The sequence below is a fragment of the Cynocephalus volans genome, chromosome 16 (genome assembly GCF_027409185.1).
Source record: "Cynocephalus volans isolate mCynVol1 chromosome 16, mCynVol1.pri, whole genome shotgun sequence".
Lineage (NCBI taxonomy): Eukaryota > Metazoa > Chordata > Mammalia > Dermoptera > Cynocephalidae > Cynocephalus > Cynocephalus volans.
The window spans coordinates 70,860,283-70,932,371 of NC_084475.1; positions in this window are offsets into that span (position 1 = coordinate 70,860,283).

A 72,089-nucleotide genomic window follows, 5' to 3' on the forward strand; every position below is an offset into this window, starting at 1 on the left:
ATCTATGCAAAACCAGGCAGATGTCTCTCAAGAGGTAGAAGAAGACAATTAGATTAACTGGAAAAACTGTTGAGCAATAAAAAACATTTAATTGAAAACCAGGTGACATCCTTATACCCGAGGATTAGGATTCTGTTAGCAATGACAGAGGTAAGAAATCAGTTAAACATAATCCATATTTAACATCTCCCAAAATTCAGTTGCCAAAGTTAGATACTCTTATTTTTCAACTTGTACCTTAATTAGCAGATAAACATTTTCTGCTGGTAAGCAAACTATTTCCCCAAATTCATTTCAGCTACAAAGCTAATGTCTAAGAAAGGGTTGACTCAATACCTGCCCTACAGATGACCAAAATCTGGAACCTAAAAGTTAGGAGGTAGGAGTTGGGGTTGGTCAAACTTTACCTTGGGGTTATTATGATTTGAATTCACTATTTCTTATTAACTAGATTGTGAAGGCTGTTGGTTGTGATACAACTTTGAAAGTATAAAGCCGTAGGATGTCAGCTGTTATCTTAATTATGCAAGTTCTAAACTCATATAATTGCAAAAGAAGACTAAGAGAGAAATTGTCTTCCTTCTCTTTTGATACTCTACAAAGAGTGGCTGCATTTATTCAGTAGTTCTCAAATGTGTTAAGGCAACTCGGTACCTATAAGAGAGGTGCTCTTTGTAGAACACCACAATATAAAATGATCCTTTAAATTCCACCATAAAAACTAAAACAACAAATATATACACATACACACACACACACACACACACACACACACACACACACACACACACACATACACACACTGGAAATGAGTATCTCTGCACAACAAAGAATACCCAACACTAATTGAAAACAATAACCTTTCAGGAATCTGTAAATAAAAAACATGAACAAGCTAAGTAAATCTAATGTGATGGTTGAGGATGACAAGTGAAGCAAGAATGCTTGATTTAAACAACACATATTTCACTTCTATTTTATACTCACATACTCATATACTACAAAACTTGGGCACAGTGAAATTAAGTACATTAGCCAAAATCCATAAAATTTTAAGTTGTACAATTAGGCTTTGAATCTAGAATTTGGCTCTAGGATCCATGCTGTTAAATACATAAAATGCCTTCTTGCTCTAAGGACATTAGATGTTACATAGTCTTATCCTCTCCAGATTTTAAATGCTTTATTTTCATGGAGACTTTATTACCAATTCCCAAATACAAACTGTGACAGTTAAATGGCATGTAGATTTAAGCAACATTTGTTCATTCTTCATTTATTCATTTTAGTCATGTAACAATTATGTGACAAATACTTATGGTGTGCCCTGTTACAGGCCCTTGTTGCTCTGGTTGAACTCTAAAGATTATCTAAAATCCAAGACACAGGCCTAGTGAACATCACCAAAAAAAGGGAAAAAAAAGAAAAAAATAGCCACCATATTCTCACCTCTCAGAGAGAAAATTCTGGTATGACACAGTTTGAAATTGAAAAATGTAAATGGAGATCATGATTTTATTTTGCTTTGACAGCAAGGACCTCAAAAACAGATGCTGGTTTATCTCCATTAACTTTTTCTCCTATCTTTTTATTTTGAAAAACTTCAAACCTACAGAAAAGATAAAAAATAAATACTACAACAGATATCTCTGTTGTATGTTTACCTATATATCTCTGTATGTTTACCTATATTCGACCCTAACATTTTTGCTACATCTGCTTGATTTCTTTCCTTCTTTCTAAATAGGTGCATGCATGTCTATATTTGTATGTGCATAAACAAGAAATACAAAAAACATACATATTTTTATGTGAGAACCATTTGGATGTAAGATGTAGAGAGCATGATATTTCATCCCAAACACTGGCATTGATCTCATAAGAAAAAACAACTTTCACCTACGTTTACAATTATCACTATCTCAAAAAAATAACACTGCTACAATATTATCTAATATATGGTCCATACCCTAATTTATAAGTCTCAATAGTGTCTTTTGTTGCTATTTTTCTCTTCTTCTTTTTTTTTTTTTTTTGATCCAGATTTAAAGAAGGGTCATGCATTGCACATACTCATCACTCCTCTTATTACCTTTAATCTACAATGGTCCCCTCCTTTGATATTTTTAACATTCATAACATTGACATTTTTGAAGAGTTGAAGCCAGTTATTTTTTAAAATATGCAACAATTTTAATCTATCCAATTGATTCCTAATTATTAGATTTAGTTTAAATATTTTGTCCAAAAAAAATCCCAGAAAGGTGCTGTTGACTTAAGTAACTTTTAAGATTCTTTTACTTGAATATGTGCATTTTAATATACCCCTGGTCAGTCTAATTAATCTTTATATTTCCTGACTCTGTTGCTTTATATATTTATGTCATCATTTCATTTTTTGTATTCTTGGAAAAAGCATCCACATTTTGTTTAACAGAAGAGGTATTATTCAATCAGCTGGCTGTAACATTTTTTTTAATTTTTAAATTTTTATTTATTTTTTATTTTATTATCACACAATGTTAAGCTTTTTTGTGTCCTTTTACCTTCATGTTTCATACTTTCCAAGAAAATATCAACTAACGAGAAAGTCTGCCAAGAATATCCAACCCTTTACTCTTACTATTTTGTGTATCATATTAACATAACATGGTGCTAGTCAGTAACGTCACTTTTCTCACTCAGTAATAACATCTGCATAGTAATTTGTGGTTTTCAAGAACTTTTAATATACATTGTGTCATTTATTCTTTAAGACAAGAATTAGAAAGTTAGGCCTAATGTATAGTATTATTCTCTCACAGGAGAGTGAATCATGGCTGTATTATAAAATGACTTGTCCAAAGTAACACAGATAATAAGTAGTAGCACTGAACTTAACCATAAGTATTAGGACTGAAAATGTAGTGCTCAATTTTGTTTTTATTCTCCACCACACCACATTATCCTTAATAATGTCAGTAAAAAACGTTTCCAAATATCTCCACAAAACATCTCATTAGAAAGTCTGCTATATTAACAATCTCTTCCCAGGGAATTTCAAATACAGCTAGTTTCCACACAACATTTTTTCCAATTATCATAGCAATTTGTGCTTTTTTGGCCAATCATTTTCACTTCATCTGTGGGTTGTAATTGATTGAAGGCATTTCTGCCTCAGTTTGTAAGTGGCTCACACTGGTACTTTTGTAAATGACCATATATCTATCTCTGCGGAACACCATATCCCCCAGGGCTAACATGCTAAGTATGTATAGGGATGGTTGACTTCAGTATCATCACTGTGAGCAGATCTGGGTAAACTGTTTAATATTGTTGAACTAGGAATCCCTAAGGAAAACAAATTCTGGAATTGCTGCTGTGGCTATTGATTACGGAATCAAAAAGAGAAGAGTAGTAGAAAGAGATAGACAGGAAATCAGAAAGCCTATGTACGTAACTGATAAGTCATTTAACCTCTCTGAGCCACAGTTTCTAGGCTTTCAAGTACTTATTTATCTAAGAAAAATAATGCCGTTGAACTTAGTTACCCCTAAGATTCCTGCCAGCTATAAAATCCAATGATTTTATTGGCTAAGAATCAGGGATAATGTAAATAACATCAAATATAATTGGACACTGCCCTTGGAAGAATATTCTGTTTTAAACTTGTCAATGATTCACAAATGGAAAACAACATTTTCTTTAAGAAAGCATTTTAATTTTCAAAATATAGAACATTACTTATTTGACAGATATTTTAATGAGATTTTATATTTACTAATTTGACAGCCTTTTGAGTGTAAAATGCTAACATTACTGAAGGACTCTTTTCCATGTTAACTATTGTCCTTCTATTTTCAGTGGGTTTTGAGGCTTTAATATCACCAGTTGTACTTTGGATTAATCTATCTGTACAGCACTTAAAATCTGAAGCAGTAGTGCACCACTGTATTAATAACTTCCACACCAATGGTCATGATAATAACAATAATATCCAAAATCTATGACTACTTCTTTATGCTCAGTACATTCAATTCCCAAAACTGCCTGTTGCTTCCAATTTTCCTCAATGACAGATGAAGTTTAGTTTTATGTACTCTTGAAAAAGCTTCTAAAAGGCAAAAGAGATAACAAATTCACTCAGCCTCTAGAAAGGCATATTTATCTAGCAACATATTCATAATAGATGAAGAAATGTGGCATTACATGGTCCATAATACACAATTTGGGGTTAGGCTGTCCTTGGTTTGAACCCCAGCTCCGCCATTTGCTTATCCTCAAAGCTGGAATGATAGGATTATTGAGAATTTTGGAGATAATGATATGAAGTGTTTAGTGCAGTTCTTAAAACATTGTGTACATTTAACGAATGGTAATTATCTTTATCTTTAAACACCAGTAATACTTCAGTATTGAAGTTCTACCTGCTTAGGAAGTAGTAGACCTCCTGCAGAACCAGGTTAGCAAATATTCAATAACAGCACACTAGAAAGATTTCAGAAAATAGTTTAGTTCTGCTTCTCTGAAATAAGGGTTCTCAACCATTTGATCATAACCACCTAACACATAATTATCTCACCAGTCCCTGTCTTCTTTCATTGCCCTACGTCTGATGAAGCACACCAACCCATATTTAGTAGCTTATACCAGAGAAATAGTAGTTACCAGTGACTGCCCCCTCCCCCACACTGCCAATACTTATCATCCCCAAGTCGATTCATTTTAATTTCCTAAAAATATCTGCAATAAAAAAATCTTGTTTTCCTTTTTTTTTCAAATGTCTCCACTGCTATCACCTTACATCCACCTATAGCTCCCTCTGATCCATTATTCAAACTATAGTGTTCTTTTTTTTTAATGCAAATATGTTAATTGTCTTCCCCTACTTCAGACACATCAACAGCATCCCAAACTCTTAGAATAAAGACCAAACCCTTAACACAGTCCACAAGACTGTAGATTATTTGGAATTGTTATTTACCTGTTGAGCTGAACCCAAGCTACTTTCTTTTGTAATCTCTGTGCTATGATCACATTAGTCTTCTTTAATTGTTGTGAGTGTTCTTATTGCCTTTAACTTCAGGGTGTTTGCACAAGTGTTCCTTCTGCCTAGAACATTCTTCTCATCCTTTGACCCCATTAATCCTTACTTGATCAGATCTCAGATCAAACATACCTTCCTAAGGGAAGCAAGCCCTCAGTGCCCTCGCCCAACCCAGAATAGGTCAGACCTTTCTTTCTCTTCTATGCTCTCAAAGCAACTGATTTTTCCCTTCAGCATATATCACCCTTGGTAATTCACATGTTTTATTATGTTTATTAAATTAATGAATTCATTATTTATTAAATCATAAAATATAAATTCCATGAATACAAGTACCATGCCTATTTTTCTCAACTTGATATTCTTAGTGAACAGCACAATGTCTACACAAAACAGATTCTTAATGAAAATTAGTTGAACAAAGTACAAAAAGAAATCAAAGCTTATTTGTCACTGTTACTTTTTCTTGTGGTTTGTGTTTTGAAAATATTTTCCCTCCAGCAAACTCTCAGTCTGTTCTTTTTTTCAAAGATGGATTGTGTCCGGCACGTACAATTCAAGCACTGAGCCCACCTATTACACCCCCTAGATAAGTGTATTTGATTAGCCAACCACATTACAGCTGTTTTTATAATTTGGTCAAACAGTCCTGCTAATCAGCATGAAATAATCACTAATCAGAGCAAGAGGATTTAATTCTGAGTTTTGTTAACAGATAGGGTTTTATTATAGAAAAGTATATAATTTCTGTTAGGATTTCTTAAATGTTAAAAACAGTGATTTAAAATAAGCAAATATTTAGGTTACCTCACAGGACCAGGATAGATGTTCAATTATTTGTCTATCTATTGACCTTTGTCTATCTGTGGACAATACCAAAATTATAAGTTAACTGTGTTTTAAAGTTCAGACGTAAATAAGTCAATGATTTAGAACTTAGAATGTGTTTTCCAAGGGAAAAGGTGCATAACAATATACATATTAATGTTTAGGTCCACATGGCACTATTTAATTGTATAGCTAAATTTTGCTGCTGCCAATCAAATATAAAAACCCATCCATGAAAAAATGCATTTGGAGTGGTAGTTGCACTAGGGGAGATTGTTACAAGGACTGGGACTGTTATGGTACTAATTGCAACAAATATTAAAATGGAATCTTCTAGTTGCAAATGATTGCGCTACTTCTGAGGAGTAGGATGGCTACCCTTAGCTACCTATGAAGTGGAACACTTGAAGAGGATGCTTGTAGGTCAGGCATGTGGGGTTGCCATTGCAGGCATTGGAATCACTATTTTTGGTCAGGATAAACTGAACTTTCCAAACTGTTTCCAATTCTGCATAAACCAGATCCTATTTCTTTAAAGTTGCCTGCTTAGTATACTCTTTAAAGTTGATAATTCATTGTGGAACAACAAGCAAGAGTGATTACACAGTCATTGCATTTGGCCATTTTTTACTATGGTGAGTAAATGAAAAATAATGTTTATTTTATGTGTTTATACAAATCAAGAAAATAGTACGGCGTTGGTTTAAATTTACTACATTTTTTATAAATTAACCAAATCAATGAGTTATTTTTGTTCTCAACTTACTGACAAAACCTTTAGCCAAACTCAGAAATGAAACACAGAGTGAGAAGAGGGAAACATTTATTGCAGAGAGGATCAAGCATTGATATAAACACTAACAGTTCTAGAATTATTTGGAAGACATTATTTGCTAATATTTATGATTAGGGTAGAAAATAGTGGCCAGAAAGACTGAATCCAAGCCAAAACTGTACTATAAAAAAATTAAAAAACAAGTTTTTACAGCAGGTCTAAAACAGTATAGTCCTCCTAAAAAAAGAAATTTGAAGAATTAATTAATTAATAGTAGGCAGGAATACTTGAGTTAATGGAGCTTAATTAAAAAGATACAGCTTCTTCTTTGGATTTGAGGACAATGACTAATGAAACCTTAATTGGGTTCTTAGCTTCCAGTAAAGAATATGTGCTACTGCGATTTTGTACAAGATATACCATATTTAATCACACAATTCCTTTTATTACTTATTTCCTTTCCACCAGTTTAAAGAAGATATGTAGTTTGTTTTCACTTTGATTTGCTGTTTTTACAGAAGAAAGTCTTTGTTTTTCTCTCTACATCATTTCCCAAATTTATGCTAATAAGGCTAGGATCATCTTTGAAGCTCAGGAAGAGGTTTCATATTAGCAAATCTGGATTCCTGGAGTCTCGTTTTGGTACCCACTTTGCTTATAAACTCCTTGGATTTCTTAGGCATTATTGGCCACAGTAAAACTTTCCAAATTGCTTTTATCCAAGGGACAAGTTCCTTTGTTCAATTCTAATACCTACTTCAGCAGCTAAAATCTTACAGAAAGCGTCTTCTGCTACTGATAGTTGCTGATATCCCCACATTGGATCATTTTGTTACCTAAGTGAAAATTATTTTCATTATTATTATTATTGCCCTGTTTTTATTTTTTATCGTTAGAACTATTTTTGAAATGACAATATTAGCTAACAGGGATGTTTTCAGGTAAAGTGTGCCTTAATGGGATAGTGAAGAAGAATCAGGGTGTGCCATAGCATGGGAAAACTGTGGTCTACTTGTTGGGTTGGTTGTAATGCATACATTTACCAGTGCCTTTAAAATAAATTATTTAAAAAGTTCTACTCAAATGATAGTCACAATAATAACCACACAAATTTAGGGAAAGCTATCCTGAAGATGACCAAGGCAGGGAGGTAGAGAGGGATGTATTTAAATAGTATCAAGTCAAAAACAAAAACAAAACAAACAAAAAATACTCAAAATAATATATTCTCATAAATGCTGTATCCTATTAAATCTTAATTTTATCTTGTTTTAATTTGATTTACCTAAGCAGATTGTTATTATAATTTATTAATTCAAAAAATAATAAACCACACATCATTGTCTCTTTTTTATGGAATAGAGAAGAACAGTACTGTCATTATAATAAGAGACAGACAAAGCCACTGAACCCCTATGAAGTACAGGACATCATAATGGGTTCTTAGGGAGAATATCAACGTAATCACCAAATAAAGTGGCCAGATACCTGAGAGGCACTCATATCAATAATCTCAGTTAACAGTGGATATTCTAGTGACAAAAGCAGTTATGAACACTTCTGAGATCTAACCTAGCATAGATTAAATAATAAAATAAGACTTCACTCATGCAATTGTGAGACACATTCAGAAGTTTCCACTTGAGCAACTTGAAATAAACTGAATGTAATACTATCAAATAGAACATTAAAAAAAGAGAGAAATGGGAAGAGAGATAATAGAAAAATAGAAATTAGAGTTCCTTCAAGCTAAGGCTAGAGACAGGAAAATAGTGAAGACTTTTAAACTGAATGGGAGTATATTTCAGACACTTAAGAAATGTTTGAGTTCCAGTCAAGATGGCAGAATAGATGGTCCCCAGTGTCACTCTCTCCCAGGAATCAACCAATTTACAACTATATAAAAAAGCAACAACAGCCAATCTGGGGCTGCTAGAGCTCAGGAAAAGAGGAAAAGAGACCTACGGAGTGCATGAAGGTGGGAGAAGGGACAATGAGAGAAAGAAAAAACTGTTCTGACTATTTTGTGCCATGGCCGCTTTAAGGCTGGAGCTGCTGAGCACACGGAGCAGGAGCTGGCAAAAGCTACATCTGGGCCCTTCTGATGGAGTTGCTTGGAGGTGACAGGGGAAAAGAGGGGCTTGGTGGCCCCCAGGTCAGCAAGACCACTAATACGGTTCCCGTGGACCCACATATGAAAAACGAGCCACAACAACTGAAAAAATGGAGCCATTCAGAGGCTAGTGAGTCATCATAAGGGACTAGTTCATAGCCCACCCCACGGGAAGTGTTTGCAGCACAGGCAGTTGGAGAGATGGGACTATCAGGGGAACACTGAGACACAGCAAGGACAACTGATCTGCACCCCAATCAGTGCAGGACCACTCAGAGGAGACTGGTCAGGAATATAGAATTGCATGGGATGCAGGTGATGAGAAGACTCAGGCCCAGATCAGAGTTTCTACATAACCCAGGTACACTGAGTCTCTGGAGAGCCAGAAGTACCTATAAAGTCAACCATTATAACCTGTGCTGCACAAAAAGCCTTCCCTAGGGAAGCAGCAGCAAAGCAGCAGTTTAGCTAAACCACAGAGCTCAAGTACACACTGTACCAGTGCCTTGGGGCTCATCCAGGGATGCGAGTGATGGAGCCAGGTACAGAACCCCCTCCCATAACCTGATACACTGTGCCAGCACCTGGTGGCCTGCCTGGGGACCCAAGACATGGAGAAGGGGACTGGACCCCCCTCCCACAACCAGGCACACTAAGCCAGCACCTCAGGGCCTACCCCGAGATCTGAGGTATGGATCCAGGGACCAGACGCCTCTCCCACAACCAGGCACACTGCTCCAGTGCCTTGGGACCCACCTTGGGATCTGAGGGATGGAGCCGGGGACCAGACCCCACCTACAACCAGGCACACCACCAGTGCCAAGGAGCATGCCAAAAACATCACCTCCATGTAGGTGGCGCACCGCAGCCACCACAATAACCATGGCTGCCGTGAAAGCATTTAGACACCACAACCACCATGCAAATGGTCTTCCAGCCACTGGAGTGCATTGACACAAGGAGAATCACCAGTAGAGATAAAGAAAAGAAGAGGATGTCTCTCTCCACAAAGCCCATGTCAGAGTGACAGAAGAAGCATCTGCTCTATGATAATTTGGGGGTACCTGATCACACCTCTCAGCATTGGACAGATCATCTGGGCAACAAATCAACAGAGTAGCCATTATTCTCTCAGAAGGAGAGAAGAAATCTAGGGTAATTAGAGAGGGAGGAGGGAGGGAGACGGGGATGGGGTGAGATTGGACAAGGGGCATAAAGAATAACTATGATGTGTAATAATATATATACTAGTAATATTGATTTGATTAACATATCTGAACGTTGAACCCCCAAAATATGTATAATCAATTTTGATTCAATAAAAATTAAAAAAGAAAAAAAAGAAAGAAATGTTCACCAAGGGATTAACCACATTGAATTACTTAAAGTAATGCAGAGCAGAGCACAGACAAGAAGAAAGCCTAATGCATGTATGGACTATCACGAGTGAGGCGCGTCCTTACACATATAATGCTGTGTACATTATAATAATAACAAACACAGATTTATACAGACATTTTTCTTCTCAATTTCTATCCCAGAATCTGGCAGAACAGCTGAAAGTAGATGCTCAAATGTTGAAGTCATCTGACATATAAATTTCATGTCATCGTCCTATGTCTGGGAAAAGAGGTAACATTTTTTTTCTCTCCTTAGTTATTAAAGGGAAGGGTCAAATGATCTCCTTGTATTCAGGCAACTGTCATAACTTGCCACTGTTCTAAGAAAACTGTTGGCATGAGGATAAACTATATGTTCCAGAAAAGTGGTTCTCAACTATGTCCCAACATTACCCGATAATATGTTGGAGAAGCCAGTAATTTATTACTGATATTAGAGAACAATGTTAGTGAATGATTTGCTTTTAAAAATGATCATGTTCAAGGTGATTCATATGCCACCTTGCTGCATTTTGATGTGATAAGCTTTTCAGAGTGTACATCATAGCCAAAGTATTAGGAAGAGAACAAAGCTAACAAATTATTTTATTTAAGTCACATCCAGCAGTGTGATTTCACAGAGGCAATCATCCCATGAGTTTAGAAGTGTGTGTGTGTCAGGGGGAAGGGCTAAGAACTGCAATCCCAGATTGTGATGATGGAAGAAGTCTACTGACCAGTGATTGACAGTACTTCTCTCTAAAAAAGTGCTTTCAATTGATTAAATCTTTGTACATATTTATGCGAGGATAATTTTAACTAATTGAAGAAATCCTACAGAAATAAGCTACAAATTGGACTTAAGTTGAAAAAAAAAAATTAAAACAACATGTTGTTTTAGAAAAAATAAAGGTGAAAATGAAGTAAAGATTTGTACTCCCAGAAATTTTACTGAGTGTTTTGAAGACAAAATTTTAGTGAATATAGAAAGAACACTGAGAGGAACTTTACCACTATTATAGAATATTTAACACAATTCTAACACTTACATATAATTTGTTTATCTAGGTGAGTTTGAAAGTCTTCAGGTATGACTATGTTAGTTACAGTCTCTACTACTCCCTAATGCTGTTCACACATGTCAACTTCATACATTTACTTTACCCCTCCCTCAACATTTGAGTTTGTCACTGTAGTGGACTGAATTATTTCCCCCCAAAGCTCATTGAAGCTTGAATCTTGCCGCCCAAGTTTTATGTATTAGAAACTTAGCTCTCACTGTGACTGTTAAGAGGGTGGGAAATCCTATTACAGTAATTGAATGGTGCAACCTTGAAGAGATGATTGGATTGTAGGGCCATGCACTAATGAATGGATTAAAAAAATGGTGGTTTAAAAGACGAGGAGAGTCCCTCTCTCTCTCTCTGCTCTCTCTGCTTCCACCACCCTGCAATGTGAGACCACTGGGTCACTGTTGCCACTGCCAGATGGACTTTGGACTTCCCAGCCTCAGAAACTGTAAGCAGTAAATTTTGTTTTCTTTATAAATCACCCAGTTTCAAGTATTTTGTTATAAGTAACCAAAACAGACTAATAAAGTCACCCTCATCAAAAATATCATAAATGAATTATAAAGGATCAATTTTGTATGGTTTCATGAAAGGCTGCTTCAAGAAGCTTAAGAACAGATCCATGCTATAAATGCTGATGCTAAATATAGTTCCACTGAACAATACTGAAATATAGAAAAATAATTACATAATTTGACGTTATATATGAACATGAACAGAGAAAATACTTTTTCAGGAAAAATTAGAAAACAATCTCAACATTTATATAGTTAAACTTCTGATGGTATGTAACCAGAAAAAAGTTTAGGGGAATATTAATATAATATGTATGCATGCAATTTTTAACTTTTTCTTTTCCTACAAGACCTATAAACTATAAGTACTAACATTCATTTCATTGAATAATTTATGCCATATAAAACAATGACTGTATAATTCAAAATGGCTCTTATAAAATATCTGCTCAATTTACAATAATACTGTCAGGACTTAAGTCTAAGAAGAGGCATTCTCTTGGCAGATTCAACATCTGAGGAGCTGATCAAGCCAACCTACTGGCATCCATGGTGATTTGACAAGTTGACCTTTGTCTAGTTGAACTACTTTGCATTTCCAAGATTACTTTCTTGTTTAGAACTTAGACTAATACTCAAAACTTAGAGGAACTGACAAGAATGGTAAGCGCCAGGCATAGAATGTTGTCCATTGCAAAGCAGTAGAAATAAGTAGGAAGATTTGTGGGTGTTCCCGGGAACTCGTTAGTCTCCTGTTCATTTTCAATAGGAGACTCACAAGTTCCTGCAAATGCACACAAACTTATATTTCCTCCACTTCAAGTGAATACACAACAATTTGTTTCCCCCTGGAGTGTCCTCAGCAGCTTGGCTGGTGCTTGTGATTCTTTCCAAACAGTGTGGTGGACATCCTGGTCACCTGGTCACTTGCATTCACCAATTCAACAAATATTAATTGAGCATCTCCTGTGTCAGTCACTGCTTTTGTCTTGGGCACACAACAGTAAATGATTTCTTGCCTTATGGCAATTCTATCAAACCTTAGACCAGTTCACTTTCAGTCATGCTTGAGTCAAGCATTGGTCGCCAATGCCAAAAGAGAAGCAGTGGCATTCAAACACTCCTTTACAATACCTGCTATGTTTGGAGTTTATGGTGCAATGGGAAGAACCTAGGAATGGGGACTAAGACATCTGAATTCTAGTCAAAACCTGGCAATATTTTCATGTCAAACCATTTATCCTTTATTGGCTTCAGTTTTTTATTTGTAAAATGATTTTTTGGGTTATTTTACTTTTCCTTCCATTCTGAATATAAATGTCTGATTATACTGATTATACAGTAATAACTAGAAACAGAATGAAAGCATTTATCCATAAAATGTAATGCTATTGAACTTATCTTTCTCTAAAATTTTTTTTTAAATCTTGCATTCAGCAATTGCTATAATGTTTAAATATATAATTGATTATTGGCATCTTTTTCTATCAGCCAATATGTAAACTATTTTTCTTATATGGAAATGAATGATTAATTTGCTTTTTACTGGCTTCTAACATTGAAACTTTTTTTTTCCAGGCTTTAATTTCCCTATTAGATCTTAGACTCTAGCTCCAATATTCCAAAAAGACAGGTCCAGTTCTTGACCAGGAAGGTGGGGCAGTCATCAAGGTGAACATTTGTCCAGGACCAGGTTTCAGCATTTGCACTTTTTCTGGAACTTCAAGCTATAAAAAATTTTGACTCTGTTGACCTATTCAAGTGGGAAAAAAATATTCCAGAATCTCCTCTCCTCATAAAAAAAGCACATATATAAGCAATTGTGTCCCCGCTCCCCACTCCCCCAGCCTCCAAATGAACCTTCATGTTAAAAAAGGTTTATGGCTGGTAAAATGTCATGCACTCATATTGGGTACAGTGCAGGAAACAAATACCATTTATTTTGCTACCTTTAGGCCTGTGTAAGAGGTGGTCTGTAAATTCTTTACAGAGGAGATTTAATTTTGAAGTCCTGTCTAGGAATTGGCAGAAATTAATTACAGGTTTCCTGAGGGTTTTTTTTTTTTTTTTTTTTTTTTTTGCTGTTGTCTGTTTTTGTATTTTGTGGGGCAGAGGGAGGGGGTTTTGGTCCAAGTAAAACTTTCCATCTCTGGAGCTTGTGATTTTTCTATCCCTGCCCTCTTCTCACTGTCACAGGACTGAGACTATGTCTGTCTGTGATTGGATTGAGCAGGGAAGCTGTTGCTATCTGCTCCTAAATGGGTACACACTTTTGTAACAGGGGCAGCACTGCAATGGAGCCCTGTCCAAAGGGGCCTGGTTGAGTACAGTATGAAGTAGGAGAAGAAAGCCACAATCACTATGGCCTCAACTACTCTGATTTGTGATGTTTAAGTGGTTAAGAGATTCTCCAAATGGACCTGGAGTTAGTTACTAATATGTCAAAAGGGTTCAGAGGACAACAGAGCATTCTCTCTTTAATCTCTACTAGGATTAGGGAAGGGAGTAGATCCCAATGATTAAGTTCCTCACTACAAGGCAGTAGTAAAAAATACCTGCATATTTAAATCATATGTTACAAAGGTCATTTCCAGGTAAAGTCTCCAATTAAAACTCCAATTTAAAATTCTAGAATATTTGAAATAGCCTTTGCAAATAAGAATAGATCGCAACTTTATTCAAGGAATAAGCATCCTCTTGGCAGAGACACCATCCTATGTTTTCCCTTAGTTTCCACACCTGCAAACTTTTCAGCAGCTAACAAAATCAATTGTGATATTGAATAGTATATAAAATTTATATTTGAAATAAATAATAAATCAATAAGTCAGAGAACATTTATCAAAACACTGTTTTTAAAGGACTACACTAGGTGGCCAAATAAACATGGTACAAGCCTTTCCCTTACAGTGTTTGCATTTAAGTTTTAGCTAATGATAAAATGCAGGTTCTTTGTGTCAATTGCCTATCACAGATTTGGATATTCAAAAATGATAAGGAGAAACATTAAATAGGGATAAACTGTGTAAGCCAAGAAAGAGAGGAGGAAATGTTAAATAATAGTGCAGCAGGACATCAGAGTTCTGCAACAGAGACGTGTGTCGAGTACTTAGACCATCATGTACTCTGTTTGTACCACACAGTATTTAACCTCTTTGAGTCTTAATTTTCTCATTTCAAAATGTGGATAATAATAGTACCTGGCTAATAGTATTTCTGTCATTTTTATCATCATCATTGCCATTGTTGAGGGTAAGAAAAGGAGAAAAAGAGCAAATTAAATGCTACAGTTTTGCTACTGACTTTACAAATTAATCTTGAAGCCGGAAAGGAATTGATAAAGAAGAAAAATCTAGAGTATCAATAAAATTAACATCTAACTCATTATAGTTATAAAAAGATATTAATATCATTACAATGAACTCTGGTAGCTTTGGGTTGAGTATTGTTTCTATTTCTAGGAAACTGTTTCCACATTACTTGGAAAGTTTATTAAACATGATTAAAAATTATACCTATTCCTTGTATTTCCTATTAAAAGAAAACATTCCTTGTTATCACTATTGCCTTTTGACAATCTTTTTCTACAAATCATGAATACTAAAAGAAATTACCTTGGGAATACTCATGTAATTTATGAGGTCATAATGAGAAAAAAATGGTTAACAATATACTCAGTAATGAATATAAATATTTCTTAAGTACTGAACAACATCTATTGAAATGAAAATTTAGACTGCATAAATACGGTAAGACACTATAGAGGTTTTGGAGTTGTCATTTTTTAAGTGATTTTCTATTATTTATTCATGTTACTACCCCTTTTGTTGATAAGCATTTTCTATCTTTATTCCAGTGTCTAATCTTTGAACAAATATAATAAACTGCAAGAAATACCAAACTGGGTCTTTGATCATAGAATTTTCTACCTCATCAAATTATTATGTTCAGAAAAAATATACTAAGTGGTTAATATAGGTTGAGATAAATCTGAATTTCAGAATATATCTTCCGTGCTATTCTATAATAACATACTTACCAAGGTTTTTGATTGGAATTGAGGAAAATAGGAGAGCAGTCATAGTGTGTAGAACTCTAAGAGGTCAAGTTCTACATTCATTTTCCTTATTTTTCCATAGTGTTGGAAATATGCCAATAGACATTAGAGAAAATGTGTGAAGGTCGTGATGAAATAAGAATTGATTTACTTCACCCATGCTTTCAAAGATATTTGTTTGACACATTTTGTAACTCGCAAAGATGTTCATCACTGTGATTGTATTCATTTTTCTTGCCTACTTCTGCAGTTGAACCTGACAAGAAAACTGTATTTTTGACCAGCTATAGACACATATTTTCATACAATATCCATTTTCATACAACCAACAAAAACTATGTACACAATTTAAAATCGAGAGCAACTTAACGTGTAAAGAAAAACAATGACATAATTAAAAAGAACATTCTCTCGATATACACTTATTTTAAATGATTACACAAACTCAAGAGATGTTACTACTCGGCATAAGAAAGAGCAACAGTAACATTAGCAACCTTCATTTTGTGAGATATTCAAGTTTCTATGCTCAGTCATACTAACCCTACTAAATAATTATCCAATGTGTTTCTTAAATAGTTTGTAATTAGTTTTAATTTAGAGAAAGAATGTTATGCTAGCACTAGAATGACAGGAATAGCTTAAAACCTAATAAAATCACACTTTCAGAAAAAAATTTGATTCCTGTTGAAATATCTCATGATAGAAATCCTAGTTATTTTTTCAGAGAATTTTTGTTTTCAGCTTTGATTATATCCAAAGTAGTGATTGCAGGGATAATAAGAAATGTTTCAAAATACTTTATGCACCTTCCACCTGTTTTTTAATTTTTTAAAAAAAGTTATACGTGCTAGGTATTTAGAGATTGAAATATTTTAGAAGTATGCTGTGTTCACACCCTCCCTCCTCTACTTATCAGCCTTCCTGGAAGTAAGCACTGTTAACAGTTTAATGTTAATCTTCCAAAATGTTTCCTACTAGTATGATGAGTTTTTGTTTGTTTTTACTGCAAGAAACGGGGCCATTTTATCCATTAAATTCTGGAAGTTACTTTAGACATTTCTCAATATACGATGGTCATCTTTTCATGCTGGGACTTCTGACTTTGTATTACGTTGTTAGGTAATATTACATGACACAGGTACACTATTTTTGTTTATTATTCCCGTCAATGGCTAGTATTTCCCCCTATTACAATGCTACAATTAACATCTCTCTGAGTAAGTCTGTTTATTTTTGTGTACTGTCTGAATATTTCCTGGAAAAACAGTATGAAGGGTTTTTGTTTGTTTCTTTATTTTTTTATTATTTTTTTCTAAATTGCTAAAACCCAACAAATCATCCACCAGAAAGGCAATTTGCACTCCCATCAGCAGAAAATGCCAAGGGATTGTTAACTCGTGTCCTTGACAACACTGGATATTATCAATGTTTTTAATTTTTTTATAATTTGATGAAAGAAAATATCTTAATGTTTTTTGGTTTTTTCTGATAAAGAATAAAATTGACATAAATAACATACATTAGTTATGTTTCATATTTCTATTGACTACTAGAGGGTCTTTTTTCTACAATGAGTTTTTCATATTTTTTGACAATTCTATTATTCTATTTGGTTGCTTTTATATTTTTCTACAAGCTATTTATATCTTTACCATGAATGATAACAATCTGTCTTACATGTTACAAACATTTGCTTCTAGCTATATGCTTAAATTTAACTTTGTGGTGTCTCTCACTATACAGACATTTTTAATGCTTGTGTAGTTAAATCTATCAATCATTTATTTGATGACTGAGTTTCATTTCTTGCTTAGTAGAAACTTTGCTACTCTGTTATAAAAATAGACTGCTATGTATTCTTTTCTTTCTAGTTTAATTTTTATGTTTAGATATTTAATTTAATTAGAATTAACTTTTTATATAGTGATAGGTAATAGTATTTTCTGCCAATGTATAGCAAGTTGTGTCAATCTTTTACATTTTATTAAGAAGTACATACTTTTCTTATTAATATGACAGCTTATAATTTTTTAATTGGCAAATAAAAATTGTATATATTTATCATATACAACATGTTGTACTGAATATGTATACATTGTGGAATGGCTAAATCAAACCAATTAACATATGCATTATTTCACATATATATTTTTTGTGGTAAAAACACTTAAAATCTCTCTTAGCAATTTTCAGTATTCTATCCATTGTTATTAACTATAGTCCCCAAGTGGTACAGTAGATCTTTCGAACTTATTCCTCCTATTTAACCAAAATTCTGTATCCTTTCACATCTCTCATAGAAATTATAATTTCTAAGTCTATATGCACATAAATCTCTTTCTTGATCCTCTATTTTGTAGAATTGGTCTACTTTTCTATTGCTGCATCTGTACCAAATTGTTTCTTTACCATGGATATGTAACAAATATTTAAAATTTGGTAGGTCAAGTACTATTTTGGAGGCAATTGCAATTATTCAAGAGAAATTCTGATAGTTTAAAATGGCAAAAAAGGTTTGAAATAAAAGCGCAGATTTGACAGACATTATTAGGCAGTCAGAATTGACAGGACTTGAGCATTACTTGGATGTCAGGGGTTGGGAGGAATCAAGGGTGATATAACGATCCCTTGCTTTAATAATGGGATGAATTTAGATACTATTTATATATGGAACAAAGAAGGTAGAGCAGATTTGAGAATAAAAATATTGACTTCATTTGTTGGGCATAGAAATTTAAGATGATTGTCAGCCATCTACATGGAAATATTATACATATGGCTAAGTAACATACCCTCATTTTAGGAAAGATCTAAACTGCAAGTAAAGATTGGGAAATTATCAACATAAGGTGCTAATGAAATGCACAGTAGTTAATAACATTATGTATTTAGAATGGCAAAATGAATATAGCCCAAGAATGAGTTTTAAAGGGCATTAACTTTTAAGAGACAAACAAAAGAAAAAGAGCTTTCAAGAGAGGGCACTGAGCAGAGAAGTAGAGACAGGCAGAAGAGTGTGATTGGGAAGCCCAAAGAAGCAAGCATTCCCAAATTAACAGGAGATTAAAACCATAAGATGAGGCAGGTAACTTTGTTGATGCTCACATTAGCCACTTATAAAATCAGTAAAATTTAAAAAATTTTTATTACACTCAGTTCCAAAGATGAAATTAAATTTGAGTTACTTGGTAATTTGTACCCATATGGTAAGTGTGGCTTTATTTTAGTTCATGTTTTCCTGTCACTGTATGAAATGAGAATATTTTCCAAGATCTGTTATGAATTCTATCATATGTATCACTATTTTAGAGCCAAGACAGATGTGACTATTTATGCACAAGATGTCAGCTATAGAGTATGAGCAAGAAATATCATAATGAGAATGTTGGCATACAATTATGTAACAAGTTACTTATAAACTCGCATTGTTATTTCTGTGAAATAGTGAAAAATTAGCTCTTTGTACTCAAGTGCTATAAAAAAATAAGAGTGAAGTAAAAAATGTGTCATAGAAGCTTTAGCTAGAAGACCAAGCGGTTTAGCAAAATCACACTGGCGGTGCAGTCAGAAAGACTTAGGTCTGAATCCCAGTTGAATTTTTCTGAAACTCAGTTTGCTTTTACATAAAATGATGATACCTGTATCATATTAATATGAGAATTACATAAAATAACTTACAGATTTAAGGAATACCATTATTTTGCCCTACCTCTTACTCTTTACAAATACAAGCATTCATACATACAAATTGTACAACAAATCCTCTTTTTTTTTTCCGTGACATACCTAAGAGAGTATAAGAAAGAATTTCAGGAGGCAAAAATAGCTTTATAAATGCGAAATGCCTGAAAATTTCAAGTTACTAATGTAAATGTCTCTGACACTTCATTTGAATTCATTAGCAGCTTACAATCCAATTAATCCTTGAAGGTATTAGTGGGTGGTGAGGTCCCAAAATAAATGTTTCCCTGGGAAAGAGGAAGACATAGTAAGACAGGAGTGTTGGTTGGTTCTATTTTTTTTTATCACAAAGATTAATGTGTTACTAGATAGTTTGGTCTACAGCTAGCCCTAAATCCTCACACATACTTGTGCACATTCAGCTATCAGCATGCAATGACATTCTTCTCCATTAATAACTGGACACAGTCTACATTAGTATATTGAGGATGAAGATTAGAGAGAGCAGACATAAAGGCAGTTTTGGGTGTTTGGGGAATGCTCCATAGAGGATATAACAGAGACAATGCTAAACATTTACCAAATCATGTTTCATTTTTCTCCTTCCTAGGCATACAGAAATCTACATTTTCCAGTCCCCTTGCTGGGACCATATGATGTTTTCCGGTCAATAAAATTTAGGTGGAAATGATGTGCACCACTTCTAGATTGCAGTAAAGCTCCTTTCTAATTCCCTTCTATCTCTTGTCTCTGCTCAGCTGCATGTTTTTATCTGGGTAAGAACTAGTTAAATGTGTGTATTCTTGAGCCAGGGTACCTGGCTTTGAATTCTGGCTATGGTACTTTCCACTAACTATGCAACCTTCTATGACTAATTTCCTCTCCTGTAAAATGGAAATAATAATTTCTCTATATCACAGGGGTTACAAAGGTCAAGTTAGATAATATGTATACAGCTTTTAGAATAGTGCCAGCAAACACCAAGGTCAAGGGTGGTACCAGCCACCAAAAAAAAAAAAAAAAAAAAAAAAAAAAAGAATAATTCCAGCAAATAATGAACACTCAAAATGTTAGCTATTTTTATTAGTATATTCCACTCATGGCATTTCCTATACTTTCTCCTATGTTTCTTACTAAATTTTTTTTTAAAGTTTCCCATAGTGAATGAAAATTTAGGGGAATTAGATTTAGGTTTTATTTCACTAAAACCCAAACTTTTCTAATAATTACACCCAATGTTAGAAAGTGTTATCTTTCTTATAAATGAGTTCCTCATCATTGGAAATACTCAGAAGAGGAAAAATGACTGTCTGTGATAGAAATGATTCTTTCCATAGGTCAGAGAATAAAACAAATGACCTCTAAGAAATCTTCAAAATCTACATTTCTAAAAGTTTATATACCTTTGCACTGCCCTGAAGGTGTCTGATGTTTAAAATTACCTTTCACAGGAATAGATTTATCTTGTAATGATTGAGAAACTACTTTGAATAATTTTTAAATAATTCATCAAACTTGATTGATAAGACAATAGGCCAAATCACCGTGTATGAAAAAGATGTTTGTAAAACTTCCTTTTATCAGCAAAAATAATTAGGAACATAGTGCAGTTTCCAGATAAGATATTCATTAACATGAACAATCCCATTTAAAAACAAAGCAAAACAAAACAAAAAACGATAAAGAATAGCACAAGGTGTTTTACTGACGAAGGCACTGATACTCAGAATTTAAATGTGACAGTTCAATGGAGATCATTAAAGAATGAGGTAACCCATAAAACATCACAGCACTCTTTGCCCACCATAGAAAGTTCAAGGTCTATATCAAGGTCACTAGCTAAATCATAATTAAAGGACTCCTTTCTTTCTTTTTTTTTTTTTTTTTTTGAATATGTGTTAGAAAATGCTAACTTTGATGATGAAGATAATACTCATAGGAATGAGGTTGCTTTTTCTCCAAATACATTTTTAAAAATTTTTTGACTTCCTGAAACTCTACAATATTGCAAAATTAATATGGAAATTTCTACTTTTAAATTATTATTGAAATCTTTTATGGCCAAGACATCAGCAAGATGGTGGAATAGGACTTTCCAGTACTTGTTCCCTGCAGAAACATCAATTTGAACAACCGTCCACTAATAAAAATACCTTCACAAAAGCTAAGGACGCCAGGTGGGAGATTATAGCACTTGGGTGTAGCACAGAAATAAGAAAAGATTCATTAAAGAGGATAGGAAGGAAAATTTTATATTACCTATAATACCCCTCCCTTTTATGAGGTATGTACTCACAATAAATAATCAGAAAATGATCAAATAATAACCCCTTTGTACTATGTACCTGAGACAATACTTCTGGAAAACCTATAAAACCTGTATTCATATCTACATGCAATATTTTAAGGAATATACTGACAAGCACAGTGTGGAGAGAGATACACTTGCACTGTGGAAAAGAGAGAAGTGAACACTGAACATTGCCTTGGACCCCAACATCAAGTCATTCCAATAAAACCCAGCACTGGGCAGGTGCCTGTTTCCCTAGACTCTGGACTGAGTCTTCAGGCCCACCCAAGCACCAGACCGAATCCCACAGCCTCAGTCTCCAGGCCTTCCCTAGGCCCACCCCACAGACTGAGTTTCCAGACCCACACCTGGGCCAGGCTGACCCAGTGGCCCCAGGTTTCAAACTGTCCAAACACCAAGCTGGGCCCTGTATCCCTCACCATCAGGCCAGCACCCAGGGACCCAGCCTCCAGGCCAATTCCTGTGGATAAAAGCCCCAGACACACCCAGCACCAGGTCAGCCCCTGCAGCCCTAGGCTCATGGCTCTTCCCACATTCTAGACTAGCCCAGAGCCAGATCAGCCCACACAGCCCCAGGATTCAGGTCCACCCCAGTGCCAGGGTGGCACCCTTGGCCTCACGTACCAGACTGCACCCACTGATCCAGGCTCTAGGCCTGCTCAGTGCCAGGCCAGTACCTGTAGCCCTGCCACCCAAGTTAGCCCCTGTGGCCCCATGCTCCAGCAAATCCTGGAACTGCTTTAGCAGACCCACAGTCCATGCTAATCCCTATAGACCCCAGTGCTGGGCTGGTTCCTAAAGACACAGGCTCCAGGACTACCAGTATGGACTCAGATTCTAGTCTAGTCTCACAACCCCAGATCCCAGGCCAGCCCTCATGGACCTAGACTCCAGGCCAGCACCTGCACACATAGCCTCCAGGCCAGCTGCTATGGACTGAGCACCAGGCCAGCACCTGCTATTCCAGGCTCTAGAATGGCCCCTACAGATTCAGGCTCCACCAGTCCCTGCAGCAGCCTGGCCCCAGCTCTAGGCCTGCTCCAGCAGACTCATGGTTGAGGTTGCCACCAGTAGACCCCAGTGCCAGGCCAGCCCTTGCAGACTGAGACTCCAGGACCACCTGTGCTGACCCAGGCTCCAGGCCAGCACCCAGGGCCCAGGCCCACCCCAACAGACTCAAGCTAAAGGCCCACCACAGTACCAGGCCAGCCTCTGTGGACTCAGGCTCCAGATCTATCCCATTAAGCCTAGCACCAGACCCATCCCAAAGCCTTACTGTCCTCTGCAAACTAAGGCTCAAGGCACATCCCAGCACCAGGTCAGCTCATGTGGATCCAGGCTTCAGAAAGGACCCCACAGACACAGGCTCAGCCTAAAGGATCTGGTCTCCTGGCTCATGACCAAAGACTCAATCAATAGTTCCACACCAGTGGATCCAGGCTCCAGACCCAACTCCACAAGCTCAGGCACCAGGACCACTCACCTTTTGACCCAGGTACTAAGCCAACCTGCTCAAGGACTCCATCAGCAAGTATATCCATGGACAATGACAAATAGCCTGCCCATAATCCCTGGATAGGGTAAATGGTGAAGAGCTTTCCCAGACAAGGCCAGTCTGAATAGTCTGAATAAGTCCCTACTTCTTCAAATGCACAGACACCAACATATGACCACACGGATCAAGAACTATTAGGGTAACATGACATACCAAAAAGACAAATAAAGCAACAATAATGGATTCTAAAGAAATGGAAATTTATGAACTACCTGAAAAAGAATTTAAAATAATTGTTTTAAAGATTAAGTTTGAAATTGAGTGAACTTCAAAAGAATATAGAGAAACAATGTAATAGAATCACAACAAACAATAAATGACCAAAATAAGAAATAAATGGCCAAAATAGTAAAAAATTAAACAATACTGCTAGAGAAAACCACTTAATCACAAAGGAAGACAACAAAGGAGTAAGAAAGGGACAAAAAGTCTATGAAGTAACCAGACAATAATTAACAAAATGATAATAGTAAATCTTTACCTATCAATAATTACCTTGAACTTAAATGAATTAAATTCCCGAATCAAAAAACATAGACTGGCTAAATGGATTAAAAATACCAGACCTAACTATATGCTCTCTACAAGAGACTCACATTAACTTTAAAGAATACACATAAGCTGTTAGTGAAGAGATAGAAAAAAAATTAGATGCAGATGAAAATCAGAGAGCAGGAGTACCTATATTTATATCTGATAAAATAGACATTAAGTCAAAAACCATAAAATGAGACAAAGACGGTCATTATATAAAGAGAAAGGGGTCAATTCATCAACAGGATACAACAACTGCAAATATATATGTACCTAACATCAGAGCATTTAAATATATAAAGCAAATATTAATAGATCAGAAGGGGGAGATGGAATGTAATGGAATAATACTAGAAGACTTCAATATCCTACTTTCAGTAATAGGCAGATCATCCAGACAGAAAATCAATAGCAAACATCAGACTTAATCTACAATTTAGACAAAATAGACCTAACAAACATATACAGAACATTCCATCCAACAGAAGCAAATATACATTCTTCTCAAGAACACACAAACTATTCTCAAAGATAGATCATATGTTAGACCACAAAACAAGTCTTAACAAATTTAAGAAGACTGCAGTTATATCAAGTATCTTTTCTGACCATAATGGTATACAACTAGAAATGAACAGGAGGAATTTCAGAAAATTTACAAATGCATGAAAGTCAAACAACATGCTCCTAAACAGCCAATGTATCAAAAAAGAAATTAAGATGGAAATTTAAAAATATCTTGAGACAAATGAAAATGGAAACATATCTTACCAAAACTTACAGGATGCATTGAAAGCACATCTACATCAAAAAAGAAGAAAGATCTCAAATAAACAAACAAATGTTACACATCAAGGAAGTAAAAAACAAAGAAACAAACTAAGCGCAAAGTCAGTAAAATGAAGGAAACAATAAAAATCAGAGCAGAAATAAATGAAATAAAGACTAGAAAAACATTAGGAAAAAAAATTTAATGAAGAGTTTTTTTTTAAAGATAAACAAAATAGACAAACCCTTAGCTAGAAATCTAAGGAATAAAAGACTCTATAATGATCTATAATGAGAACTACAAACCACTGCTGAGAGAAATTAGAGAGGATACAAGAAGATGGAAAGATATCCCATACTCTTGGATTGGAAGAATCAACATAGTGAAAATGTCCATACTACCCAAAGTGATATAAATATTCAATGCAATCCCCATCAAAATTCCAAAGACATTTTTCTCAGAAATGGAAAAAACTATCCAGACATTTATATGGAATAATAAAAGACCACGCATAGCCAAAGCAATGCTGAGCAAAAAAAATAAAGGTGGAGGCATAACACTACCCGACTTTAAGCTATACTACAAAGCTATAATAACCAAAACAGTATGGTACAGGCATAAAAACAGACACACTGATCAATGGAATAGAATAGAGAATCCAGAAATCAACACACACACTTACTGCCATCTGATCTTTGACAAAGGCACTAAGCCTATTCACTGGGGAAGGGACTGCCTCTTCAGCAAATGGTGCTGGGATAACTGGATATCCATATGCAGGAGAATGAAACTAGACCCATACCTCTCACCATATACTAAAATCAACTCAAAATGGATTAAGGATTTAAATATACACCATGAAACAATACAACTTCTTAAAGAAAACATAGGAGAAACACTTCAGGAAATAGGACTGGACACAGACTTCATGAACACGACCCCAAAAGCACGGGCAACCAAAGGAAAAATAAACAAATGGGATTATATCAAACTAAAAAGCTTCTGCACAGCAAAGGAAACAATTAATAGAGTTAAAAGACAACCAACAGAGTGGGAAAAAATATTTGCAAAATATACATCTGACAAAGGATTAATATCCAGAATATATAAGGAACTCAAACAATTTTCCAAGAAAAAAACAAGCAACCCAATTAAAAAATGGGCAATAGAGCTATGTAGGCATTTCTCTAAGGAAGATATACAAATGGCCAACAGACATATGAAAAAATGCTCAACATCACTCAGCATCCGGGAAATGCAAATCAAAACCACACTGAGATACCATCTAACCCCAGTTAGGATGGCTAAAATCCAAAAGACTCTGAACGATAAATGCTGGCGAAGTTGTGGAGAAAAAGGAACTCTCATACATTGTTGGTGGGACCGCAAAATGGTGCAGCCTCTACGGAAAATGGTATGGAGGTTCCTCAAACACTTGCAGATAGATCTACCATACGACCCAGCTATCCCACTGTTGGGAATATACCCAGAGGAATGGAAATCATCAAGTCAAAGGTATACCTGTTCCCCAATGTTCATTACAGCACTCTTTACAATAGCCAAGAGTTGGAACCAGCCCAAATGTCCATCATCGGATGAGTGGATACGGAAAATGTGGTATATCTACACAATGGAATACTACTCAGCTATAAAAATGAATGAAATACTGCCATTTGCAACAACATGAATGGACCTTGAGAGAATTATATTAAGTGAAACGAGTCTGTCACAGAAAGAGAAATACCACATTTTCTCACTAATTGGTGGGAGCTAAAAATTAATAAATAATTCACACACACACACACACACACACACACACAAAACCCCCGGGGGGGGGGGGAAGAAGATATAACAACTACAATTACTTGAAGTTGATACAACAAGCAAACAGAAAGGACATTGTTAGTGGGGAGGGAGTGTAGGGAGGGAGGTTTTGGTAAGCGGCAACAATAATCAACCACAATGTATATCGACAAAATAAAATTTAGAAAAAATAAAAATAAAAATAAATAAATACTGAATTTATATCACAGGGCATATAAGAAAACTTCTTGAACATCATGAAAAAGGGAAAAAATGATTAAGGTATTCCACATACGTTAAAAACAATAAGATGCCCACAATTATTACTGTTTTTAAGACATTCTGAAGGTTCAAGCAAATATCACAATACAAGAAAACAAAATAAGCAGTATAAATACCAGAACAGAAGAGGAACTAATATTAACTGCTGGTATGATTGTATGATTGATTGTATACCTACAAACTATGAGTATCTGTTTAAAAACTGTTAATAAATCTAACAGAATTTATTAAATTATTGGAGTACCAAAAAAACATGTGAGAATCAATAGCTTTCCTATCTGCTGGCTATAACCAGCAAAAAATTGAAATGAAAAAATAAGAGCATATTCATAATGGCTACAGAAACTATAAACTACTTGGGAATAAATTTAATAAAAAATAAAATATACATAAAAAGAAAAAAACAAAAAAACAAAAAATATTAGCCAGATTATTAACTGTACTAACCCTTCACCATTTCTCAGGCACTTCCCCACAAACTGTAATAAAATTATCAAAGCTATCTCTCTATTCTTGATCTGCACTGAGTAAAATGTACACTTTTTAACTTATCTAAAAATACAAATATCTGTTTATATGTCAGTAGCCATGGATTTAAAAAGCTGTTACTGTTTTCAAAAAAAAAAAAAAAAGACTCAAATAAATAAAATTATACATGAAAGAAGAGACATTACAGCTTATACCACAGAAATACAAAGGATCCAGAGACTACTATGAACAAATATAAGCCAGTGAATCAGATAATCTAGAAGAATTAATTATTAGACACATACAACCCACCAAGACCAAATTATGAAGAAATAAAAAATCTGAACAGACCAATAATGAGAAATGAGGTTGAATCAGTCATAAAATATATGCAATCATTGAAGAGCCCAGGACCTGATTTCTTCATTAATGAATTCTACCAAATACTTAATGAAGGACTAATATGAACCCTTTTAAAATGTCCATGCTATCCAAAGTGATCTACAGAGTCAATGCAATCCCTATCAAAATTTCAATGACATTTTTCACAGAAATAGATAAAACAATTGTAAAATTCATATGGTACCAAAAAAGACCTTGAGGAGCCAAAGCAATCTTGAGGGGGGGATAAAAAAGCTAGAGGCATCACATGATCTCAGTGAGAAAACAAACAAAAAAACCCACAGACACCCAAAGTGCTTTTCCCTATACTCTGACTCAGTAACAATCAACACAGAAGACAGACTTCTGTAACTAAATGTGAGGCGATTTCTCCCTATCAGCAAGCAAGCCAGTAATGAGTAATTCTCCAGTGGATACCAGCTGAGTGTCTTCTAATTCAATGCCAACATTATCTACCTGGAGATAGAGTTTAAGGGTACAGTTTAAGGGCACAGGTCCCAAGACTGCCCCTTACTTAAGATGCCAGATGTAAGCCTCAGGTTATTTTACCTGTGCTTCTGACCAACCAACTGTAAATTGGGGATTCCTTGGGTTTGATTAGTTTGCTAGAGCAGCTCATATAACTCAGGGAAATACTTTCTTATGTTTACTGGTTTAATACAAAGGATATAGATGAAAAGATGTGTGGGGCAAAGTATGGGGTGAAAGGGCACAGAGCTTCCATTCCCTCCCAGGAGTGCCACCCTCCAGGGACCACCATGTGTTCAGCTATCTGGAAGCTCTCTAACCCTGTGCTCTTGAGTTTTTATGGAAGCTTCATTACACAGGAATGACTGAAGCATGGACAACCATGTAGAAAGGAGAAAGTTTAGAATAAGCTAGGAACCATGGATGAAAACCAAAATATTCATATCATATCACACACTACAAATTTTAAAATATATTTTAAAATTTATGATTTTAAAGTATATTACAAAGCAGTAATAATCAAAGCAGCATGGTACAGGCACATAGGCCAATGGAACAGAACAGAGAGCTGAGAAATTAACCCATGCATTTATGGTCAATTGACCTTCTGACAAAGGTGTCAAAAACACAATAGGAAACAAATAATGTCTTTAATAAATGGTGTGGTGAAACTCAATATCTACATGCAGAGGAATAAAATTAAACCCTTATCTCACACCATATGCAAAAAATCAACTCAAAATGAATTAAAGACTCAAACATAAGGTCTAAAACTGTAAAACTACTAGAAGAAATCACAGGGGAAAGTTCAATGATACTGGTCTCAGAAATAATTTTTTAGATGACAAAAATTTATACCAAAAAGCACAGGTAATAAAAGCAAAAGTTATAAAATTTGGTTATATCAAAATTAAAAACTTCTGCACAGCAAAGGAAACAACTATCAGAGTGAAGAGACAACCTACAGAATGGGAAAAAATATTTGTGAACCCTGTGACAAGGGTTTTGTACCCCAAATATATCAGAATTCAAATAACTCAATAGCTAGAAAATAAATAACCTGAATGAAAAATGGGCAAAGTACTCAAATAAACATTTATCAAAAGAAGACATAGAAATGGCCAATGGGTATATAAAAAAAATGTTCAACATTACTAGTCACCAGGAAAATGCAAGTTAAACCACAATGAGATACCACATCACATCCATTAGAATGGCTATTATCAAAAAGACAAAAGGCAACTGGTGTTGTAGAGGATGTGGAGAAAAGGGAACCCTTGTACATTGTTGGTAAGAATGTAAATTAATAGAGCTGTTTTGGAAAACAGTATAGAGGTTCTTCAAAAAGTTAATAAAATTGCCATATGATCCAAGAATTCCACATCTGGGGGTACATCCAAAGAACATGAAATCATTATGTCAAAGAAATACCTGCACTCCCATGTTTACTGCAGCATTATTTACAATAGCCAAGATATGGAATCAACCTATGCGTCCCATTAAGGGATGAATGAATAGAAAAAATGCAACACATATACATAATGGAATACTATTCAGCCACAGAAAAGAAGAAAGTTCTGTCATTTGTGACAACATGAACAAACTTGGAAGACATAAGTAAAATAAGGCAGGCAGAGAAAGACAAATACCAGATGATCTCACTTATCTAAAAAAGCTAAAGTCATAGAAGCAGAGAGTAGAATAGTGGCCATGGGGCTCTGGGAGGGATGGAGTTGAGGAGTGGTCAGTCAAAGGATACGAAATTTCCATTATAGAGGAGAAATAAGTTTGACAGATCGATTGTACCATATGTTGACTACAGGTAATAACAATATAATATGTTTTTAAAAATTGATGAGAGTAGATTTTAATTGTTCTTATTACCAAAAGGTAACTGTGTGGTAATGCATATGTTAATTAGCTCAATTTAGTCATCCCACATGTGTACATATTTTGAAATATCATGTACATGACAAATACATGCAATTTTTGTCAATTAAAAATAATTAATTAAAAAAGGAAAAAATAAATCTTTTATTAATGTAGATGTATTGGATAAATTGGCGATGAATACATAGTCAAATAGCCTCTTGCACATAGCAAGTTTGCAACAAATGTGTATTGACTGCCTGCTATATGGTCAAATAATGGCAAATGTGGTAAAGGTGCATAATCAGTATAATACATGCACAAAAGTCACCAGTATTATATAGCATCTACCAAAGAACTTAGAAAGAAATTTAAAATGAAATACCTGCATCAACTGATTATTATGATTTTATTAATTTTATTCCCCTAACAAAATGAGGTTCCTAAATGTGAAGGAACACCATAGGTGTATAAAATAAGTATGTATAAAATCAGTATTCAATCCTAAGAACTTTTCTTACTGGGAAAGAAGATGTACTCAAAAGGCAGAACAATATAAGGCACTCTCTGAAATCAAAATGCTTTCACTTTTCAATTTATGCAAGGTGTGTGGTCCTCATCAGTATGAAAAGTTCTATCATGTTTGCTTATTTTTACCTAACCTATCTTTGGGAACTGATATGGAGCAGATAAACACTGCTATACATGTGCTAAAGTTAAGAGAGCTTGATGAATAATTATTTTATTGCAATCAGCAACATCAGATATATTTTTGCTGGTTTTATGGAGCTTTTGATTTCCTGTGATCTATAGATCATGGTAACCTGATCTATAAGGACAATCTTAATCTGCATGATTACAAGTCCACATGAATTAAAGACAAAAGCCATATAAATAGAGGAAAGGGCAATATCAACATTAAATAACATGGTCAAGGAAGAGTTCACGAAAGAGGTGAAATTTGATTTGTGCCTTTGAGAATAGGTGTGGATGACTATCTCAAGATAGTGAAAGTTATTCATATAATAGAACGTAGCATAAAGTAGAAAGTAGAGTAGACTAGAAATAGGTCTTTTTAATTTTTTTAAAATTATTTTTTGTCAGGTGGTAAGGAAACTGCTCAACAGGAGTAGCAGGGTGCTATTGAGAAGCAGATGGATATAAGTTTGAATGACTCTTTGTTTTTAAGAATGGTCTGGCAGGCCATGGGAAGCAAGTGGTGTGAGATGATAAAAGTAGTATTTAATATCACTCTGGAAGTGACACAAGATATATGAGAACAGGTACACAGTAGGAAGAGAGGCCAGTTAGGAAGCAATGGCCATTACACTAGCATGAGGTAACACATTAGCCCAATTGAGTAAGTAGCAATGATAATATTAAATGCATACTGAAATTAGAAGTGGCCAGACTTTAATGACAAACTGTAGGTGAATGCACAAAAAATGAAGAACCAGAGATGCACCCCAGCTAGGGCGACCAGGAAGAGGAGGATGTGGTTGATAGGGACTAATGGAAAAGGAACTATTCATTAAAGAAACTGCATTCAGGATGACTGTAAAACTAAATTAAAGTGTCCTCATATTTTGAAAACTGAGTTTAGTAATTTGGGGGGGCATCTGCATATAAGAGATGAGTGAACACATAAAATAGGATAGATTTATTTGAGGAAGAAAGGGAAAAGCCATAAGAAAAGAAGACTGAGGGATACAGGTTTCTTCAGCATTACTTAGCACCAAAATACATTTTGTTATATTTCTGGCTTGAATGCTGCTTTTCAATTTATTAATCCATAGGTAATAGCATTTTACACACACACACACACACACACACACACACACACACACACACACACACACACACACACACAGAGAGAGAGAGAGAGAGAGAGAGAGAGAGAGAGAAAGAGAAAACACTTCTCAAGCTGGTTGAACTTTCCTAAGAGGATAATCAAAAGCACTGATATATTTTGTGCAGAATGGCCTAAATCTAAGTGTGCTAAGCAAGGACTATAGGTAATGTGGAGCAGATATCTGATGACCCTCTAAAAGTCAAACTCATTATATCACAGTGGAAATGAGCTGTTGTGAAAAGAACATCAAATTTTACAAGACTGATTTTTCCTCAATAAGAACTATAGCTCTCTCAAGTAAAAAGAGGTGTTTAAGAAAACAAACAAAAATATCATGTTGGTTGACTATCCTTTTTCCATTCCCATAATAAAAATTCAGGATGAATGTAAAACTTTTAAATTTTATTACAAAGGAGTGAAAAATGTAAGAAAATTAACTTAGAAAAGAAAGAATTACTATGAGAGCAAATTCATAGAATGAAATATATGTGTTTGAAACTTGAAGAAAACCAAAAGGAAAACAGTGATTAAAAATGGCCAGTTAATATTCAGAATCTATTGTATAAGGATCCACAAGAAAATGTATTCTCAGGTGAAGTTTTTTCTGTGAAAATTGGCATGTCAATTATTTTTATCATAGGGAGAATAATTTCATTTTTCAAAGTTCCTCTTTAGCCTGGGCTATGGAGCAATTTAAAATTAAATTTCTTGCTAAATCACAGAAATTATGTCTATATTTTTTAGCACTTCGTCCTCCCTTTTAATTTTGTATGTTTTCTTCTTCAAATGTCCTATGGTATACAACTATTTTAGGTTGCAGTCCAATTTAAGTCATCTGGAAAAGCAATTGGGGCAGGAATAACAAATAAATAAACAAATGATTTGTACTTGAGTCTGTTTAGGTTATATGCATCTTCTCAGATAATTTTGCTTCTCAAATCATGTGTCTGTATGATTTTTTTGTCTTTGCAAAGACAATATACCTGATTATGCTACTCTATTCTGTCTGATAGATGTGTTGTATACAATAATTTTTCACAGCAAGACATGCAAATATGTCACTTATTTTAATGAAGACAAATGTTGCTTACACATACCATTTATATCGTAGCACACCCAAAGTTTATCTAGTATTTATGTACTAATGCTTATCCCAGCTGAAATAAAATCAACATAGTTGTGTCTGAAGGTACTATTCTATCATTACAATGATGAAAAGAATGTAAAGTAATTCTACAATGCAGATAATCAGTTTTTCCTGATTTCGGCATAGCACATTGGTAATATGTTTTTTTTTAAACGCACAATGCGGTGATTACTGAGTGTTAAGTGTGTGATTGCCTATTGCCTACATTTGCAAAGAACAAATGGAATATTTAAACTATCATGCTCCAGTGACTCTTGATTTCAGAACAAAATTAAGGATAACTATAAACTTATGTCAATGTCTTAGCCTTCAACATCGAGGCCCATAAATTTACTGGCATCTGCTGAATTCTGTCTCATAAAGTTAATTTACTCTCATTTCCTGTCAACTTTTTCTCATAATATGAGTAACTGCATCACCTGAAGAGATCACAATCAATGGCAAGAAATTGGAAGTTGCTAAAGAGAGTTACAACTTCAACTGTATTTGAAAATCTGATTCTGGAAAATAAGACAAACTATTCATGAGTGAAAAACGGGGCGTTGTTTCATTTTCTTTCAGAGTATGCTATGTGCCAAATTATTCACTGAAAGCAGTAATTAACAGAAAGGAAGTAAAACAATTTAGAAACAACTAGAAGAAAGAATAACATAAACCAGAAGCAACAAGCCAGTTCTATATGGCACAAATGCTCTTCAACAAAGCTAAAAATTAACAAGGCCATGGCATAAAATGAACTATTTCCTCTGTAATGTTTATTTAATTAAAAGGAAAAATAGTACTCTTCTCCCTTGTGCTGTAATAGCATTTTATACCTTTATTTTGAGTGGATTCAACCAATGTGAATATAGCTCTATAAGAAATAATACATATCTATACTTATCTCTTTCATTAAATGATGATCTCTTGGGGCATAAAACAGATTCTGATTTTCTTTATGTTTTTCATCACTCTTAACAAAGTATCAACAGTTCGCACCTATCAATGCCCAGCATTTTTTAAATTTATTAATAGACATGACTTTATAATAACAACTATGTTACTGCATAAATGCACATAGATCATGTGAAATGTGGATACATCCAACCAAATAAGGTGAGGGAAATTAACAAGGAACATTATATTCTAGAAAAGGTGTACCCACCTAAAGACATTAGTAATGAACATAGGAACGTAAATGTGGAGAGAAAATGATAGAGTGGAGAAAAACAACAGGAATAAAAAAAAAACAGGAATAAAATTTAAAGCAAAAAGAAGAATTATTGTCTTTAACATCCAATCACATGGAAGAAATTTAAAGTCTGATTTTATTTTTTCTGTTCCCAAGCACTTTGTCAGAGAGAACTGAAAACTGTAATGAAAGAAGAAATTGAGCAGAGCAAGGGAAGGAAAATATGATCTGTGTAGATCACTTACGTAAAGAATGAAAAGCAGTTAAGGGGTAGAATATACAGAGATAAAGCATATAAAAAGTAACAATTAAAATGATTACATATTTCACATATTGGATTACTTAAACAAATTTTTATTTTTTTATGATCTTGGGGTAGGGAAGATTTTCTTTTTTATCTATATATAATTTTTGAATTTTTTAATTTTAACCTCTCAATATACATTGTAGTTGATTTTCATGCCTCTTTACCCATTCCTCTTTCACCCTTCCTTCCCCCACCCCCGCATCATATCTGTTCACTTGACCTATAAAGTTCAAGTAATTTTTGTGATTGTTGTGTCTTCTTCCTCCCCCCACTTTATTTGTTTGTGTGTTTATTTATTTTTTATTTTTAGCTCCCACAAATTAGTGAGAACATGTGGCATTTCTCTTTCTGTGCCTGACTTGTTTCATTTAATATAATTCTCTCTAGGTCCATCCACGTTGTTGTGAATGGTAGTATTTCATTCTTTATTATAGCAGAGTAGTATTTCATTGTGTAGATATACTACAGTTTCCTTATCCACTCATCTGATGATGGACATTTGGGCTGGTTCCAACTCTTAGCTATTGTAAATAGTGCTGCAACAAATATAGGAGTACAGGTATCCCTTCAGCATGATGATTTCCATTCATCTGGGTATATTCCCAGCAGTGGAATAGCTGTGTCATATGGTAGATCTATCTGTAATTGTTCGAGGAAGCACCATACCTTTTTCCATAGAGGCTGCACCATTGTGCAGTCCCACGAACAGTGTATGAGAGTTCCTTTTCTCCACAACCTCGTCAGCATTTATCATTCTCAGTCTTTTGGATCTTAGCCATCCTGACTGGAGTGAGATAGTATCTCAAAGTGGTCTTGATTTGCATTTCTCAGATGCTGAGTGAAGCTGAGTATTTTTTCATGTGTCTGTTGGCCATTCATGTATCTTCCTTTGGGAAATGCCTATTCAGCTCCTTTGCCCATTTTTTACTTGGGTTATTTGGGTTTTTGCTGTAAAGTTGTTTGAGTTCTTGTATATTCTGGATATTAATCCTTCGCCAGATGTAGATTTTGCAAATATTTTCTCCCACTCTGTTGGTTTTCTTTTTACTCTGTTGATTGTTTCTTTTGCTGTGCAGAAGCTTTTCAACAAATGGTGCTGGCAAAACTGGATACTCATATATAGGAGAATGAAACTAGACCCATACCTCTCACCATATAGCAAATTCAACTCAGAATGGATTAAAGAATTAAATATACATCCTGAAACAATAAAATTTCTTAAAGAAATCTTAGGAGAAACATGCTGGGAAGTAGGAGTGGGTACAGACTTCATGAATAGGACCCCAAAAGCACAGACAACTAAAGGAAAAATAAACAAATGAGATTATATAAAACTTAAATACATTTTTAAGTTCTGTATATCCTTCATATATCTGTATAAATCTCTTATGTAATTTCGTTAACATTTTTTTCTGTAACTGAAACTAAAATCAGATTGGTGAGCATACTGTTTCTTTTCTTTCTTTAAAGAAGCATGTTGACATTCATTGATGTATGTTTAGACATTTTCACTACATATGAAATTTTTTTCTATAATCAGAACCATTTTCATTCTTTTGATGAATTTCTACTTTTTGTACTAACATCTAGAAAAATAAGAGATTATGAACACAATACAAGTATGGTTGCCCTTACCTAAAATAACACAAAATTGTAACTGAAATTCTCCTTGATCCATCATACACCATTTCTTACACCAAACTGGAATAATACGGAAGTGCCTCAACCTTGCCCAATTTAATATAGAGTTAAGTATTTAACAAGTGATTTCAGATGGTATTTCAAACTCCTAAAAATATTCAGCTCCATAGGATTTTTTGTTCTCCTAAAATTTATTAAAAATTTAGAACAATTCATGATATTGGAAGGTACAGTTTGAAAACGCAGGCACTATAAACAAACATAATACCATACACGGAGAGATGTATAGTCTCTCCATCTGTTCCAAAAGTCTTTCCTTGCCAGTAACCCAGTGATTCTCCCTTGTTAATGACTTCAAAAGTCACATTACATACACCAGACATGTATGGTTTCATCTCAACAGCTACAGCCCTAAGAGTCATCAGTAACACATTCTTTTCTGAAAATTTTTCTATATTGAAAATATACTAAATAAATGTGTGAAAATATACTCATTAAATGTGCATTGGTATATAAAGAAGAATTATTAGAATTTCTTTTCTGGGACTTTTCTAATAAGGCTACCTGACTTCAGCCTGGCAACATGGCTTGACCTAACCTGAGCAACAAATAAAATTAGATGACCAAACTTATGCTCTTTTAATCCTAGATCATGATAATTATGTTAATTCCTCCAGATAGGCAGAAGCCTCCAAAGCAGAAAATGAAAAACCTGGAAGTGATGATAAAAGACCACCTCGTTAAATGACTGGCCTTCGAATACCACTCAGTTCTATGAATACCTGTGGATTTCCGTACTTTTCTTTTTTGCCTTCAGTGGGTTTGTTCCCAGTGAAAGATTTCTTTATTTCATGCCTATTTAATGTGCTCCCTAAATAAATGCCATGTTTAGACCATGTAGTATGTTTTAAGTTATATTATATCAAAAATACTGTGATAATCATGAAAGCTATATCCCTCTTCCTGCCTTCTGGATTAATGATATCATCTCCTGGCCTTCTTGAGGATGGATGAAATCTAGTGAATAGTGGGCAGAGAGATGCTTGTTACTTTTAATTGTTAATGCTAGATCCTTAAGATCTTTCATTCCCTTCTGGCACAGTGACCAGCAACATTCTGTATGGCAGCCACGTTGACAACCTGGATTATCAAGTAACTACACTGAGCAGAAGCCCTCAGACAACTCACAGTGAACATGAACATGGACAAGAACTAAACTTGTTTAAGCCTCTGGAATTTTGAGGATGCTTATTTTTGCATAATAGTCTAGTCTATCTGACCAAAATTCACACTCGGCTTTAGCTGATCTTCATAGTAAGTATCTTTCTCTTTGAGGTTTCTCCCAGGAATCTCCAATGTAAATTACATGCTCATAATAAAACTCACATTTTAAGGTAGACAGTCTCAATCACATTTTTCTAATTGGGTGGAAATATTTCAATTATCATTATAATATTATTATTATTATCACATATGTAACATAATAATCATTATAAATTACTTTTTTATCTACCTGTATAAATGCATATTCAGTGAAAGCGAACTTCTTATTCTAGCCAAACCATGGCTGACCTGGTTTGTAAAGAGAAACTAACGCACAAATAAGATTTCTAGTAGCTTTATTGAAATATTAACCTTCATTACCAATCCTAATTGATTTAGTTCTCCAAATTTGGCTCCTTTCTTTATTCTGGAGAGTAGCATAGTACTTTGAAATATTCCATGTGCATTATAACATTCAGAACTGTAGATTTATAGTTTTAAGTCATGGCAGAGTGCATACAAAAAATAGATATATAAATGGTAGATAGATGCATATATACATACATTTATTTGCCAAATATTGAGCACTTAGTGTGTGCAATGCTCAAAGATGCTAGCAATAAAATATAATAGTCAACATGATGAACGTGGCCTTTATCATTTTACAGATCTAAGCATATAATGAAATATTCAAAATCAAAGAGTTTAACAAAATGGTATGATTATTTATTCAACTGGCAGTGCATCTCATTATCATAGATTTTTAGCTTATAAATTATTTTTCTCTCTCTGTCAAGCTTAAAAAGGCCAACATTTTATTAAGGCATCCTGGCCTAGTATGCACCTTAGTAGCAAATTTTTGAGTGAATATGAAATAGGCCAGTAGTGAAACTGATGTGAAATAGGACATGTAACACATTTACATAAAATTTGAACAGACAGACTGTGAACCTGAGCCTCGCCTGCTTAACAGGCTGAGAACACGAGAAATTAGCATTGTTTCATTTCTTGAAATTTTAATGTTAAAAAGCTTGATGATTACAATTAGGTTTAAGTTTCTGACACCTGCCAGGTACACATTTTTCCCCCATCTTTTTTTTTTCCCTATAAACAAATTACAAAAAAAGTCAACATTTTAAAACTCCAGGTTGGTATCAATACCTACCAAGCAAACTCCCTTACGAGGCAGCTCATTATGCAAAAACATGAATTTATAATGAAAGTAAGTTGAACCCCTTACAGCTTGTGTAGAATTCCTCTTGATTCCATACTTATTCTCTTCTCCCCTGCACATGCATACACACACACACATGCACATGCACACACAGACTACAACATGCAAAAGTGCTTCTTTTATAAATTTAAATTAAAATAAGAACATAGTACTTCACAGAGCAATGGGGCTGTTAGGGATGGTTTACTAGATGATATTTTAGGGAGCAAGGGGCAGCAATAAATGCTTTTGAAAATTTTTAAACTGTACATAGGAAAGATTCAAAAATGTAATAATAATTAGTTAGTTCACTGCATAATAAAATCCTCAGTTGCCACCTTCCTCGGGGCCACTCTGAAAAAACTAAGGGAAGCGAGTGGTCATTACCTCATTTATCTAAGGAGACCATGGTTTTAGGCAGAAAACAGAAAGGTCATCTCAGGTTGAGCACTTAAAATTCTTTCTAGCAAAGTAATGCTTCTGAGTGTATGGGCACACGTGTGCATGCTCGGCTTGGTCAGGGAGTCACCAAATCATGAATCTAAGAAAAGAGCTATGTTACAGTATTTGGAAAGCAATGTGTATTTGCAGGGTTCATCCACCAAAGATTTATCTCCAAAGACTTTATTTTCTAGAGCATAATGACCTCTTTCTTCTCCCTTGAGATAGATTTCTCACTAACGGTTTGTACTTGGGGATCCTGATGAGAAAACCAAGACAAAAGCTTTGAGTGATTGCTAAAGTATACAACCCATCCTGAGTGGTTGTCACAAGAGAATATAGTAAATTTCCACTCTCCCTTTATCAAGTCCTCTTTCCTGCTTCCTCTTGCTTGACCAAATATCTTCAGTTTGTTAGGAAGTATCATCTCCTCTGTTTCTGAAGAGCTAAATCCTTATAGAATAAACCAAATAATTTCTCTTTATTTTTATACAGTTATATTTGAACCCAGTGGAGTATCTTCACGTGGGCAAGCATACTATGGCATCAGCATCGTAATTTACATATTCTATGTCAATGTTTTTCAAATCAGTCAATGAATAGGAATAGTCAATGAATGGGAATACTGTCCCATGATAAGTTAATTATACTTTCTAATACTCTAGGTTATACAATACATATTGTATAGGCATCTGTTTTGAAGGATTCAAACCCTTAAAATGCTAGTGTGTACTTTAAATCTCTAATGGATAGATGGTGGAATGACAACTTTAATTCAACTTTAATCAAAACTGGGGAAGTGTATTGGCTACTCCGTGTATTAGGCCTAATTAGAATTGTAGGTACATCATGCTATATTTCTTCCAAAATTAAACTCTCCCAATTCTCATGATAATGTGGTTACTTATTGTTTCATAATGCTTATTGCGGGCCGAGCCCGTGGCGCACTTGGTAGAGTGCTGCGCTGGCAGCGCGGCCACGCTCCCGCCGCGGGTTCGGATCCTATATAGGACGAAAAAACGACAAAAAAAAAAAAACAAAAAAAACATAATGCTTATTGGATATTCACTACTTAAGAAAAAGGATGCATATAATTTTTCAGGGCTTGATAAAACACAGATTATGGGGTCACCCCATAGTTTCTGAATCAGTAGGTCTGGGGTGTGGCTGAATATTTCTAATAAGTTCCTAGGTGAGGAGGGGGCTGCTGGGCCAGGGAATGGACCTTGAGAATCACTGACTTAGTGACTTAAAGGTCTTAAGTATCACAGTATTTACATACCTGTTTTTTCAAGTACTTGTCTGATGGGCCTCATTTAACTTAAAAGATTTTTTCAAAAGTATTGAAATCTTCTTGCCTATTTAAAGTAAATGTATGTATTGGTGGTATTCTTATTGTAAGAGTATATAAAGAATGTTGGATATTTAGCAGATACTTTACCAGTGAATCACTATTGGTTCAATCATTCATTAAATAAATTCTAATCGAATGAATGCCTACTGTGTACTAGAGACAAGGTTTACAAAGATGAATAAGATATTTATTATTCCTGTCCTCACAGAATTTACACAGAGGAGACAGAATAAAGAAGGAAGTGTAAGTAAGATAATTATGTTAATACATGGTTGATAAAATCTTCAGTTTCTGTTAATATCTCAGGATATACAATAAAGTCTCTGATGGGTGATCATGGGTTTCTGGCTTGGGTCCTATTTTAAGCAGGTGTACACTCTGAGTGGCCTCAGTCCTCCACCTTCCTAGGGTCATCTTTTCCTTCAGTCTCTATATGAAATGACTGGAGACCATATCCAGCAAAACAAGGGAAAGTCCAGTGCTCTTCCAAACATATCTTAGGAGTTTGGAAGATGAGGTGGCATATGTACGGATGTTCAACTAATCACTCCCACACCTGTTGCTGCATAAATCTCCATTCCTTACTTCCTATTCCACCTCTTTTAGTGGTGGTTGTGAATTCCCTTTGAATCTTAGCCCTACGAAATAATACAGTCTAAAACAGAGGGCTGCTGTGTGTGTCAGACCCTGAAAATTTGAGGTTCACGGAAGGAGGATGGGAAGTGGGGAAGTACATCACAGAAACTGAAAATAACTAAAAATTAAGTGTTACATATTATTATTCTGAAGCCCCCTTAGATCTCCAACTATGGAGAATTTTGCACTTTGTCTGTACACCAGCCTCCCAGTATGTTGAGAGGCCTGCTTCCTCTCCTCTCTTCTATTACTTTTCATATTTCTTATTTTTCTTCCAATTTTAGGCTTCTCCATCAATCCATTCAGAGACAAATCTCAAAAAAAAAAAAAAAAGAAAAGAAAATTGTCATTGCATTAGAATGGGTTACAGGATCCAATACTGAATCTATTTTGAAGGTTTTTTTCCAAACAAAAAAGCCATGTAAATACTTCTCATTTTCTTGGATGTGGAAAAAAGCAGAGATTAAACTTTTTCTCTTATTTTTGTTTTTGTGATAGATTTTCCTTTACATTAAGTCACAGACTAGAGTAAAGCAAGAGAAAGCTTGTCAATTAAGTTTTCAAATAACGCAAAGTTGGGAAGGTCAGCTAATACCAAAGATGACTGAATCAAGGTACAAATTTACTTTTCTGGGCTGAAGCTATGAAATAAAATTGAACAGTCATTAATATAAAGGCTAGCATTTAGAATAGAATGGAAAATCACAAAGAAGTTAGATAAATTTGCTCTGACAAAGATTGCTAGTGGCCTGCACAAAATACATTTTCCATTTTCATCTTACTAAGAGACTTCTGGCCAATGCATAGTCAGCTTGAAAACAGTTTTCCCGTCTCCTTTACAGATGGAGAGATCGATGAGAAATAAACTAAAATCATCAGCAGCAACTTCCAGGCAAGCCCTATTTATCCTTCCTCTTCCCTCTTCCTTTTTCTCCTGAATAAGACTTTATTCCTGGAGCCAAGCAGCTACCTTGTGACCAATGGAAGACCTGAATTAGGGATTGTAGAACACAAAGCTAGAAGAAGTCTGCATCCTTCATGATGTCATGGAGTCTCCATGACATATTAACTCTGGACTGCCTAATTTGAGTCTTCTATTATTTGGTAGAAAATAAATTTCTATTGTGTTTTAGTAACTGTGGCTTTTCAGACCACATCACTAAAGGTTAAGTGAAATTTCAAACTGATACGCATGCTCTACAGCAAGTACTGTTAAAAAAAATATCTGATTACAATCTTAATGGCATGGTCTAGTTTAAAAAATGTACAAAATTAGGCTATAGAAAAGAAGTATTGTACTCACAAAAAAATCAAATAATAATCCCTTTATACGATGTATCTGAGGGACAACTTCTGGAAAACTTGTATTCCATGAATTCATATCTGCACACTATATTATATCAACCACAGTGAATCCATTCAAAAAGCAATCTTGAGAAACCAGAAACCCATGTCACATTTTGAAGGGTTGGGGAGAGAGTTCTTAGCTCAAGAAATAATATGTGAACAGGCACAATACCTGTCATGGTATTTGAAAAAATGTCATAAAAAAGATACATTGGTATTTAATGATGTTTTATACAATAAAACTATGAATCGTGTATGTAAGAGATTATATTATTACTTCAGTAAAGCATTCCATACCGGACTAGCCCACTCCTTACTGCAGTGAATTTCCTGTTACATAGAATATGGAAGCAAATGCTTTTATGAGTACTTCCCAAGATTATGACAGGAGGTATTCCTATATCACATAAGACTTATCCTTATGATCTCTAAGAGTTACTCCAATACTCAGTCTTTTAAAGACTTTCCAGTCATTAAAAGAAAATGTATGGAAAGCAAATAACAAATATGCAAATTTTCTTGAGAACTTTATTAAAAGCAAATCATATGGGAAAAAGTATATATGTACAAAGACGCATATGTGTATATACATGTTTACGAAAAAAATTTGCTTATTCAGACATTGATTTGAAAGTTAGACTACAGTGTATGTAAAAGAGAAACATCAAAGTGAACACGTTTGAAAATGTATTTTTCACTTTATGCAGAGTAAAATCCCAACCCTGCATTTGCCCCTGCCCCTGCAAACGGTCTCCATTCCCTCAGCTCCATGTTTATCTTGCTATCAGTTAGAAAAAACAAAACAAATTTTTTAAAAAAACTAGGAGATGAACAGTAATAAAGCTACATCAACAAAATCAAATTTTAAAAACTATCACATAAGCAAAAATCCTAATAGCAGTACGAATTCAAGGGAATCCACTAAGAGACTAAGCTAAGGAGAAAATATGCCCAAAAGATCTGTGTACAGTAACCAGACGAGTGCTGCATTCCGATATGCTCAATATAGAGACTCTGGCTTCAATCTGTGAAAAATAGGTAAGAATGATTTATCTAATACTTCAATGCAGACATTTCTTTGCTGCTTACCTTACATTCCCCTCAGCATCAGGAAAATATTTATCTTCCTACAACTCAAAATATATGAGCCACAGAGCATGGCCAAAGTGCAAGTACACTGCTGAACTACTGCCCATTACTAATGAAGTGAAGCTGACGTGCCTAATGAGCTTACTCCCATTTAACCTATCCTACAGTCATGCTTGAGGGTTCAGCCATGAATCTGTATGATGATGATCATCATCATCCTGGGGCACATTTCTTATAATTTACTACATTTTCTGCCTCAGTAGTCGGTGAGACTACATGCCAATCCCAGGGACCATCATTACCGAATCCCTTTCCACTGACACCTTTTCCCAGGAAGCACAATATATAACACAGCATGCAATCTGCTGTAAATTATTGCAAATGAGTAACATTACTTGATGATAAAGTCCTAGGTCAATAGCACACAAGAGTCTACAGTTAGTCTTAAAATAGCCAGGCCCACATATCATTTCTGTAAAATGACACAATCAGAAATCATTTCTAGGCAATGGACACAAAGCCGGAGGGGGTATGGGAATTCTTTTATTCAGTAATACACTGCAAAAGATTATATGAATATACAAGGACAAAGAAAGTTATTTTTTCCAGTGTATTACTGTTACATGTCTTCTTTATAAAAATGGTATAAGTGCACTACAGATAATTCTAGCAATGAAGACAAAAAGGGAAAAAATCCATAACTCTGGCACCCCAACACAACCATGTTAAAATGATATTTTTTGACCTTTTAGACTTGTTTTGCTAAGCATATATCTTATATAGGTGTAGTCAGACTATAATGTAACTTTTATTATGCTTTCTTTATTTAATTTAAATGAAAATTCCATGCTTAACATGAGATCAGTAAAAATACTGTTATCAAATTGTTACAATGCAATTTATTAACCATTCCTCTGTTCTGAATATTTATTTCCAATTTTTCCTATTATAAAAGTTAGTATAGCTAAGAATCACACTGTAAATACATATATTTCTTCATTTAAGATGATTCTTTTAAAATAGATTTTTCACAAAGGTTTGGATCTCTGTACTGGCCAGCCACCAAAAAATAAATAAATAAAATAGATCCTCAGAAGTGGAATTACTCAAGGGCATGGACTTTTTAAGGCAGCTTTACATAGGCTGATTGCAGGAAACTGCTTTTAAAGGTCAGAATATCTTTTCTTAAAGCACCTAATAAAGCCTGGTATCAATAAAGAATTTGATTTTGTAATACAGTTGCATATTTACAGAGGGATATTATGATAAATCTAATATGATTTTTAAGTTCAGAAGTTCAGATTCGCTATTAATATAACTGAATTTCCTTTTTTGAAAAGGAAAATATCTTTGTTCTGTCTTTCACTTGTATCATTCTTCCATAAAAAGTCTGCGCCTTATATCACATTCCCTTAGGATTTCATTTTTATTAGAAAAGAATCAGTTACTCCAATAAATTGGTCAATAAAATTGAGGTGGCTGGAAAAATATATTTACTCAAATATACATATCTGCAAAACATCCTCAAAGAAATTTCTATTAAAGAATGCTTCAGAACTTTCAGTTCTGAAATGGAGTAATGGATCAGTAGGGAAATATTTTGTAAACAAGAATGTTAGTCCTTATGAAATCATAAAATGCTCAACCACTAGTCTTTGCTATACCTATACACACACATGGACATGGCTGCACATGAACACACACACAATAAAATCAACACAACCACATCTTGAGTTGCTTCTATATACATGTTTGTCTAGGATTATAAAAGACTTAATTTACTGATGGCAGGATAGCTCAGTCAGTTGGAGCATGGTGTTATAACACCAAGGTCTAAGGGTTCAGATGCCCATGCTGGCCCGCTACCAAAAAAAAAAAAAAAAAAAAAAGAGAGAAAGAAAAGCCTTGGTCAAGCACTTAAAAGTTGTTTGTTAGCAAGTCACTTAATCTCTCTTTAGCTAACATTTTTAAATCTGTAAAGTGGAGATAAATCACTACATTATAAGATGGTCATAAAGATGACAAATGAGCACCGTATGGAAAGTATGAAACTGTACAAAAATATATGTATTTTTATTAAGTATTAAATATTCACCTTAAAAGGTTTAACGATTAATAGAAAATGGGATCACAATATGATAGCAAAATTACTTTTATGGCATATGTGGAATGGAACAAAATTGAGAGGCAGCTTTATTGTGTACATAAAAATGGTATTGTTAACTTGGTCACTATAAAAAAGTAGATGATAATTCAGATACCCATCAGCCACCAAAAAATAAAAAATAAGGTAGATGTTAAATAAAATTAAAATGTTAATCCTTTAATAAGTAGTTTCAGATATAAACATTCCTAATCACTGGAAAAATATAAGACACTGACTGACCACCCAGCATTCATTCACCTTTCACCTGTAAATGTGGAATTGTCTTTTGTGAATCCTTCCACCCCCCTCTCTCATGTCACATAGTCCCATATTCCTGATTTCACTCTAATCCCAGGGGCTATCAAAATGTCTGGCAGGGCCAGTCAGTCTTTTAGCCGCAATGACTGACTGAAAAACACGTAAGTCATCCCATCATACCAAAAAAATGATTGCAGAATTTGACAAAAGTACTTAATTAGAGAAAAAAAAGTGTTCTTTTCCCATCATTTGGAATTGTGAGATAGTACGTGTTGTAAATATCTTGGTTGCATGAGGGGGAGAGTCAGTCTGGCACTGGGCAGGAAGCAGAGAAAGGAAGCAGAGCTAAGTGATAGGGGAGGAGGGGAAGAAGGCAGGAAGAGAAGCCAACCTCCAGATGTAAAGTCAGCTGTGTCTTAAGTCAGTGTGTCATACAATCCATTCATCCCTCCATATCCACTCACCAGTCTTCTGCATCTTGCTCAGTGTCTGGACTGAGGGACTGCATCTGTAAGGATTGGATCAAGGAGCTTCTTTGACTCTGGCTTCAGGTTACTTTCAACCGGTTGGAAATACCAGCAGGAGATGAGAGAGAAGGAGGAAAATAAAATATGGCTATTCAATTATCCTGGCTTCTTCCCTGAGATGTTGGAACAGGTTTGCTGTGTGCATACCTTAACTAATATCTCAGCTCCTATCAGGTGATTGTCTCCACAAAGACAGGTCTTCAGGTCTCTGTAACCACTCCCTACCTTCTCCCAGGCTCTAGGCTTAGTAACAGCTCTTTGTGTACAGGTCCTGGGCTACTGTGCTGTCTCTTGTGGTTTCTCTATACCCTCCCCACACCTTTCTACATATTCCCTTTAATAACTATTTTTCAAGTTACCCTATGTGAGTAGTTCCTGCTTTGAGCCTCACTGATAAAACAATTCTACACGGGACATTTCAATTACCTAAGCAGGTATAACACTATTTTGTTTTGTTCAAACTAGTGCAAACTGTTTTCTGTCACTTGTAACAAAAATAATCCTAATAGATTAAAGCACCACTGTTTCCGTACTCACTGATAAATTCAGAAGGGTCTAGATTTTTTGCAAAGGATTGAATTTATTTTATGAGTGAGGCAAAGGGTCATACAAACTTTCAGAATGCACAATTTAATAAGTTCTTTAAGAAAGTGAAAATAGTTCTGGCTCAAAAGATGTTCATTGTAAGTAAAAGGAGCCATTAACCACAGGAAATAATTAAGCTGCTTAAAAACCTTATTGTAAATCATGGCTATATTAAAATCATCTCCCTGCTATTTATCTCCAAGGAAATTCCAGGGGTTAAAACACTACATGGGATCAAGTATGAATAAGTAAATGAATGAATGAACAAATAAGTTTTTACTGGTACGTGTGTATTTAAAGTCTATAAAACCCTTCACACACTTTCTCTTAATGTCACTACCTTGTGACCCAGGTAAGGTAAGGACTCAGAGCTCTTATGAGGCTGTGGTAGGCTGAATCACGATTTAAAGAAACCCAGGTCTTAAACACTGAAACCTGAACGTTACTTTAAATGGACTTTGCATATGTAATTAAATTAAGGATCTTGAGAAGGGGAGATTATTTTGGAAGGTCCAGGTGGACCCTAAATGTAACTACAAATGTCTTTTTACGAGGGAAGCAGAGAGAGATTTGACTAGTGAAGAAATAGTGATCTAAGGATTGAAGTACAGTGTTAAGCTGCTGGGCTGGCTTTAAAGAAGGAGGAAGGAGCCAGGAGCCATAGAATCCAGGGAATGCAACACTCAAAACTGGGAAAGCAAAGCAGATGGATTCTCTCCCAAAGCTTTAGCATCTTTATTTCAGCCCAGGAAAACTGACTTCTGACATCTAGAATTGTAAGAAAATGAATGTCTGTTGTTTAAGCCAAATAGTTTGTGGTAATTTGTCACAGCAACCACAGGAAATTCATATCCAGGTACATTCCTGGTGGGCTGTTTAAATCTCAAGGAATTAAGTGTCTTGTGATAACAATCACATTCTCTAAGAAAATAATCAAAAATGAGTACTTGACATCTTTACATGAGGATAACAATGGCATATATTTATTCATTTAAGAATATTTTCCTGTTGATTTAGTGACCAGACACTTTGCAAGTGTGTCTGTCACTATATCCTATCCTTTATTTTGTAGATGCCTAGATGATGGCAACCACATTCTCTTAACTACTTTTGCAATGTTACCAGCAGTGCCCCCTGGAGACACTGGCTCTTAAAGAGTGCTCAAGTCAGCTTATTTACAAATGATGTAACTTTTCAGAATCTCACAAGTGGCTTTTAAACCCAAGTTTTCGATGGCTGGTTTGTTTTTGGAGTAGCGTTAGTTTCTTGATTACTAATCTGGATTCCCTCACAGAACAAATTTCTTTTTAGAAGCTTTAAAAATAAGAGAGAGAAAAAAAAAATCTGTTAGCCCCTGTGGACCACTAAAAACTGGTTAGCCAAAAATACTTCGCCTAACATCTGAAAAAAGAGACATCTGTTTGGGACTTGGTTTGGCATGTTATGAGAGTGAATCCTGGAAAGCAAAAGTAATGAATTGCTTGGCATACAACAGGACAGAAATAGGCCACTCAGGGGACAACAGAATAATAATACCACATAAGAAAGAAGCTTCCCACTCATGAGCTCTCAACTTACAATTACTAATGAAGGAGGTACCAGAGGAAAAACCTGGTTTAGTCAAAAAATCAACTAGAGAACTTCTGGGTGGAACCAAAGAAGGCCTCAGAATGGGCCTTCTAAATGGGCCAATTATTAACTAGTGAATAACCAAATCATATTTGAAAGTAAAGATGGATAAATAACTGTTAAATCTGGCAAGGTTCAATAAGCCCGTTCTGTATAGGAAACTAAAAAGGGGTTAGTGAAATAAAGAGATAGGTACTGTCACTCAAGTGATCATGCTTAGACTAGAAAAGTTTGATTTTAAAGAAGCACATTGTATTAGTCCGTTTTTATGTTGCTATAACAGAATACCTGAGACTCGGTAATTTATAAAGAAAAGAGGTTTATTTGGCTCATGATTCTGGGACAGCTACACCTGGTGTGGGCCTTGGGCTGCTTCCACTAATGGTGGAAAGTGGCAGCCAGTGGGTACAGGATGATGACATGATGAAAGGGAGGGGGGGAGAGAGAGGGAGGAAGGGAGAGGGAGAGAGGGAGAGAGAGAGAGAGAGAGAGAGAGAGAGAGAGAGAGAGAGGAGGTGCCAGTGTCCTTTAAACAACCAGCTCTAGAGGGAACTAATAGAGAATTCACTCACTACCCCCTCCCAGAGGACATTAATCTATTCAGGAGGAATCTGCCCCCACAACCCAAAAAGCTCCCAACACTGCCACACTGGAGATCAGATTTCTACATGAGATTTGTGGGGACAGCATATGCAAACTCTATCACACTAGCAGCCACATTGATTATTTTCAAAACTGAATCTGATCATGCCACTTCTGAAAGCCCTCCAAAGGAGTTACATTGCACTTTGAATTTAATTTAAGCACTTTAACTCATCTTTTTATGATCTTGCCAACCTTGGGGCCACCCTCACCCCATGTACTACACTCCGTAGGGAAAATATAGGAAAATGGTCTGGGCCCCTCAGATGATCAGAACCTAGCCGAGCATTTGTTGTAAATAGCCAAGTGCACTCAGGTGTTCCTTGGTTACTATCTAATGTAATTGCATATGGACACCCAGGTGTCCTCGGTTATAGGCCTAAGTATAAAGGGATAACAGTTCTGATACACTGTGCTTCTCCAGATGCTCCAGGAAGCCACTAGGGTGGCTGCTCCTAGCTCTGAATAAAGCCTATTAATTTTTTACCCACAGCTCCCAGGATCTCTTCCTATTACCTAGCTCATGCACCTGCATGAGAAGGGTTTGTGACCCAGTCTGTACAGTGGGCTTGAGGGGTCTGTGAACCCTAGGCCTAGCAATATACACTCTATCCTGGGTTTCTTTTAGTTCCTCAAATTTTTTCTTACCTCTAGCCTTTACACAATCTACTTGCTCTGCCTAGATGATTATTCTTCCTATAAGAGAACAAAAACAGGTGCTTTACAGTGCAGTATGACAGGCAATTCTAGCAATTAGAAATATCCCAACTATAGATACTGGGAAGGGAAATGACTATGAACACATGTTATGCTGCCCTTCTTTTTAGCAAGATTATTTTTAAAAGCTTGTTATAGCTTTTCTGTATATAAGTGTTATTAAGTGTTTGAAATTTTGGAACAGGACTATGTACTAAAGAATCAGCCTTTTAGGTGTTCCAGTGTTGTGTGCATATGTATTTAAAATCATTATATCCTGTTGATGAATTCACCTTATTATTATATTTCTTTTTATAGTTTTTGACTCGAGACCTATTTTTTCTAAGCATAGCCACCTCCGATTTCTTTTCATCACCATTTTCCTAGACCATCTTTTTCCTGTCCCTTTGTTTTCAGTCTCTGTGTGTCCTGTATATTTCAAAATTGCTAAGAGTAGCTTTTAAATGTTTTCATTATAAAAAATGACAAATATGTCATATGACAAATGGAAAATATGGATTTGTTAATTAGCCTGAGTTCATCATCTCACATTGTAAACATTATCAAAATGTCACATCATACTCCATAAATATGTACTATTGTTATTTGTCAATTAAAAAAATAAAATTTTTTAAATTAAGAATTAACCTTACCCAAAGAGAGGTCTTGCCTTTGCTCTTGGCTCCTGAGAGATGACCTCTAAGCCTTTGGAATGTTCTTCCTGTTAATAATGACTTTAGTTACCTGTGGGCCTTGGGCCAGACCTGATGGTCTAACAATGTGATTTATGGTGGGAGCTTTGGTCCAGGAGGTATCAGCTCTAGCCTCCAATGGGGCTAGAGACTAAAGGTCAACCATGGAGGCAGTCAACCAAGTCTATATGACCATGTCCCAATAAAAACTCTGAACATCAAAGCTTGGGTGAGATTCCTTGGTTGGCAATACTCCATGCATATTGTGATACATCATTTCCGAAAAAACTAGTGCTGTCGATGACTCTACTGGGAGAGGACAAGTGGCAGCTTCACACTTGGAACTCTCCTGGACTCTTCCCTTGTCTCTTCCATAGGATGATTTTAATCTGTATTTTTAACCAATAAAACCTTAACTGTATTACAACTTTTAGTAATTTCTGTGAGTTCTTGTAGCAAATTGTCAAAACTGATGGTGGCCTTGGAAACCCCTAAATTTTGTAGGGACAGTTGCCTTCACAAGTCAGCTATAGAAGATAAAGCGATTAGTTTCATCTACAGAAACTTCGGTAGCTTGTCCCTTCAAGAACAGCTAAAAACCACAAAACTCCTTCACTTCCAAGCAGCACACTTATGGCAAATAGAGACCTTGAGACCAGAGCAAATAGCTGTGTGAAGCAGTCTTATCCCTGCGCAGGGATGGGGAGCCTCAAAGGGCAGTGAAATGAGGAAGTTCTTTGCAGTGTCCATACTTTGATCTGGGTACCCTTAAAAGAAACAATTTGGTTCACAGATAAGAATCACTCCATGAAACTTTACCATATTGGCATTTAATGACCACTGTTCTAAATGGAGGCTTTAGAACAATGCCACAGTAAGAGGCTACTCCTCCACTTCAGTTAACCTCTATGTATGCTGACAAGAAAAAGATTTAATGTTAAAACAGAATGGAGTAAGCCTTGTAAGCAAAATGGAAAAGGTTACAGTTCTTCACCCTTTCCACAGAGATATAGAGATTTGTAATTTGTCTAAAAGGTGTGCTGATTTGAATATTTGGACACCTGAATGTGGGTTTGCCTTTTTAATATGGTTAACATCTATTTTTAATGTGCACAAAAATCACTGCACATAACTACGTACATGGCATTCTGGGCTATTTAACCAATTTCTAAGAGTAATTTAGTCTACCTGCTCCGCCCTCAGCCAAAATATAACTTCAGTGTACTGTATTTCTCTGCTGGTGTAATTGCCCAGGCAACCGAGACATCTCCTTCACTTACACTCCCTGCCCACCTCCTCACAGCTGCCTTCTCTTCATTCCTCAGTCTTCAGTTTAAACATCACCACCACTGAGAAGCCTCACCTTACTGCCTCTCAAAATTATACTACCCTCTGTCCCCACAGATATTCTTTCCATAGCATCCATTTTTTACTAATACAGCACATATCACTACTTACTGTTCTATATTTTATGTTCAGATTTTTTAACATCTGTTTTTCAAACTGGATTGTAAATATCCTCAAGGAGGGATCTTGCCTTTTTGTCTTACCTTACATTTTCAGCAACAAGTTCTGTGCCTGGCACATACTGCCTCCAAAGATAAAGGAACAAATTTGAGAAATGATTTAATGTAGCATTGTGAACAGGTGGGGGCACTCTAGGTAGATTCAATTTATCTTTAATAAATTACTCTTTCTATACTTTCTCTGTGGGTTTCAAGTATTATGGGCCCTGTGAATACACATCAGACAAGGGTATAAGACCAAAGATTCTCCCAATGATCTCAGCACTTCTTGTAAAATAGACTGAGAAAACACGGTAAAGTATATCAAGGGAGAGAGTAGGATTTGAATAATTAAGATGGTTGTATTAAGGTACTGGAGAGATGGTGGCTCTCTAAATCTGTTTCCTGAACTGGAAAATAGGGAAAGAAATCCTTACCCCTCAGGATTGCTGTAAGGGTTATATGAGGTAAAGTAAATAACAGGTGAAAGACAATAATTTGTGTGTAATATGCTCAATAAATATTACTTCCCTTTTTCTGTATCTCATCTGTTGAATAATAAAGAGAGTTGACATCTGCTAAATGCTTGCTTAGTGCTAGAATCTGCTGTAGGCAATTTATATGTGTTAATTCATTTCATCTTAACAATCCTGATGAGGCCAATGTTCTTTATCAACTACATTTTACAGATGAAAAAACTGATGTAAATTAACTAAGGCCACATAGCACATAAGGGACAGAACTGGGATTCAGAGTCAAGCAGCTGAGCTCCAGTGTCTCTGCTCTTAACCAATGTGCTCTGCTGTTTTTTCAACAAATAAACTAACAACTATTTATTAATAGTTCCCAGGAATTAGTCATCATCCTATTTAGCCATTGCAAAACAGAGTAGGTATTCTCACTCCAATATTGAAAGAACCTGAGAGTCATGGAGACTCAGTGACTTATCTAAGATTTCTCAGCTCATAGGCCAGAGGACTATCATTGGAATAAGTTCTGTTGAACTTAAAAAAGTATATTGTTTTTCATAGAGATCTTCACTGAAGCCTTCTTATATTAAATCCCCTATATATGACTAACTCTTACACAATATTTCCATGCGTAAACACATCCACAGACGATCCCATATACAGGTGTAAAGGTAATATTCTCACTGAATAAATTGTTATAGCTATTCCTGCTAATTTTAGACTAATATTATTTCTTTTTTTGTCTAAAAGAAAATTTACTATTTCCGAAAAAGAAAAAATCTTAGTACTAATGTGTTTGTTGTAATCACTTTTTTTAAAAGCCAGTGGTAAAACTTATAAAACCATACTCTTAATTATTTATTTGCTTATGTTTGTTTACCAATTCATTATTTTACTTTAGCAATGATAGGAACACTCATATTACAACAGGATTGAACATTTTGGGAAAATGTAAGAGATTGGTATACTTCTCTATAAGTAGTAAACATATTTTACTGTAACTGCTAGGCCCCAATGTTTCCAGTGCTCCTTAATCAGATAACTCAGTTATTTCTGTTATTAGTGACTATTAGTTGATTATAATATTTTTAACATTTATTCATGTATTATTTATATAATTATAAATACAGTACGGAAATATTTAGAAAATGGAGGTAAAGAGGGAATAGTGGAATAGCTGGGCCATATGGCAGATCTATCTGTAATTGTTTGCGGGACCTCCATACCTTTTTCCATAAAGGCCGCACAATTGTGCAGTTCCACCAGCAGTGTATGAGAGTTCCTTTTTCTCCACAATCTCACTAGCATTTATCATTCTCAGTCTTTTCAATACATTAGCCATCCTAACTGGAGTGAAATGGTATCTCAAAGTGCATTTGATTTGCATTTCCCAAATACTGAGTGATGTTGAGCATTTTTTCACGTGTCCGTTGGCCATTCATATATCCTCCTTTGAGAAATGCCTATTTGGCTCCTTTGCCCATTTTTTAATTGGGTTATTTATTTTTTTGCTGTAAAGTTGCTTGGGTTTCTTGTATATTCTGGATATTAATCCTTTGTCAGATGTATATTTTGCAAATATTTTCTCCCACTCTGTTGGTTATCATTCCCCTCTGTTGATTGTTTTGCTGTGCAGAATCTTTTAGTTTGATATAATCCCATTTGTTTATTTTTCCTTTGGTTGCCTGTGCTTTGGGGGTCATATTTATGAAGTCTGTACCCATCCTAACTTCCTGGAGTGTTTCCCCTGTGTTTTCTTTAAGGAGTTTTATTGTTTCAGGGTGTATATTTAATTCTTTAATTCATTTTGAGTTGATTTTGGTATATGGTGAGAGGTACAGGTCTAGTTTCATTCTCCTACATATTAATATCCAGTTTTCCCAGCACCATTTGCTGAAGAGGTAGTCTCTTCCCCAGTGTATAGACTTGGTGCCTTTGTCAAAGATCAGATGGCTGTAGGTCTATGGGTTGATTTCTGGGTTCTCTATTCCATTCATCTGTGTATCTGTTTTTATTCCAGTACCATGCTATTTTGGTTATTATAGCTTTGTAGTATAGTTTAAAATCAGGTAGTGTTATGCCTCCAGCTTTATTTTTATTTTTTTTTTGCTCCAGATTGCTTTGGCTATATGTGGTCTTTTGTTATTCCACATAAATATCTGGATACTTTTTCCATTTTGGAGAAATTTTCATTGAAATTTTGATGGGGATTGCATTGAATCTGTAGATCGCTTTGGGTAATATGGACATTTTCACAATGTTAATTCTTCCAATACAAGAGCATGGGGTATCTTTCCATCTTCTTGTGTTCTCTTTAATTTCTCTTAACAGTAGTTTGTAGTTCTCTTTATAGAGATTTTTCACATCCTTGGTTCACTTTATTCCTAAGATTTTTTGTTTTTGTTTTTGTTTTTGGTGGCTATTGTAAATGGGCTAGCTTTCTTGATTTCTTTTTCTGCATGTTCGTTGTTGGAGTATAGAAATGCTACTGACTTTTGTGTGTTGATTTTGTATCCTGCACTTTTGTGAAATCATTTATCAACTCAAAGAGTTTTTTTGTAGAAGCTTTAGGCTGTTCAATATATAGGATCATGTCATCCAATAACAGGGACAGTTTAACTTCATCTTTTCCAGTCTAGATGCCCTTTATTTCCTTCTCTTCTCTGATTGCTCTGGTTAGTACTTCCAACACTATGTGGAATAGGAGTGGTGAGAGTAGGCATCCTTGTCTAGTTCCTGTTCTTAAGTTCCTGTTCCCATTCAGGATAATATTGGCAGTGAGCTTATCTTATATAGCTTTGATTGTGTTGAGATACTTTTCATCTATACCTAACTTGCAAAGAGTCTTTATCATGAACTTATGCTGAATTTTGTCAAATGCTTTTTCAGCATATATAGAGGTGATCACATGAATTCTGTCTTTGCTTTTATTGATGTGGTGTATCCCATGTATTGATTTGCACATGTCAAACCAACCTTGCCTCACTGGGATGAATCCTACTTGATCATGGTGTATAATTTTGTGTAGGTGTTGCTGTATTCAGTTAGCTAGTATTTTATTGAGGATTTTTGCATCTATATTCATCAAAGATATTGGGCTGTAGTTTTCTTTTTTTGATGTACCTTTGTCTGGTTTTGGTATCAGGGTGATGTTTCCCTCACAGAATGAGTTAGCGTGTATGGCCTCTATTTCAATCTTTTGGAATAGTCTGTAGAGAATAGGTATCAATTTCTCTTTGAAAGTTTGGTAGAACTCTGCAGTGAACCCGCCCAGTCCTGGGCTTTTCTTTGTTGGGAGTCTTCTGATAACAGCTTCACTCTCTTTTATTGTTATTGGTCTGTTCAGATTTTCTATATCTTCTTGGCTCAGTTTTGGTAGTTGTATGTGTCCAGAAATTTATCCATTTCCTCCAGATTTTCAAATTTGTTGGCATATAGTTATTTATAGTAGTCTCTAATAATTCCTTGTATTTATGAGGTATCAATTGTAATATCACCTTTTTCACTTCTAATTTTTGTTATTTGGGTCTTGTATCTTCTTAGCCTTGCTAAAGGCTTGTTGATTTTATTTATCTTTTCAAAAAATCAACTTTTTGTTTCATTGATCTTTTGTATCATTTTTCAAGTTTCTGTTTCATTCAGTTCTGCTCTGATCTTAATGATTTCTTTCCATCTACTAACATTGGGTTTGAATTGTTCTTTTTTTTCTAGTTCTTTAAGATGAAGTGTTAGGTTGTTTACTTGCTATCTTTCCATTTTTCTGAAGTGAGCAATTAATGTGATAAATTTCCTCCTTAGTACTGTTTTTGCAGTATCCCACAGGTTTTCATATGATGTGTCATTATTTTCATTAGGTTTAAGAAATTTTTTGATTTCCTGTTTAATTTCTTCTTGGACCCATATGTCATTAAATAGAACATTGTTTAATTTCCATGTGTTTGTATAGTTTCCAGAGTTTGGTTTGTTATTGATTTCTAATTTTAATCCATTGTGATCTGAAAAAATACATAGAATAATTCCATTTTAAAAAAATTTATTGAGACTTGATTTGTGACCTAACATGTGGTCTATCCTGGAGAATGTTCCATGTGCTTATGAGAAGAATAAATATTCTGAGGTTGTTGGATGGAATATTCTGTCGATATCTGCCAAGTCCAATTGGTCTAAAGTGTTGTTTAGATCTTGTGTTTCTCTATTGATTTTTTGCCTAGATGACCTGTCCAATGTTGAGAGTGAAGTGTTCAGGTCCCCTGCTATTACGGTGTTAGTGTCTATGTCATTCTTTAGATCTAATAGTGTTTGCTGTATAAACTGGCTGCTCTGATGTTGGGTGCATATATGTTTATAATTGTTATGTCTTCTTGATGGATAGATCTTTTTATCATTATATAGTGGCCTTCTTTATCTCTTTTTATGGTTTTTGTTTTAAAGTCTATTTTATCCAATATAAGAACAGCTACTCCATCTCGTTTTTCATTTCTATTTGCATGGTGTATCTTTTTCCATCCTTTCACTCTTTCCATCTTTCACTCTTTGTCTTTACAGGTGAGGTGAGCTCTTGAAGGCAGCATGTTGTTGGATCCATCTTTTTTTTTTTTTGTCTTTTTCGTGACCGGTACTCAGCCAGTGAGTGCACCGGCCATTCCTATATAGGATCCGAACCCGCGGCGGGAGCGTCACTGCACTCCCAGCGCCACACTCTCCCGAGTGCACCACGGGCTCAGCCCAAGGGTCCATCTTTTTGATCCAGTCAGTCAGTCTGTGTCTTTTGAGTGGGGGATTTAATCCTTTTACATTCAGAGTTATTATTGAAAAGTGTTTATTTACTCCTACCATTTTACTGATTTTTGTTTAGTTGTCTTAAGTATCTTTTGTCCCTTTCTTTCTGATTTTGTTTGTCTTCTATGTTTCTTGGTTTTGTGGAGTGGTAGGTAATCTCTTTTTTCTCTTTATTGTTAGCACTTTTGTTTTACTGGTAGGTTTTGTTCTTTCTTGAGTATTCATGCCAGTGATCGTTGTTTTTCAGGTATCAAATCAGTACTCCCTTGAGAGTTTCTTGTAAGGCTGGTCATGTGGTAGTGAACTCCTACAGTTTCTGTCTGCCTGAGAAATATACTATTTGTCCTTCATTTCAGAAGTACAGCCTTGCTGGGTAAAGTATTCTTGGTTGGCAATTTTTGTCCTTTAGTATTTTAAATATATCATCCCATTCTTTTCTGGCTTTTAGGGTTTCTGGTGAAAAGTCTGATGTTAGCCTGATTAGGGCTCCCTTATAGGTGACTTGCCACTTCTCTCTTGCAGCTTTGAAGATTCTCTCTTTTTCTTTCAGTTTTGCCAGTTTGACTCTAACATGTCTTGGAGAAGACCTTTTTGGGTTGAATATGTTTGGGGATCTTTGGGCCTCCTGAATCTGAAGATTCTGACTTTCCCTATACCTGGGAAGTTTTCTGCTATTATTTCATTGAATATGTTTTCAATGACATTTCCTTTTTCCTCCCTTTCTGGAATACCCATGATTCGGATATCTGAGTGCTTAAGGTTGGCTGTTATCTCTCTTAGATTTTCTTCAATTTTTTAAAATCTTTTTTCTTTTTTCTGGTCTGCCTGTGTTAATTCAAATAGCCTATCTTCAAATTTGGAAATTCTCTCTTCTGCTTGTTCTAGCCTGCTGGTTAGACTCTCTGTTGTTTTTTTTTATTTCACTAAATGAATCCTTCAGCTCCACAAGCTCTGCTACATTCTTTTACAGGGCATTGATTTCTTTGTACATTTCTTCTTTCAGTTCCTATACATTTTCTCTTATTTCATTGTGTTGTCTGAGTTTTCTTGTATCTCATTTAGTTTCTTTAGGATTGTTGTTCGAAATTCCTTGTCAGTCATTTCAAGGACTTCCTGTCCTATAGGATCTAGAGCTTGAGAGTTATTATTTTCATTTGGTGGTGATGTGCTTTCTTGATTTTTCATATTTCTGGTATTTTTCCTTTGGTACTTAGTCATTGTGGCAGGGGGTATCATGGTCCACTTGTTCCACCCTGATGTCTGGCCTGGATCCTGACGGGACTGCCAATTTGGGGCAATGGGTACTAGCCTGGGCTAGGGGTCCCATGGCACCTGCTTGTTCTGGCACGGCTTGCTTGGGGCATGTGGGCCCAGTGGCTCCCAGGCCTCCCTGGGTGATAGGGACTGGCCTGGGCTAGGGGGTCCCATGGCACCTGCCTGTTCTGGTGTGGCTGACTCAGGGCATGTGGGCGCAGTGGCTCTTGGGCCTCTCTGGGCAGTGGGGACTGGCCTGGGCTGGGGATCCTTTGGCACCTCCCTGCTCCAGTGTGGCTGATTTGGGGCACGTGGGCCTGGTGGCTCTTGGGCCTCTCTAAGCAGCAGGAACTGACCTGGGTTGGAGGTTCTGCAGCTCCTCCCTGTTCCAGCATGGCTGACTTGGGGCCTGTGGGCCTGGTGGCTCTCAGGCCTCTCTGGGGGCCAGCACTGGCCTGGGCTGGTGGTCCCATGGCATACAACTCCTGCCTATTCTGATGCAGCCCTCAGGCCTCCTGTTGTTGCTTTTTAAATAGTTGCAAATTAGGGGCCGGCCCCGTGGTGCACTCGAGAGAGTGCAGCACTTGGGAGCACAGCGGCGCTCCCGCCGCGGGTTCAGATCCTATATGGGAACGGCCAGTGCGCTCACTGGCTGAGCGCGGTGCGGGTGACCCCACGCCAAGGGTTGCCATCCCCTTACCAGTCACAAAAAGACAAAAAAAAAAAAAAAAATAGTTGCAAATTAGTTGATTTGTAGGAAAGAGCAATGCTAGGAACCGTCTACTCCACCATCTTGACCGGAAGCCCCTGTATCATTGTCCCCTAAACATCATTGTGATCTCATGATATTTCATTAAGTGCTATATTTTTCATGACTATTACTCTACTATCCCATTTTGGGAAAGAGTTACTAAACCAGTCCTTTGTTATTTTGATAAACATGTTTTAATAAATGTCTTGATAAATAAAGCTTTTTCCATATTGGGATTGTATTCTTAGGATAGATTTTTAGGAATGGGATAACTGAACCAAAGGATGCAAAACTCTTTTGTGGATCTTCGTATCTTGGTCTTAAAAGGTAATGCTCCAATTTAAACTGTGAAGTAGATTGTTATTGGACACTCTCCTGATAAAGGAAAATGAAGAAAGTATATTCAGTAACTGCAAAAATAATCTATTTCTTATTCATGGCAGGGTACATACATAGGTAAGATCATTATTAAATCCATAAAGTTGTCCAGAGAATCTTAAATATAGGCAGTCCTGGACTTGAGTAAGGAATTTGGAATGTGGTCACACAGACTCATTTCTCCATAGAAAACCATTTCATAGCTAGGTTTCAGGTAAGCGCATAGGCCTATTTAGTTGATAAAATAGCTGAACTATAGCAGCGATAATGCAATAGAACTTTCTACCACACAGTTTTTGGAGTTCCCATACAGGCTCCCATCCCGATACTGAGCACATCTTTTTGCCAAATGAAGGTGTGAAAGTGGAGATTTACATCCTTTAGAATTTTGCACTGGCTAGTGACAAACAGAACAGGTAGGGAAGAAGGATTTCCAGTGGTAGCGGGGAATTAATCAAGAGAGCCCAAGAATCCTAATTTTTTTAAAAAATAAGAGAGCACTTTTGCTATGACATAGGGCAATCACTCAGTGATGAGGAAACTAAAAATAGACTTGGTGAGCATTGAGTTTTAGGCAGTGCTGGTCCTGTATGTGTGCTTGAGTGAGCTTCTGCAGTATGATAGTATTTCAAAAAGTTCATAGAAAAAATAGAATCAGAAGATAATATAAATATTTCCATGAACTTTTTGAAGACCGCTTGTACTGTCCAGGGGCTTTTAGGAGGTAGCTTGTGGTGGCAGCAAGAGAAGACTGGAAAACTGAAGCAGCATATGAATAGACCAGCACAGTGGATACTGAAGGAAATGATTAAGATAATCGAGAGTGGAGACTCTGTAAGCAGTTTAGAAAGCAAGGGAGGGAACCAGGACAGTTACTTTGCTTTGTTCGGGTTTTTCTTCCTCTGTGTTCCTCATGCATGACTTTAAGCAGTGCAGGAGGGCTGCCTACTCTGCACCTTACTGCCTCGGGGGAGATCCCTGACACCCTGGAGAGTGGATTCAGCTGTAGAGTTAGCCCAAGTAGAGTTCAGTTCTTTCTGGCTTTTGTTTTTCAAAAGCCTAACCAGAAAACTTAGGAGAATTGAAAATGTTTGGTAACAAGTAGGAAGAATAAAAGAGTACTAGAAAAAGCAGAGTGGAAGAAACAATGAGGAAGAAAACAGCCTCAGACTGAAGTGTTCCAGCTGAACAGAGGGGAAGAGTGGGAAGAGGAGTCCATATCCTGAGCCCAGGTGCCCAGAGTCCTCAGGAGGAAGCATTTACCCAGAAGAATGGCCAAGGGGCTATAAGGCTTCGACAGATTTTCAGGGCCTCAGCCAATAGTCCCAGTCTCTATTTCTGAAGCTACGGGAACTATACAGAGGAAACCATAGATATTATAATATCTGCATGGACACATGACTGTTGTCTATATTCCTTTATGCTGTGACAACACGGCACTTTGCAAACCCTGGGGATTATGTCACTACCCTGCAGAGTTGAGTGAGAGTCTGAACCCCACCAGTGGCCTAAGAAATATTTTACAGCCTGTGGAAATACAAATTCAGAATACAATTTAAGTGAACTACAAAAAGTAAATTTTAAAACCCCTGAGACTAAGATTCACACCTAAAACATAAAGTTATGTTCCTTGGAAGAAACTAATTTATAAATGTCTGATCTACACCTCTTTCTCTCAACTCCTTTCTGAGAAGAAAGTATTTTTTTTTTTTTTTTAAGAAGAAAGTATTTTTTAAAAAAATCATTATTATTCTAAATGCAAATCTAATCATGCCAGACCTGCTTAAAACTCCTCAATGTCCTCAGGATAAAGCCCCAAATCTTTTGTATGGGTCTTCATGACTTCTTCTCTGCATCAACTTCAAGGTCATCTATCCTTACTCTGCCCCTCTTTACACTTTGTGCTGCAAGGATGTCCAATAACTGTCAAGTCCACAAATAACAATTTCCATTCCTGAGAGCACACACTATTTTTTGCCTCGAGTGCCCTTCACTCTCCTCTTCAGCACCAGGTCTACACCTTTTCCTGCCTGCCATACTCCTTTTACTCCTTCAGGGTTTGGCTTAGTACTCAACCCTTCCTTACTTCCTTATTTCTACTATGGTCCCTAGTACAATGCTTGGCACAGAGTAAGGCTCGGTAAATGTTTATTGAATATATTAATGACCCTTGCAACCCAGCTATATAATATTGTATTCAAGATTCAATATGTCTAAGGAATCAAAGAGTGACAGTGTGAAAAGTATTTGAACAGAAGAAAAGAATGGAATATCAGAACTGGAAGGGGGGCCAACCCCGTGGCGCACTCGGGAGAGTGCGGCGCTGGGAGCGCAGTGACGCTCCCGCCGTGAGTTTGGATCCTATATAGGAATGGCCGGTGCACTCACTGGCTGAGTGCTGGTCACGAAAAAGACATTAAAAAAAAAAAAAAAAAAAAAAAAAAAAAAAAACTGGAAGGGGTTTGAATCATACGATTAGACCCCCACTCAATCTTCCTTTAGGCCCCTTTCAAGGCATTAGTATGTTTTATCGTTGCATCTCAGTATTTAACATGATGCTGCTATTACATAGCAAACACTTTAGAAGTGATCAAGGAAGAAAGGGAGGGAAGAAGAGAGGGAGAAAAAATTAGAATGGAAGAAAGGATTTTAAATGCTTGTGGTTAAGGGCAGATTTAGGACAAGGCTTCACAGCCTAGTTTTAGAATTGACCACTAGCCCAGTGCTCTTCCACTGTGCCTCATACACAGAGTATAGAAGCCTTTGGGGATTAGCCAATCACCTGTAAGAAGAGGTTTCTTGGCAATATTACTCCACTGCTTTTCATTAGATGTTATTTTAGATTCAGAACACTCCTGTCATAAGAATGCAGGCAATTAAATATTTTCCACATGAACCATTCCTTCTTCTCACAGAACCCAGATTGTTTAGTAACACTGCAGAGAAGAAAAAAAAAAAAAAAAAAAAAAAAACTCCTGGAATTTCATTTTTCATGATAAATTAGATACTTGGTGATTTTGATTAAACTCACAGTGAAAAATAAACTGCAACAATGTCCCCTGACATACACTCTATGGTATGGATGTCAGATCCTTTTCAGTAAGTTTTCAAAATGACTCTCAAATATGTAATGGCATTATTATAGATTAAATGACAGTTTTGAGCACGTGAAAACCCAAAACAGCATTTACAGGAGTCAGAGACACTAATATAAAAAAGTGAATAACTAAGCCATGCTTAATTTGCAGTTCTTTTTCATTTCCCTGCAGACAGCTCAGTGTCTCTTCGCTGTTTAGGAGCTTGTTTTACAACACCACCATGAGCATTTCTGCCTCCATCCAGGCAGGTACAATCCATTTTACCTGCTACTGAGTTCCTCAATGCCATCACATAGATTTGCATTGCAAGGAGAGAGCAGTTGGCCTGACTTCTTCCTAATAAAGGTGTCCTGCTATCATCTGGGGATGTCCTTTACATGTCTGTGTTTAATCGCCTCGGGTTTTGTCAATGGCCACATAGTTCATATGATGAAATGAAGAAAAATCTTTTGTCAGGAGCATTGCACAGTATGAAATTGCTTTTCCAATTGTTTGGCTCCAAGGTTAAGTTGAGGAAGCAAAGAGAATATAACTGATTAGCAAGTATAGTATTTGTAGATAATCACAAATATAAAAGGTATTTATGTCGAGGCAACAATTACAAATGAGCCAAATATAAATCAAACAGGTGTGTTTTTAAAAAGGTGGGAGGCGGACCCGGCAATATAACTAAATTTTATGAAGCAAGAATGCATCACATTCAAGATATATTTATGAATAGCCACTCTTTTTTCCTGTAGTCTAGCAGCCTTTTTTTCCTTTAATTTCTGATGTAGCATAGTTCCCAGGGCCTATCATTTTAACTTTCCTTTCCTATAACTTGAATTCTTTCTCTCTCAATCCCTTGTCCATATGATCTAGTACTGGAGACAAACTTCCATCCTATTCTAGTCTAATCCAACTATCCACATTCACCATTCTACCACCAGAAACAACACCCACTATTTACTGAGCATGTACTTTAAGACGCTGTGTTAATCATTCTATGGCATTATCTTATTTAACACAGAAATCCAATGACATAGATACTTTCAAATCTTTTCCTCTGTTAAGAACTCCCTGAGTTCCAGCGTGCTTCCTCTAGGCTGTCTAAAAGGCTCCTCAAGGTCACCTTTCTATAAATGAGACCGTGCTTCCTCTTGTGTTATCATTGTCTAAGGCAAGAACACAGGAATCATTCTAGTCTCCTCCCTTTCCCTCCTGAATAACAACTGGTTACAAAATTTTATCAATTTATCACAGGGATATTTCTCAAATCTGTTACTCTCCACTTTTATTGCTAGTCTTATAGGTTAAACCCTAATTACTATTTGCTTTGGGTTGAATATCCCCACGAAACTTAATCCCCACTGTGACTGTTAAGAGAGTGGGAAATCCTATTATGGTAACTGCAAGGTGAGGCCTTGCAGATTGTAGGACCATCCTATAGTGAATGGATTAAAAATGGTGGTCATGAGTGTTGTTCTGAGGGCTTTAAAAGGAGAGCACATGAAAGTTTAATCTCTCTGCTCCATGATTTTCTGCCAAATGAGACTTCTTCGTTGCTGTAAAGCTACCATCAAGGCTTTCACCAAAAGTGTTCCCTGGACTTTGGACATCCCAGACTCTGAAACTGTAAGCAATAAATTTTGTTTTCTTATAATCGCCCACTTGCAAGTATTTTGTTATAGGCAACAGAAACAGATTAATACAGAAAATTTGTACTGAAGACGTGGAATGTTGCTTATAACAAATAACTTCAAAATGTAGAAGCAGCTTTAGAACTGGGTGCTGAGGAGAAGCTGGAGGAATTTGGAGGAACAGGCTAGAAAAAGCCTAGATGTTGGTGAAAGTTTAGAAGGCAAGAATACCAAGGAAAATTTGGAATGTTTTACAGATTGGTTAAATGGTGGTGACCAGAATGCTTATGAAAATATGGAATGTAAAGACCATTCTAAGGAGGTCTCAGATAGAAATAAGAAGCTTTTTGCAAACTAGGGAAAAGGTCAACCATGCTATAACCTGGCAAGGAACTTGGCTGCACTGTGTCCATGCCCTAGGACATTGTTGAAGGTGGGATTTAAGAGTTGTGAACCAGAATGTTTGGTGGAAGAAATTTCTAAGCAGCGAAGCACTGAGACAGCCACATGGCTAATTGTAACAGCCTATGCTGAGTTATTGCAGCAAAGGTTTGATGTAACATCAGAATTTAAAAGGAAAGCAAAGCATAAAGATTTGGAAAATTTGCAGCCTGGCCATGTGGTGGAAAAGCAGAGAGCATTTTCAGAAGAAAAATATAATGGTGCTAAGATTAGTACAAAGAAAGGGATTATCGAGAGGAGGAAGAAAAGGCCCTGAAGGCACTGCAGAAGCATTTGGGGCCAACCTGTCCATTTTAGCCCAAAGGCCTAGGGAGACAGAACAGTATTGGGGAACAGGCCTGAGGTGCCCTCCATGGGCTTACTACACAGGATCACCTTGGGTAGCTGCTTAGAGCACCAGCACTCCAGCTGTTTTAACTGCTCTTGCTGTGGCTAAATTGGCCCCAAGTGTGGCTGGACCAGCAGCACGTGGTGTTAGGTGTGCAGGCTTACAGAATATCAGTGCTGTGGAGGCTTGGGAGCCTCCATTCCAATTTCAAAAGATGTATGTAAAAGCCTGGGGACCCAGGAAGAGATCTGCCACAAGGGTGGATTCACCACCTAGATACTTTGCTAGAACAATGCCGAGTGGAAAGGTGGAGTTGGGGTTGCAGCAGGGAAACCCCATCAGCACCATGCCTAGTGAAGCTGTGACAGGATTGTCATTGAGACACCAGACCTGTGGAGCTACCAGCTTGCAATGCCAGCCTGCACGAGGTGAAGCATCACCTGAGTGAGACCAGGAAAGCCACAGAAGCAGAGCTGCCTGAGAACTTGGGGGACCAAAGTTCACACCAGTGTGCACAGGACGTCAAACATAGAGTCAAGGTACATGATTCGCCAGTTATAAGAGTCAATACCTGCACTGCTGGGTTGCAGACTTGTTTGGGACCTATTACACTTTCTTTTGGCCTTTTTCTCCCTTTTTGAATGGGAATATGTACCCTATACTTTGTCCACAACTGTATCTTAGAAGCAGGTAACTTGTTTTGAATTCACAGATGGGACTTTGGACTTTTGAGCTGAAACAAGTTAAGACTTTGGGGATGACATAAATGTATTTTTATGTGAAAAAGACATGAGTTTTGGAGGACCAGGGGCAGAATGCCTTGGGTTGAATGTTCCTCCAAAACTTAATCCCCACTGTGACTGTTTGGAGGTTGGGAAATCCTATTACGGTCATTGCAAGGTGGGCCTTGAAGAGGTGATCAGATTTAGGACCAAGCCATAGTGAATGGATTAATAAAGTTGGTCAGGGGTGTGGTTCTGAGGGCTATAAAAGGAGAGCACATGAGAAGTTAGTCTCTCTGCTCTCTCTGCTTCACCATTTTCTGCTATGTGAGACGCCTGCATTGCTGTAAAGCTACCATCAAGGCCTTCACCAAATGTGTTCCCTGGTCTTTGGACATCCAGCCTCTGAAAATGTAAGCAATAAATTTCATTTTCTTTATAAATTGCCCACTTCCAAGTATTTTGTTATAAGCAACAGAAACAGACTAATACACTATACTCGTATATAACCACAATATTCTGCTACACTGTTTATTTGCCTTTAGTTACCTCTTCCCAATCTATTCTCCATATCACTGCAGAGGGATCCTCCTAAAATTATTGTTAACGTCACTTCACTGTTTCACTGGGTTCCTCAAAGTCCTCAGTTTAAACCCAAACTCCTTCGCGAGGCCTAAAAAAGCCTCTAACCCTTAGTCTCTAGCCTCCTTGTCCACCAGTTGCATAAGAACTGTTCAGAAATCCATCAATAGCCATTTCTAAACATATTCCTTGGTTTTAATGAATTTTATTCCCTCTGCTTTCAGACGCTGGTGGGAAAGTAACAGGAGAAAACAATATAGGGTATGTTACACGGGGCAGAAATCTGATGGGGGTATAGTGCTGGTCTACCATCAAGCACCAAAAATTTTGTGAGGATGTAGGAAGCCTTTGTGGGAAGGGTGGGGGATAGGGGTGGGGGAATGTCAGAAGTGTAACAGTTCTTCCTAGCCAATGTAAAGACTGGGGAGAAAAATAGATTCAGCCATCTGAAAATGCCAACTCTCTTAATAAATAGCTAAAATTGGTAACTGAAGCCTGTTTTATTTCTCTTTGAATCATTTTTGGCCTGCACATGACTTTCAACTCTTATTGCATTGCTTTATGCTGATCAACATGGCTGTCTTTCAAGAGAACACTATCCTTCAGCAAAATAGAACCTGAAGGCAGCATGCCCAGACAGAGGCAGTCATTTGCAAATAGACAAGCTAATGAGTCTCTTAGAAAGAGCCTGCAAATGACTAATGTGAGCTAGGAGGGTCCATCAGATAAATGCCAACTTTTCTGAATCTTCTTTAATTGATTTTGACTGACAAGTAGACTAATAACTTTGATGTCAAGGGTTTATTTCTTTTACATTATGTCACAAACTGTAAACAATTTCATGCTGAGTATGATAAAAGTGAAACTTTCTCTGTTAAAGGAGAAGGAAATACTTTTCAATAACTAAAAAATTCAGATATCTTTCATTGCAGATATTTATATTAGATATTTTAGTATACACTTTCAGACATTGAAAAAACCTATAATTTGGCTCTTCGCAACAAAGAAAGGGATGAAAAGGTAAAACAATAAAAATAAGACAGTAAAGAGTTCAATTTATTTTGAATTCAATTTAAAGTTTATAGCATGATATTTGTATGTCTTAATGTAAAGTTGTTCCAGTTTCTTCAACATTTGTGCAAGGGGTGATTCAATTTCAGATTAATTCAGATTGCCTTGGTAATACAGCTATTGTCTGCTGAATAAATCCATCATGATAACAATGCTGTCCATTTAAAGTAAAATGTTCTCTATTTTCTGAGATTTGAAGTTTGATTTTCTGCTTTTGATTTTGCAAAAAAATTATACTATTGCTTTATAATTAATGTCTCTATGATGAACCATGTCAAAAATCTAAGTGAGTGATACTCATCATTACTGGTTATCTGTTTTTGTTTTAAATATACTTTTTTTTTTAAAGGTTAGACACAAAATACGCAAAACAAAATATGTATATATTTGTGACCTATAAATTCTTGGGAGATATTTTTAGCAACTAACATTAGGAAAGGGATTAACACATTATATGTGATAAAGTATCTCAATACTTCAAATGTCCTAATAATTTTATAGTTATGAGGACATTACATTCAACTGGGATAACAGCATGCCTCCCCCCGCCCTTTTTTTCTCCTCCTTTCTAGTGATTTCAGACATGGAACTGTCAAGCCATCCTGGGCTAAAAAGAAAGGGCTCCTGGTAGAACATCCTATTATGACCTATTTTTTTTTTTTTCTCTTATTCCATTCTGTGACTCTCCTATAGTTAAGGTATAGAAAAAGACCTAGATTCACAGACTAGGAAAGAAGCAATATAAAAGTGCAATAAAATAAACCATGATGCATACAATAACTAAAAATCCTTTTTTAATATTTGCATTAAAATAGGAATATTTAAATTCTAAATATTTTTGTATACATAGTGATTGGGGGCAAATATGCATTGTGAGGAGTCTGATCATATTTATTTGGTAAAAGCAAAAACAACTATCTAAACCAAGTTGTCTAATGAATACATATTCTGGAGTCATAAAGGGATTAAATATAATGTGCATTTTTGAAAAAAAAAAAAAAACCCAAATCTACATTATAGTCTTGAAAGGTGTTTCTTACTGTTAAACTTATTTGGTTACTTTATGACTCATTTTCCCAGAAACTGAAATATTTGAACATAGAAGACATACTGCTAAACTAAAGTTCAATCTGAAGTAAAACGATCAAACAAAAAAACTATTGTTATATATGAATAGAGGGACATAAGAATAGAGGGACAGCTAGACTTTGTTAGGGAATTTTTTAAGAAGTGCTATGTCCTAGTAGTTAATTAAAAGATACTAAAGTAGAATTATATTAGAGAAAATGAGTATTTCATTCTACAAAGACAGAAAGGAGAAAAAGCAAGGAACTCAACATGATTTAAATTAATATAATATATTAAGACATTGAGACCTGGAAATTTCTTTTATGGTTCAGTCCCTTTATTTACAAATAAATTTTCACAATTATCTATCTGTTATTAACTTTCAAGTGCAATCTCAGTGAAATCATGAGCAATCCAATTTTCCACAATCTGCAAATAATGCCATTCAAGACAACCTTATGTTCAAATCTTTTTTCTAAATCAGTAGTCAGAACAAAAACCTATTTATCAGGATTCAAAAGGAAGATACTTTGACAAAGGTTTTGCAGTGTCTTGAGATCACAGTCTTGTGAAAAATCAGTGGTATGAGTAGCAATAGAAGGTCACAAAAAAAGATAGTGATGCTGAAGAAGATCCTCATGACTAAAGTGCAGATAGTGGTTTTGTTTAAATCATCTTTTATTTTTTTATTTTATTTTATCAATATACAATGTAGCTGATTTTCATGTCCCTTTAATCATCTTAATTAAACCATGCAAATAACCCTCTCAAGATGGCAGTACAACCATATCATCACTTGACAGACAATAAAACTGAAGCCCTTTAAGCTCTTTCAAGAGGGTGACAAGGAACCATGCTGTAGTTCAATAATACTGAGCTCTCCACTACTTGGAGATCCAGTAGATTTTCCGTTTGACCTGATTTTCTTAATCTGTTAAGTAAAACATTATTAAGAGTATTAATGAAATAATGTACATATGGGGCTTGAAATGTTATCTGACATACAGTAAATGTTATTATTGCAATTATTATTATTGCATAAGTGATCAGTCGTATTTTAGCATGTTTGTATTAGTCAGCTGAGGCTGTCATAAAAAAATACTGCAGACTGGGTGGCATAAACAATAGAAATTTTTATTTTCTCATAGTTCTAGAGGCTGTAAGTCCAAGGTAAGGGGGCCAGTAGGGTGGGTTTCTGGTGAGGCTTTTCTTGGCTGCTTTCTTACTATGACCTCACATGGCTTCTCCTCTTTGTGGGGGCATTCCTGATGTATCTTCCTCTCTTATAAGGACACCAGTACTATTGGATTAGGGCTCCATCCTTATGATCTCATTTATCCTTAATTACCTTCTTAAAGGCACTATCTCTAAATATAGTAACCCTGGGAGATATGGCTTCAACTTATGGATTTAGGGGGTACATAATTCAGTCCATAATATTCAACCCTCTAGCCCCCCAAAATTCATATTATTCTGGCATACTAGAATACTATCCCCACATCACAACAGTTCTAAAAGTCTCAACCCATCCCACCATCAATTCCAAGTCCAAACTTTCATCTAAATATCATCTAAATCAGATATGATGAGATTTGAGGTATGATTCATTTGGAGGCAAAATTCCTCTCTAGCTGTGAACCTATTAAACCAGACAAGTTATTTATTTCCAAAATACAATGGTAAGACAAGCATAGGAAAGACCTTATCACTCTAAAAGGGAGAAATTTGAAATAAGAAGGGGATGACATGTCCAAATGAGTCTAAAACCTATCAAGGCAAACTCCATTAGATATTAAGCCTTCAGAAAAATGATCCTCTTTGCCTTGATGCTCTGTCCCTAAGTGCTGGGGTGGTTGCCCAAGTTTTTAGGCCAATTGGGGTAGTAGCCCCACACCCTCAACCCTGGACAGTGGACCCACCCCCTCAGCCATGGGTGGCAGCCTTGCTCCTGAAGCACTGAGCAAGGGCACCTTGGCCCTCTGAAATCCAGGAGGTGGCCCCACCCTCTGAAACCAAGGAGGAGACAGCCTTGTGTGAGCTCTGGACCTGTGGTGGCCTTGGCAGAGCTGCTAATCTCTGAATTGCTGATAGGGTCATTCTTCCCTTTAACTGAAGGATAAGGTGTGTCAACAATCAGAGCCAAAGAGCTCTATTGCCCCATCCTATAGAATCCCAGAGTCTGAAAGCCTTCCTTCATTTTGTCCCATTTCTGTCCCTTTCAGTCCAAACTGGCAGATTTCTGCTGGTGTAATCCATCTTTTATTCCTGACTTCTGCTAAAATGGCTGATCAAATCCACGGGTAAGCTCTTTATGAAGTAATTGTTCAGCTCCACCTTTGGTGTTCTCTGCAGAAAAAAATGATTTCTCATTTTTCGTAATATGAATAGGCTGAGAATTTTCCAAATTTTTAAGATCTGCTTCCTTTTTATTTAACAATTCTTTCTTCAATTCATCTCTCTCCTCTTGCATTTACTATAGGTAGTATACACTATAACACACACTATACTATTTCTCATCTGCATGACTTTGTCCATCCTGTTTTTCTGAAATATGCAATGTTAAGAAACAAGAGATCTTAAGCAGAAATTGAACTATGAAGTAAGGACTGCTCAATAGCAAGATACCTTGCTCTGTCATATTTATTTAAGGCCAAATTACATTCACAGTTAATAAAGTTTGCTTTCTTTTATTACTTTCCTGCACTTATCTTATTTCTACAAATTCTATCTTTGTAGCTTTATCCCTTTTATAGCTCCCTGGGAACACATATAGTGCAGAAAGAGTAACCACGGTCGTAATGAGGAGTGCCTTCTGGTCTGCAGTTAGAAGGCTACTGAAGACTCAGAGTGCTGACAGTGAAGAAGTGACAAGGAGGGACAGAATCCACTCTTTTCCCCTGCTAGGACCTCACTCATCAATCTACTATTCCATGTCCCCTTGAGGTTGGAGTCACTGCCCCTCTAACTGGCTTCCCCAGTCCTCTACCTCCTGTTACAAAGTCTCCATTTTCCAGGCATGCAAAAGAACTTCCTGTTTCTTCTTATGCCATGTTCCTTCACACCCTTCAGCTGGCATACTTTTTCATGTAGTTGACCGTGAGTTTAAAGCTCTCTAAACTCTCTTCTCTGCCTGAAAGTCTCATAATTCAGACCCAGATTAAATGGCACCTCCTCTTTGTGGTCTTTCCTGATATGCCTAGACAGATGTAATATACTAAACTATATCTTCATAGAATTGTAACTATGATCATAAGTTATTGGTTTACAGTCTTGGTCTTCCACACAGATGTGAGGTCTTAAGAGCAGAGGTTCTGTCTTGCTAATTTCTGTATCTCCAAGGCTAAGTACAGTATCTGATATATAGAAGATATTTAAGAAATGCACTTGGTATACATGAATGGATGGCTGAAGTGCATTTCTATCCCACCCATCCAAATTCCCTCTGAGCCAAAAAGTGG